General features: G+C 35.4%; 12 protein-coding genes and 1 long non-coding RNA gene across 18 annotated transcripts; 8 read left to right on the top strand and 5 right to left on the bottom strand.

Moving 5' to 3' along the window:
* Positions 1 to 6,017: 6,017 nt before the first annotated feature.
* Positions 6,018 to 10,736, top strand: LOC116016659 (metal tolerance protein B). Of its 3 annotated transcripts, XM_031257017.1 has the most exons (3): positions 7,757 to 7,889; positions 7,986 to 8,074; positions 9,505 to 10,736. In XM_031257017.1, exons 2-3 carry the CDS (start codon positions 7,988 to 7,990, stop codon positions 10,654 to 10,656), a joined length of 1,239 nt encoding a protein of 412 aa, XP_031112877.1. In that variant the 5' UTR covers positions 7,757 to 7,889; positions 7,986 to 7,987; the 3' UTR covers positions 10,657 to 10,736. The 3 variants fall into 3 exon arrangements, with proteins under 3 accessions (XP_031112879.1, XP_031112878.1, XP_031112877.1); XM_031257019.1 differs by lacking the exons at positions 7,757 to 7,889; positions 7,986 to 8,074 and adding an exon at positions 6,018 to 6,149; XM_031257018.1 differs by lacking the exon at positions 7,986 to 8,074 and having other exon boundaries at positions 7,754 to 7,889.
* Positions 10,737 to 10,976: 240 nt separating this feature from the next.
* Positions 10,977 to 13,427, bottom strand: LOC116016660 (ras-related protein Rab11C-like). Its single transcript, XM_031257020.1, has 3 exons — positions 13,217 to 13,427; positions 12,930 to 13,099; positions 10,977 to 11,920 (listed from the first exon to the last, which is right to left on the bottom strand). The coding sequence occupies exons 2-3, from the start codon at positions 13,092 to 13,094 to the stop codon at positions 11,438 to 11,440; spliced, it is 648 nt and encodes a 215-aa protein (XP_031112880.1). The 5' UTR covers positions 13,095 to 13,099; positions 13,217 to 13,427; the 3' UTR covers positions 10,977 to 11,437.
* Positions 13,428 to 16,831: 3,404 nt separating this feature from the next.
* On the top strand, positions 16,832 to 18,946 carry LOC116016828. Of its 2 annotated transcripts, XM_031257257.1 has the most exons (7): positions 16,832 to 17,110; positions 17,189 to 17,335; positions 17,599 to 17,689; positions 18,018 to 18,130; positions 18,232 to 18,298; positions 18,384 to 18,445; positions 18,676 to 18,946. In XM_031257257.1, the coding sequence occupies exons 2-6, from the start codon at positions 17,285 to 17,287 to the stop codon at positions 18,398 to 18,400; spliced, it is 339 nt and encodes a 112-aa protein (XP_031113117.1). In that variant the 5' UTR covers positions 16,832 to 17,110; positions 17,189 to 17,284; the 3' UTR covers positions 18,401 to 18,445; positions 18,676 to 18,946. The 2 variants fall into 2 exon arrangements, with proteins under 2 accessions (XP_031113117.1, XP_031113116.1); XM_031257256.1 differs by lacking the exon at positions 17,189 to 17,335 and having other exon boundaries at positions 16,838 to 17,110; positions 18,676 to 18,898.
* Positions 18,947 to 21,783, bottom strand: LOC116016830. The gene is made up of 2 exons (XM_031257258.1): positions 21,244 to 21,783; positions 18,947 to 20,211 (listed from the first exon to the last, which is right to left on the bottom strand). Exons 1-2 carry the CDS (start codon positions 21,714 to 21,716, stop codon positions 18,972 to 18,974), a joined length of 1,713 nt encoding a protein of 570 aa, XP_031113118.1. The 5' UTR covers positions 21,717 to 21,783; the 3' UTR covers positions 18,947 to 18,971.
* Positions 21,784 to 24,532: 2,749 nt separating this feature from the next.
* LOC116015146 lies at positions 24,533 to 28,533 on the top strand. Its single transcript, XM_031255164.1, has 5 exons — positions 24,533 to 24,930; positions 25,014 to 25,160; positions 25,257 to 25,599; positions 27,850 to 27,966; positions 28,109 to 28,533. Exons 1-5 carry the CDS (start codon positions 24,622 to 24,624, stop codon positions 28,225 to 28,227), a joined length of 1,035 nt encoding a protein of 344 aa, XP_031111024.1. The 5' UTR covers positions 24,533 to 24,621; the 3' UTR covers positions 28,228 to 28,533.
* Positions 28,534 to 29,442: 909 nt separating this feature from the next.
* LOC116017208 (copper transporter 1-like) lies at positions 29,443 to 30,044 on the bottom strand. Its single transcript, XM_031257743.1, has one exon. The coding sequence runs from the start codon at positions 29,985 to 29,987 to the stop codon at positions 29,637 to 29,639; it is 351 nt and encodes a 116-aa protein (XP_031113603.1). The 5' UTR covers positions 29,988 to 30,044; the 3' UTR covers positions 29,443 to 29,636.
* Positions 30,045 to 31,672: 1,628 nt separating this feature from the next.
* LOC116014816 lies at positions 31,673 to 33,008 on the bottom strand. The gene is made up of 2 exons (XR_004097495.1): positions 32,872 to 33,008; positions 31,673 to 32,289 (listed from the first exon to the last, which is right to left on the bottom strand). It is a non-coding gene; the product is annotated as an uncharacterized LOC116014816 (long non-coding RNA).
* Positions 31,785 to 34,062, top strand: LOC116014815 (UDP-glycosyltransferase 76E1-like). Its single transcript, XM_031254769.1, has 2 exons — positions 31,785 to 32,297; positions 32,931 to 34,062. The coding sequence occupies exons 1-2, from the start codon at positions 31,811 to 31,813 to the stop codon at positions 33,800 to 33,802; spliced, it is 1,359 nt and encodes a 452-aa protein (XP_031110629.1). The 5' UTR covers positions 31,785 to 31,810; the 3' UTR covers positions 33,803 to 34,062.
* A 343-nt stretch (positions 34,063 to 34,405) lies between these two features.
* On the top strand, positions 34,406 to 36,530 carry LOC116015588 (UDP-glycosyltransferase 76E1-like). The gene is made up of 2 exons (XM_031255694.1): positions 34,406 to 35,061; positions 35,448 to 36,530. Exons 1-2 carry the CDS (start codon positions 34,584 to 34,586, stop codon positions 36,356 to 36,358), a joined length of 1,389 nt encoding a protein of 462 aa, XP_031111554.1. The 5' UTR covers positions 34,406 to 34,583; the 3' UTR covers positions 36,359 to 36,530.
* Positions 36,531 to 41,158: 4,628 nt separating this feature from the next.
* On the top strand, positions 41,159 to 45,457 carry LOC116016614. 3 transcript variants are annotated; one of them, XM_031256964.1, is made up of 4 exons: positions 41,159 to 41,754; positions 42,087 to 42,309; positions 42,430 to 44,728; positions 44,900 to 45,457. In XM_031256964.1, exons 3-4 carry the CDS (start codon positions 42,563 to 42,565, stop codon positions 45,176 to 45,178), a joined length of 2,445 nt encoding a protein of 814 aa, XP_031112824.1. In that variant the 5' UTR covers positions 41,159 to 41,754; positions 42,087 to 42,309; positions 42,430 to 42,562; the 3' UTR covers positions 45,179 to 45,457. The 3 variants fall into 3 exon arrangements, with proteins under 3 accessions (XP_031112824.1, XP_031112823.1, XP_031112822.1); XM_031256963.1 differs by having other exon boundaries at positions 42,020 to 42,309; XM_031256962.1 differs by lacking the exon at positions 42,087 to 42,309.
* Positions 45,458 to 53,668: 8,211 nt separating this feature from the next.
* On the top strand, positions 53,669 to 58,688 carry LOC116017300 (serine/threonine-protein kinase BSK5-like). The gene is made up of 10 exons (XM_031257853.1): positions 53,669 to 54,213; positions 54,303 to 54,526; positions 54,662 to 54,797; positions 55,090 to 55,223; positions 55,355 to 55,460; positions 56,342 to 56,427; positions 56,527 to 56,715; positions 56,889 to 57,053; positions 57,617 to 57,730; positions 58,228 to 58,688. The coding sequence occupies exons 1-10, from the start codon at positions 54,132 to 54,134 to the stop codon at positions 58,468 to 58,470; spliced, it is 1,479 nt and encodes a 492-aa protein (XP_031113713.1). The 5' UTR covers positions 53,669 to 54,131; the 3' UTR covers positions 58,471 to 58,688.
* A 614-nt stretch (positions 58,689 to 59,302) lies between these two features.
* Positions 59,303 to 60,187, top strand: LOC116015118 (DNA-directed RNA polymerases I and III subunit RPAC2-like). Its single transcript, XM_031255129.1, has 4 exons — positions 59,303 to 59,441; positions 59,528 to 59,633; positions 59,820 to 59,896; positions 60,006 to 60,187. Exons 2-4 carry the CDS (start codon positions 59,533 to 59,535, stop codon positions 60,155 to 60,157), a joined length of 330 nt encoding a protein of 109 aa, XP_031110989.1. The 5' UTR covers positions 59,303 to 59,441; positions 59,528 to 59,532; the 3' UTR covers positions 60,158 to 60,187.
* Positions 60,188 to 60,196: 9 nt separating this feature from the next.
* Positions 60,197 to 63,503, bottom strand: LOC116015117. The gene is made up of 2 exons (XM_031255128.1): positions 62,542 to 63,503; positions 60,197 to 60,679 (listed from the first exon to the last, which is right to left on the bottom strand). Exons 1-2 carry the CDS (start codon positions 63,069 to 63,071, stop codon positions 60,463 to 60,465), a joined length of 747 nt encoding a protein of 248 aa, XP_031110988.1. The 5' UTR covers positions 63,072 to 63,503; the 3' UTR covers positions 60,197 to 60,462.
* Between the last annotated feature and the right edge of the window lie 2,734 nt (positions 63,504 to 66,237).

Raw genomic sequence — 66,237 nt, 5'->3', positions numbered from 1 at the left:
ACATGTAATGAATATCAATTGATAAATTTGAATGTAAAGATCTTTGCATGAGAGAAAATAAAGACAATATAACTAATGAATTATTTCTCTTATATTAATTTAATTTTTGATAATGAATAAGTTTTTCAAATAAAGGTATTGTAGACACATAATTCTAAATTAAAGAAATACATATGTATCATTTTTGTTGTTAGCTACTATTTATTTAATTTAGTAAAATGAGTGAAAATAATTATCAAATTTGATTGAGATGAGGTCGAACCTAAGATTTCTAGAAATTATGAATTCCGTTAACTTTTAACTTACCATTTAATTTCTATAAGAAAATCTTAGGTTCGAACCTCATCTCAATCAAATTTGACTAATTAAGTTTCTCACTCTATTTACTCTTATTCACTATTTTACTAAATTAAATAAATTAGTAGCTACAACAAAAATGATACATATGTATTTCTTTAATTTAGAATTATGTGTCTACAATACCTTTATTTGAAAAATTATTCATTATCAAAAATTAAATTAAATAAGAGAAATAATTTCATTAGTTATATTGTCTTTATTTTCTCTCATGCAAAGATTCTTTACATTCAAATTTATCAATTGATATTCATTACATTGTCCATTATCTTATTTTTACAATATCTTGTAATTAAATATCAAAGTTATAGTACAAAATAATGTTATATATTTATTTACCAAGTATTTTATTAATACTATGAAAAAAAATTTAAAAATAATTTGAAGCTAATTATATTAACTACTTGGGGATTGGTTGACAAAGAGAGTACTCAAATAACCAACAAATTGAAGCGGAATCACTCTATTTTACTCTTATTGAATTAAATAAATTAGTAGTTACACCAAAAAATGATACATATGTATTTCTTTAATACCATGAAAAAAATAAAAAAAGAATAGTTTGAAACCAATCATATTAACTACTTGGGGATTTGTTGACAATGAAAGTACTCAAATAACCCATTACCCAGCAAATTGAAGCGAGAAACTACCTTTTAATATCTTTGGAATACATAATATTTTAAATTTTCAAATTTTTATTAATTTATTTAATCTTTTTTTCTTAAACTAGGGATTTCTTTATCCACAATAACTCATTCAACAATAATGGTTGAACCAAATGAACCCCAAGCAGAACACCTAAAGGAAAGTCCATAGCTCCTATATCATAATCTCATTGCATGACGTTGTCATCTATGCTACCAACAATAACCGAATTGCAAATAACACACTACCAACAAAAAGGAAGAGAACAAATAGTAAAGATGAAGACAATGACAATGTTACTCAAAAGAGAATTAAGAACACTTAGAAAAATTCAAATTAAAAAGTAGTATTTATTTAGACTATCATTTTTAGACCAAATATTTAGACTATCGATTTTACAAGGTTGCAAACATTTATTTTAGTAATAATTATAATGAATTTTCTATATTATCTTGGATTCATATACTTTGAGTTATATTTAAATAAAAAAAATTCGACATTCAATTACCCATGTATAACTTCTCTATATAATCTTGCATTGATATACTTTCAAATATTTATTAAAATAAACATTGGAGAAACTTAATTATGTCAAATTTGATTGAGATGAGGTTCGAACCTAAGATCTTTCTTATAGAAATTAATGGGTAAGTTAAAAGTTAACGGAATATTAACGAATAAGAGAATATTTAACGGAAAACTTAACGGATAATCATAAAAGTAAGGTTAAATTAGGTAATCTCTATTAATAATATTAATTTGAATTATCTTAACCATCTATTTGATTAAATAATTCATCTGAACCATCCATTTGATTAAATAATTTGACTGTCATTTTTTCTACCCATTTTAAACCTAACTCTCTTTGGCTCTTATTAGTATAGTAGATGTAGACCGTAGCTTGGTCATTCATTGATCACCAACTCACCACTTATTTTGCACCTTTTAAAGCATCATTATCAATGGAGTTTTTTTTCTTCCTTTTTTATAGAAATTTTTATAAGTGTAATTAAGAAATAGAAAATGAGAAGGGAGGAAAAAAGACAAATCATATTTGAAAAAAAAAATGAAGTTGTTAGTCGCGCCTGACGCGACAGTGGTGCAGCTCCCTTTGGAATCCGTGAGTGACATTTTACTGTGCCAAGAACCCTTCATTGCAGGGTGTATTTTTTCTCTCACACTGCTTCTCTCTCATCCAAATCAGAAGATATTGTACGAAAAACCACGAAATATGCACTGATATAGATGCTCTTACAATGCCTTTGGTTGGGTTCGTTATGAGAAGGAATTTAGAGATGAAAATTTTTGTAATTTGGTGGGAAAAGAATAATATGAGAATAAAATATAAATTTAAATTACATTGTTTGATATGAATGAATATAATTATTGTAGATGGAAATGAAAGAAATAGCATATAGACTAAAATGAGTTACCATGATTTACATCATCTCATATGTTTTGTCGAGTCGGGACGTGTAGAACTCTTGAGATTGGAGATTCAACTTTTTAGCTAAAAAGAAAGAAAAAGAAAACAAAAGAAATTCAAGGCAAAGAAAATTGTAAGCATGGCATGGGATGCAATAGTGCAAGGCAAAAACTTGTGTGAGGCCGTCTTACCGTGAGACGGGTCGGGTCATGGTGTAAATGTAACACTTGTACGCACAAATGTCATACTTATATGCTCAAATGTAATACTAATTAGGAATAAAAATTTTGTTACTTATAAGGGTAAATGTAATACTTTTAAGGGAAAATATAATACTTTTACATTTCGATTTAAAAGTATTACATTTTTCCTCAAAAGTATTATATTTCCCTTATAAGTAAGGAAAAATTGTGAACATTACTTATTATGGAAAATGTAACACTTTTTCTCTTATAAGTAACAAAAATTGTATTCTCAATTAGTATTATATTTGAGCATATAAGTATAACATTTGCACATATAAGTGTGACATTTGCATGGTGCATCGACCCGACCCAACACGTCTCACGAACAAGGATACGTGAGACGGTCTCACACAAGTGTGACCCTTAAAAATTAATTATTTGTATTAATCAAGAATAAAAAGGAACAAATCAAATACTGATATGAAATCATAAAGGATTATAGAATTACTCAAATAATTATTATTGTTGTGACTAGTGACAAAATAATAAATGGTATAAAACGTAATGTTAAAGGGTATAAAGTCGGTAAATAAGATAGAGTGTTTGATAAAAATAAAACTCGTGATTTTTAAATATCCAAAATCATATTTCATCTATTCGATGACCATTTTGAAACTCTCTTATGTACAGGACCGTTCCAATCAAAATAGGGGTCCTGTGCAATTTTGTAATTTGGCTCCTCATTTTATATATATATATATATATATATATATATATATATATATATATATATATATCAAAAACATAAAATATTCAAAAATAATATATCTAATATTTCATTTAAAAAGTATCAACCTTTTCCAAAATCTCATTTTCAATTGCAATTAAAGCTAATCCATTGACTCTCTCTTACAATGTAAGATACTTGATCGCGCAGGTAAAAATGTAAATTTCAACAATTTCAACACTGAATATCTTTTTTTTTCTTTTGTAAAGACGATAGTAATTGAAATAGTAGATTATTCTTTCTTTTTACACTTCTCTAACCCAACCCAGATACATATTTTCTAGAAAATATAATTATAAAATCCTATTGATACAAAAAAAAATTATATAAAATTATAGATATATGAAAATCTTGTTGATGTTGTTCAATAAATATATAGTTAAATAAAACTTATCAAATTATGTATTACCGTAATTAATAAAATAAAAACTTATCAAATTATGTATTACCGTAATTAATTTATATATATATATATATATATATATATATATATATATATATATATATATATATATATATATATATATATATATATATATATATATATATCAAAAACATAAAATATTCAAAAATAATATATCTAATATTTCATTTAAAAAGTATCAACCTTTTCCAAAATCTCATTTTCAATTGCAATTAAAGCTAATCCATTGACTCTCTCTTACAATGTAAGATACTTGATCGCGCAGGTAAAAATGTAAAATTTCAACAATTTCAACACTGAATATCTTTTTTTTTTCTTTTTGTAAAGACGATAGTAATTGAAATAGTAGATTATTCTTTTCTTTTTACACTTCTCTAACCCAACCCAGATACATATTTTCTAGAAAATATAATTATAAAATCCTATTGATACAAAAAAAAAATTATATAAAATTATAGATATATGAAAATCTTGTTGATGTTGTTCAATAAATATATAGTTAAAAATAAATAAAACTTATCAAATTATGTATTACCGTAATTAATTGATGTTTTGCAATTTCATTCTTTGAGATTTAAAGAGTTGAAGAGATAGCCAAAATTAAAATTGCGAACTTGTTTGAAAACCAAAATTATCGAAAAATTGTTGACTGACTTCCGATCTTCAAAGAAATTGCCAAATAATTTTCCCTTACATATGCTAAAGTTATGAATTTATTCCAATTTATCTCTATGCCACCCTTCCATAATCATACCAAATTGCCTTGCCTAATTCTAATCACATTCAAATTGATCTGCATATTTTTAATCATACTCAAATTAATAACTTCCATTCTTCTTTTCAAAAAATAACTCCCATTCTTATTTACATTTGATACTTTCAAGTGATTGGACCACGTAAAATTTTTACATAAAAAATACTATATATATATATATATATATATATATATTCATTTTTTTTTTACAGTTGGGCCCCCCAAATTTTGGGGGCCCTGTGCAGTGGCACTGGAAAGACATGCCCAGGGCCGACCCTGCTTATGTACTTTGACAATGTCCAATGTATGACTAAAAAGATCATGAATACATTGACCGTATCCATTGACCATATATAAACTAATATACCGTATCCATTGACCGTATATACTATTGGATTGATACCGTCGTCATATTCTCTCACGCGCCACACGCTCCTCCCCGTTCTTAGCAATGATGATATTCTTTGATTCTTTCCATTCGTATCCTAGTCTTTTAATGCNTTTTTTTTTTCTTTTTGTAAAGACGATAGTAATTGAAATAGTAGATTATTCTTTTCTTTTTACACTTCTCTAACCCAACCCAGATACATATTTTCTAGAAAATATAATTATAAAATCCTATTGATACAAAAAAAAAATTATATAAAATTATAGATATATGAAAATCTTGTTGATGTTGTTCAATAAATATATAGTTAAAAATAAATAAAACTTATCAAATTATGTATTACCGTAATTAATTGATGTTTTGCAATTTCATTCTTTGAGATTTAAAGAGTTGAAGAGATAGCCAAAATTAAAATTGCGAACTTGTTTGAAAACCAAAATTATCGAAAAATTGTTGACTGACTTCCGATCTTCAAAGAAATTGCCAAATAATTTTCCCTTACATATGCTAAAGTTATGAATTTATTCCAATTTATCTCTATGCCACCCTTCCATAATCATACCAAATTGCCTTGCCTAATTCTAATCACATTCAAATTGATCTGCATATTTTTAATCATACTCAAATTAATAACTTCCATTCTTCTTTTCAAAAAATAACTCCCATTCTTATTTACATTTGATACTTTCAAGTGATTGGACCACGTAAAATTTTTACATAAAAAATACTATATATATATATATATATATATATATATTCATTTTTTTTTTACAGTTGGGCCCCCCAAATTTTGGGGGCCCTGTGCAGTGGCACTGGAAAGACATGCCCAGGGCCGACCCTGCTTATGTACTTTGACAATGTCCAATGTATGACTAAAAAGATCATGAATACATTGACCGTATCCATTGACCATATATAAACTAATATACCGTATCCATTGACCGTATATACTATTGGATTGATACCGTCGTCATATTCTCTCACGCGCCACACGCTCCTCCCCGTTCTTAGCAATGATGATATTCTTTGATTCTTTCCATTCGTATCCTAGTCTTTTAATGCGATCTCGCAATGTAAAATTCGGGTTTGTGGAAATATTCTCAGGATATCGGAAGCCCGCCGGAAGACATAATCTCCGGCGTTCCTCCGGGCTACCGTCTTTCTTTCTCCCCGTCTCCAGGTAAATTTCTTATCGGCACAATTAACGATTCGGTGTGTCATTTGATACCATCTCTCCGTCTTTAATCGTTTGCTTTAATGTTTCTTGTCGTATCAGAAATGGTAAATGTCATTTCTCAGCACTTGATTGTGTTCCTCCCCGATCAATGCGTGTTTATGTTTTTTCCCAGAATGCAGGGCAACATGGTATTGGATGCATTGATTTTTTTTTTAAAGGAAATTTATGCTTTTGGGGTTTATTTTTACCAGTGCCAATATGTTTGAGGTCTTGAACTAATTAGGGAAATGATAAAATTGAATGTGTTGAGGTCTTGTTCAACTAGTTCCATAGTTGGGTTGCTTTGATTGCTGTGGGGTCTCTGTAATTTCTTTGCAAACTGCAGCATATAAGTAGATTGCTTTATCTTTTGGTTTGGTTCTTGGTTGCAATTGTGGATTTGTGGGNTATATATATATATATATATATATATATATATATATATATATATATATATCAAAAACATAAAATATTCAAAAATAATATATCTAATATTTCATTTAAAAAGTATCAACCTTTTCCAAAATCTCATTTTCAATTGCAATTAAAGCTAATCCATTGACTCTCTCTTACAATGTAAGATACTTGATCGCGCAGGTAAAAATGTAAAATTTCAACAATTTCAACACTGAATATCTTTTTTTTTTCTTTTTGTAAAGACGATAGTAATTGAAATAGTAGATTATTCTTTTCTTTTTACACTTCTCTAACCCAACCCAGATACATATTTTCTAGAAAATATAATTATAAAATCCTATTGATACAAAAAAAAAATTATATAAAATTATAGATATATGAAAATCTTGTTGATGTTGTTCAATAAATATATAGTTAAAAATAAATAAAACTTATCAAATTATGTATTACCGTAATTAATTGATGTTTTGCAATTTCATTCTTTGAGATTTAAAGAGTTGAAGAGATAGCCAAAATTAAAATTGCGAACTTGTTTGAAAACCAAAATTATCGAAAAATTGTTGACTGACTTCCGATCTTCAAAGAAATTGCCAAATAATTTTCCCTTACATATGCTAAAGTTATGAATTTATTCCAATTTATCTCTATGCCACCCTTCCATAATCATACCAAATTGCCTTGCCTAATTCTAATCACATTCAAATTGATCTGCATATTTTTAATCATACTCAAATTAATAACTTCCATTCTTCTTTTCAAAAAATAACTCCCATTCTTATTTACATTTGATACTTTCAAGTGATTGGACCACGTAAAATTTTTACATAAAAAATACTATATATATATATATATATATATATATATTCATTTTTTTTTTACAGTTGGGCCCCCCAAATTTTGGGGGCCCTGTGCAGTGGCACTGGAAAGACATGCCCAGGGCCGACCCTGCTTATGTACTTTGACAATGTCCAATGTATGACTAAAAAGATCATGAATACATTGACCGTATCCATTGACCATATATAAACTAATATACCGTATCCATTGACCGTATATACTATTGGATTGATACCGTCGTCATATTCTCTCACGCGCCACACGCTCCTCCCCGTTCTTAGCAATGATGATATTCTTTGATTCTTTCCATTCGTATCCTAGTCTTTTAATGCGATCTCGCAATGTAAAATTCGGGTTTGTGGAAATATTCTCAGGATATCGGAAGCCCGCCGGAAGACATAATCTCCGGCGTTCCTCCGGGCTACCGTCTTTCTTTCTCCCCGTCTCCAGGTAAATTTCTTATCGGCACAATTAACGATTCGGTGTGTCATTTGATACCATCTCTCCGTCTTTAATCGTTTGCTTTAATGTTTCTTGTCGTATCAGAAATGGTAAATGTCATTTCTCAGCACTTGATTGTGTTCCTCCCCGATCAATGCGTGTTTATGTTTTTTCCCAGAATGCAGGGCAACATGGTATTGGATGCATTGATTTTTTTTTTAAAGGAAATTTATGCTTTTGGGGTTTATTTTTACCAGTGCCAATATGTTTGAGGTCTTGAACTAATTAGGGAAATGATAAAATTGAATGTGTTGAGGTCTTGTTCAACTAGTTCCATAGTTGGGTTGCTTTGATTGCTGTGGGGTCTCTGTAATTTCTTTGCAAACTGCAGCATATAAGTAGATTGCTTTATCTTTTGGTTTGGTTCTTGGTTGCAATTGTGGATTTGTGGGAACCTTTTTTTGGAGTTATTCTTGTGAATAATAAGCAATTTTTTTCATATATCTATTAGAAGATGGAGTGGTGGGGTTTGAATCCCAGTCTACCGCTAAACTATACTTCAATATGGATGCCTTTTTGTTTTTTTTGGTGAAGAGGGAAACTCTCTGTCACTACTCGAATGTGTGCACTTTGCATCTCTTTTAACTCTTGTCCTGTCTTGTGACCCTAGCAGCAAAGGACCACAAGGTGGTTTACCTGTATTGTTTGCCCTGACCGGATCAAACCAAGAAGGCCAATCGGCCGCTCATGGAGTCAAACTTGTAACATTGTGGTTATCAAGTCAACAATTTGACCAACTTGGTTGGGGTTGTCCCTTGATGGTTTTTTTTTTTTTTTTTTTAATAATGCACATTTGATGGGGATGGGGGATAATAAGCATTTCGGTTCTATGGAAATCTAGTGGTGGCGGCTTTGATTTTTTTACTGATGATCCAAATTGAAGTTGTAATTCAAATGGAATGGATTCCAAAGCCTAAAAAATGATCAGGGTCCATATTAGCTGCTGTTCTTTTTTGACCAGACAGAGCCTGTCTATACTCAAAAGATTTGAACTTTATTCTGAAACAAGATGGCTTCATTGGCTTGAGTGCAAGTTGTTTATTAAATTGTATAAAACAAAATTCTCAATGGATGGTGGGGCTAATCACACTGCAGAGTTAGGGAAGGTGGGGTGCATGTAATAGTGGATTTTTTGTGGAGAAGATAAATATATTGTGAGTATGACCAAAGTTTGGAGTTAGCATCTTAACTTACCCGATTCAACTGTGGTGGTGAAAATAGTGATCAATTCCTTTTTAAAGCAGTGTATGTAAGAAATTTACTCTTTTTCAGTGGCGTGCATAAACTGTGCATATCATATATGACTACTAGAGGGACTGAGCTTATGGACAACTTACCACCTTTTTTTCTTTTTCATTTCATTCTTTTGCTTTGCTTCTAAGATGGTTCTTAGTTTGAAAGTGTGCATATCCTCATCTACACGTCCCACTGAATCTGCACTAATCAGTATGCTTTGAGAGCCAGTTGGTCTAATTATGTTTTGAATCTTGCATGTGACTTCTGTACAACGATTTGTGTGTCTAACAAGCAAACTAATGTATAGTAGTAAAATTAATTGAAATAGATGGAGCAGCAGGAGGATTCTGGTTTGATACAACAAAAGCAGGAAGCTGAACTATATGGCAGCCCCAAACCCCTACAATTTTCTTGCAGTCCCATCTGTTTGTTCTCGCAACAAGAATACAATACGTTGGATTCAAGAAACAGATCAAAGTCCGCTACGAAGCTGTGTGGGCTTATAATCTTTTATGCAGCCGTCATGGTTGTGGAGATTATTGGAGGCGTAGAAGCGAATAGCCTTGCTGTTTTAACTGATGCAGGTCACTTGCTAACTGATATTGCTGGATTCTCGATTTCTCTTTTCACAGTATGGGTTTCGGGCTGGGAGGTTACATCAGAACACTCGTATGGGTTCCATCGGCTTGAAGTCTTGGGTGCCCTTGTATCGGTACAGTTGATATGGTTTATCTCTGGGATCTTGATCTATCAAGCACTCGAGAAAATTTTTCACAAAAATGTCAAAGTTAATGGGATGCTCATGTTTGCGACTGCAGCATTTGGGTTCGTAATTAACTGCATCACAGTTCTGTGGCTCGGACATGATCATTCTCATTCGTGTCATTCTCACCATTCCCACCACACAAGTGGAGATGGTCATTCTCACCATTCCCATAGAAGTGAAGATCATCACAATCATGAATTGGAAGAACTCTGTCCTGGAAATGGAGAAGAGAGCAAAATAATGATGCCGGGTTCACCTGGACAGACGGAAATCTTAAACATAAACGTCGAAGGGGCATACCTGCATGTCATTGTTGATTTGATTCAATCTGTTGGGGTGATGATTGCTGGAGCTATCATGTGGGCGAAACCAGAATGGTTCCTGGTTGATCTGCTATGCACTCTCATCTTCTCAACCGTCGCTCTCAGCACCACTATACCGATGCTCAGAAATATCTTCTCAATCTTGATGGAGAGAACACCACAGGAAGTTGACATCTCCCAACTAAAGAACGGTCTGAAATGCATAGACGGGGTCCATGATGTCCACGACCTGCACGTTTGGTCCATCACAGTTGGAAAAACTGTTCTGGCGTGCCACGTTGTAACTGAGCCCGGGGCAAATCCAAATGAAGTCCTTCATAGGGTTAGGGAATATTGTGAAAGAAAGTTCAAAATCCATCATGTGACCATACAAATAGAACAAGAATCTTAGCAATGGGGTTCATTACTTACCATTCGTTTGTTATTTTCTATCCTTTAATATTCATTCTGTCACTGATTTAGAGGGTTTAACGATCATTGCATAGTTTCGGGCAATATGGCTCTGATTAACCCAAGAAAATTCCCTGCAAACCAAACATGAAACTATTTCTGGTTCTGATTAGAATTGCGGCTAGGAATCTGGCCTTCACTGCACTAACGTCAGAATGTCATATTGAGAGGCTGTCTTTAATTTACGTTAGACTTAGTCATCCACAGCCTCACGCTGTGGACATCACGTAATCCCATTAACAACGACGTGGAGATCAGAGGTGAGAAACAGTAGTGTACTAAACAATGGGACGAATAATTCCCACGGATTACAGGTAAAATATGCCTTTCACTAGAACGGCACACATTGAAAAAGTAAACATTTCAATCATTTATATAATCAAAGGATTAGGTGGTAGGCCTGCAATCTGCATCCGTGGTTGTGGACACGCAAAGAGCACTAGCACTACTTCGCTATCAAAACTTCTGTTTTCAAACCACCACTCTTCCACCTCGCAGAAAACTAATATTTTTGTTTTTGTTTCTTTGGTGCGCCATATTAGAGAACATCCTCCTAACCCACTAAACAATTAACATTCACGAGCTCTTTTGTAACAATGCGGTAAGAAAGTACTCTACAAGCCTCTCTTGTTCAGAGAGAAGAAAAAGAAAATACGAAAATTTAAAAAAGAAAAAGTTTGTGCTTGCTAAAACCACCCATGCTTCCCTCCGGGAAATTCAACTCAGTTTGAACAGCAGCCTCTCTTAGCATTGTCAGAGGAATCAACGTTGATGGTGGTGCCCTGACCAGGAAGGGCTGCGGCTTTTGCTGCTTCCTCTGCAGCTAATGCCTTCTTGCTGATTATATGGTAGGTTTCCACCAAAATAGTCTGAAAAGCCTTTTCAACGTTAACTGCTTCCAGAGCAGATGTCTCTAGAAACGAGAGCCCTTCCTTTTCAGCCAAAGCTTGACCATCCTGCTCCGAGACTGCTCTAAGGTGGTTGAGATCCGACTTGTTGCCAACCATCATGATGACAATGTTAGAGTCTGCATGGTCTCTTAGTTCTCGCAGCCACCTTAGGACATTTTCAAAGGTTTGCTTCTTTGTTATGTCATAGACAAGGAGAGCACCTACAGCTCCTCTGTAGTAAGCGCTGGTGATAGCTCGGTACCTTTCTTGGCCTGCAGTGTCCCAAATCTGAGCCTTGACTGTCTTTCCTTCCACCTGCATCATAGGACCAGGTAAGTAGCATCGGTGATTCAAAGGAGCCCAACTTCTCTATACTAAAGTACAGAAGCACTATACAATAAAAAATTAAAAAGAAATAGGATGCATTGTAGACCATAAGAAATAAACATGGATGCCAATTCTATTATTGCTCATGAGTAAAAAACAAATTCCATCCAGAATGCATATTTCAAAAACTGATGAATTAATCACATTTAGTCACATATGATGAAAGATGAATTTAGCCATTTTCCATTTGAGTTCCTCTTTTTCAATAAAGCATGCAACAATGGTGAAACTTACATGTTACTCTGTATATAGGTCACAGACCAGAGACCTTCCTACCTTTCCTTACTAGATCCATGAATGTGATAGGAGAGATTCATCAATCATATGCATACAACCAAACCACACAAAGACTGAGAAAAAGGTTCTCTGCAGTAAATATGCTATGACACCAAGTTAGAAGCATTGCAAAACAGATACTCCTAGAAAAATTGAATAATGGGGATTAAGGGCAGATACATCCACTAAGCATAGGGCATATACATCATAAGATTTCCAATTGAAAACTATATCTTTTGGCTAAATTCCTTGTAAAAATTCAAACACCTCCACAATAAACTTCCGGTTCTGTCAAGAAATTTTTGCTAAAAGAACACCAAAAAATAACCACACATTCTCTGTGTCTTTCCAACTTCAAAGTGAGAAGCAGCAAGCAATTATGCAATTAATTCATATCATATGAAATTGTTGTCTAATTCTTTCACTCGAGCATTCACCAAACACTCGTAGAAAGAACACTCATAGTGGTCCACCCCTACAGCAGAAGTACAGAACCTATAAACACTTGAAATCAACCTATAGAATGAAAACTCGAAAATGCAACAATTGAAACCGTAGCTCCGGCTCTATTTCAGAGATTGGACTGCAAATATAAGCGTTTCTATCTCGACAACAATCGAACCTATCACACAGAGCTAACAGAGCGAGAAGCGGACAATACCTGAAGAGTTCGGGTGGCGAATTCGACTCCGATAGTGGACTTGGACTCCAAGCAGAACTCATTTCGGGTAAACCTGGACAGAATATTGGATTTCCCGACTCCAGAGTCTCCGATCAACACGATCTTAAACAGGTAATCGTATTCATGCTCCACTCTATTCGCCATCCCTCCTACACAAACACAAAAACGCACAAACCGAACAATCAGATCCAATCAATCCGGTCGCCAATCAAAACCATATCCACGCAATACAAAACAGCATAAACGCACGAAAAAAAAAACCTTACCGTAATAGGAGAGAACAAAACCGGCGATACGGCGGATGAGAACGGGGATACAAACAACGGAAGAAACGGAGAAAAACGCAGCTTTTTGAAACGGCCAATGCGAGGAATTGTCTCTTCTGCTTGCTTAAAGGACTGATTACATTACAATATTACATACTCTTCCTCCCTGGCGGGTTTCTATCTATAAATGTAATTTGCAATTTCCTTATGGATTTCTAGGAAATGCGGCAAAATTATGGAGATTCTGGATTTAAATATTTGGGGGAGGGGGGAAGCGGCGTCGTTTTGAGGAAGTTGACGATCTTGCCAAGTTGACAAAAAGGTACGTATGGTCTGCGTTGGCACCTGGCAGTTGAGAGCGACGGAGAGTGGAATGTTAGTGGCTTCCACGTAGGCAAAGGTCGTTGTCCTTCCCACTCTCCCCGTCTCCAACCCCACCGCCCCACGCCCATTGGATCTTGAGTCTGGACGTACCAAAAAATTTGAGATTTTTTTTTTTTAAAATAAAAAAAAATTGAGAAATTTAAGAAATAGAAAATCCATCTTTCTTTCAAAAGAAAATTTTAAAAAAGAATCCTACTTTTAATAATTAATTAGTGTGGTATTTCCATTTTTAGTTTTATATTTTTAATTTTATCATATTATATCCTTAATTTGTATTTATTTATCACAACTAATTTTTTGTTTAAATTTGTATTATTTAACATTCAATAATTATAGTTAATATTTAAATTGAATGGTTAAATTACATATTAGTTATATTTATTAACTGATATAATAACAAACTTAAAAAGAAAAACTAAATATGAGTTCTCACCATAGTCGATCATTAAAAGTGAAATTTACTTATTAAAAAAAAGGGAAAATGACACTTTTTTCCCCTATGTTATGTGCATATAACACTTTTTCCCCCTGTGCTACTAAAGTGGTTGTTTTCCCCCCTCAGTTATTTTAAAAGTGGTAGTTTTTCCCCCTGTAACGTTAAATTGACATTTTTGCCCAAAAAAGTAATTATTTCATTTATTTTTATTCTCCAACCAATTATTACTAATATGTATGGAAGATCACGGTTCGATGCGAACCTAATCAAACACTGTAGCAATTGAACTTAAATAATATGGACGGTAGTTACGGTTACGATTCAGAACCGAAAAAATAAAATAAAATAATTGTTGAATTTAGACTATTTTTGAATAAGAAATAAAATTAAAAAATAAATAAATAAATAAGTTTTGATTGGTGGTTCAAAATCGAAATTGGAATCGAACCGTACCGATTTGTCAAAATAAGTGTTTGATCATTTTCACTATATATGACAGTGGTTCAGTTCCGGTTCACGGTTCAACAATTATTTAATTTTATTTTTTTCAGTTCTGAATCTTAACCAGAACTGTCCATACTATTTCGGTATGATTGCTATAGTGTTTGGTTAGGTTCGAACCGAATCGTGATCATCCATACATATAAGTAATAATTTGTTGGAGAAGAAAAATAAATGAAATAATTATTTTAAGGGTAAAAATGCCAATTTAACATTTCAAGGGGAAAAACAGCCACTTTAATAACACAGGGGGAAAAGTGCTATATTCACATAGTGGAAAAAGTGTCATTTTCCCTTTAAAAAATTAGTTTTCAAAGTATATAAGTGCAATACTATCTAGGAAATGTTCATGCATAGGTAATTGAATGTTGAATTTGTTTATTTAAATCGATAATTCAAAGTATATGAATGTAAGATAATATATGAGGGGTCGCACTTGTGTAAGACTGTCTCACGGATCTTTATTTTGTAAGACGTATCGGGTCGGATTGAATCAACATGCAAATGGCATACTTATATGCTCAAGTGTAATATTAATCATAAATAAAAAATTTGTCATTTATAAAGGAAAATGTAATACTTTTGATGAAAAATTTATAGTAATCATTTTGCATTTTGATGTAAAAGTAATATATTTTCCATCAAAAGTATTACATTTTCCATAATAAGTAATGCTCCCCTTACTTATAAAGAAAAATATAATACTTTTGATGAAAAATGTAATACTTTTAAATCGAAATGTAAAAGTATTACATTTTCTCTTAAAAGTATTATATTTACAATTATAAGTAACAATTTTTTTTTCTGATTAGTATTACATTTGAGCTTATAAGTATGACATTTGTGTGTATAAGTATAACATTTTCTTCTTGACCCGACCCGTCTCACGCAAGTTTTTGTCGTATATGAGAGATTGATTATAATTACCATATTTTAATGTACAATTGTAGTACACATATGAATTGTATTACTATATTTTACAATATTACGCAAACCTTAATAGTATAGAAGTATGTTTTGGACGGAAAGTTAAAATACATAATTTTGCTTTTATTAATAGTATAGGTTCTTATACCATGAATATGATTGATATTGCATTGTGAATCTGATACAAAAATTTTGTACTTACAGTTAACAATTTATATACAATATGTAAACAAATAATTTGATAATTGATGACACGTAATATAATATCTACATATATAAAAATTGTCAATTACAAGTACAAAATATGTTAATAATTACAAATACAGAATTTGAAAGTTATTTTTTTATTCGGATCTATAATGCAAGGTGACAAGGTGTAGCATGTGTAGGTCTAGGTAGTAAAGTGGAACTTTCTTAGACATAAAGGGGTCCAAGTGCAATTTCCACAAGCTTCAGGGCGATCCAAGTGAAATCATTCTTGATTGTTTGGTACGTTTCTGATCATTCATCAACTTTCCACGTTGGTTTTCGGCGCTAGACTTGCGAAAGGGAATGAACACAACTGACATTTGATCTTCAAAGCCCAAAGGGAGAAAAATGGGGTCAACTTTTAGAATATAAACGTGGCATATCCTAATACAATGAAAATTGTTACGGAGTATTTACCTATACATTTCTGGTGTGATTTACTCGCAACTTAATATACATTAGTAATTATAATTTTTTTATTATACAAAATGTTTATTTACCTCGCAAGCAGCGAGCGAGTGATAGTGGAACATGATTCATGTGGTTACTACATAAGAGCATGACTTATAGTACACTTTGAGAAGTGGTGAAAGGTTTCCTCACTGCCCAAAAAAAATTATATACACTAATATTGATATTGTACTAAAATGCTCACATTTTTGTAATTCTTTGGTTACAAAAAAAAAAAAGTCGCTACCCAAAAGTACGCAATGAAACATTGTGACTACCAAGATAATAATCCGATCCACCCGATTAAGATTACCACCATCAATACATGAATTACGTGATTCGTTGAACAACTTGCATAACGAATCAAAACCAAATAATTAATCACATTAAATTTTAATGCAAAAATAATAAAATTTCTCTTATAAAAAAATAGAAATTAATTATTATTATTTGATATATAAACAATCATAACGTATCCTATGAAATTGATATTTATATTTGGGAGAAAATAAAGTGTCCCATAAAAGTAGCATAATGGCAAATGGTGACATAAGCTGAAACCTATGTATTAAAATAAAATGGAGTGTTAGTCTTTTACGTGGAGACGTGTAATGGAATGAATTCCCTGTTTTGGTTTTGTTTTGTGCAGTCAATTCTCACTACTCCCATATCTGTGATTGCGATTTTCACGTGCCCTGTTTCTTTCCTTCTTCAAATTATCTTTAAAAGGACTTCTTCTTCTTCTTCTTCGCTCTCTTTCTCCTGCACCTTCTGATCATCCGCTCCAAGAATCCCTTTTTTTGCAGAGGAAAAAGATAATGGAAAGTTCTAACAAGCAAGCCGGTTCCGCTTCGTCGCTGACGGATTATCTTTTCGGTGCAAAGGGTTCATCCCAGCCGTCAAATTCTTCTGGGATTTTCTCCTCAATCTTCCCGCCTCCAACCCTGGTACGGTTTTCTCCTTAATCTTTTAGCCTCTTTGGTTGGTTGTATTGCATGTTTCTTGATTGTTGAGTGGGTTTTCAGTGGTCGATTTGAAGTATGACTTGGTGAATCGTATGATGCTTGAGAGTGCCAACCACCAGTTTGTGGAAAAGACTGTTGAATTCATGACAGCAACTTATGAAACTTATTAGTCCATGGCTCCATGCATATATGATGCCCTTTTTTATGGTAATTGATTGATGATTATCAATGGAACCACAAGTTGGTAAAACCCTTTACTTGGTAATCACAAGGTTACAAGTTGATTACAAGCGGCTTATTGGCCTTTCTGGTTTGATCCGACCAGTTATGAGCATTCTAGGCTGGTTTATCTCTGATTCTTTTGTTGTATCATGGTTATGAAGCATGATGGGATTGCATATTTAACCTTAAGTTTTGAAGCATTAAATCTTGGTAGAATATTATACAGCATATGTTCTGTTGGCTTGCAGGCTGGGGGAAGAAAGTCTCCAACTTCTGACCTTTTGGGATCTCTTGAGAATCACTCATCTGCAGGTCAGGCATGGAAGAAAGGACTTCCAGGTAGGCTACCTTCTGTGTACCCTTTTCTTTTCGTTTTCTCATCATACCCCTGCCTTAAGTTAATATGTGTCTATGTACTCTGTGCTTATTTTTCCTAATGATCTTGGGATAAATGCTAAATAGATGTATCATAGTTCATTATAAGCAGCATGAGTGGTTTTACCGTTGGCTTGATTGAACACACGAGGTTCATATGCACTAGACTTGAGCAATTTTGTATACTAAAGTGAACTCATGCTAGCAAAACCTAAGTTTGACACTTGAAAAATAATGTGGAAATGTTTTATGAGCACATATGTTATGACTAAAAGTCTGGACCTTGGAACAGAATTTCAGGATAGAGTGGAACCGTGCCCATTGAGTTCGTCGCTTTACTATGGTGCGCAAGAGGACATGTATATCAAGTCATCTGGTGCACAGTCATTGGGATCATTGCCTAATGTGAGCCTGTTCCTGGAAAACTGATCATTATGTTTTTTCTATGTATAGTAATTATTACTCATGGTGGCACTGACTCGTGTTTGAACTTTTAAATGCGACAGTACAACAAAAAGGAGGATGGCGCCAATGGAAACAACTTTAGTGCCCCTGGAGGAAATTTGTGGGAAGGTATGGTTGCTGACAATATGAGAATTCTGTACAATTTAATGAGAAAAATTCATGGAATATAAATATGTTTACATCTTTTATGCAGGGTCAGTTTTTTATTAAGACACTGTTCTGCCACAAATATGCAAATTCCTAATATTATCAAAGGTGAGTTAGTGATAGAAGCTTATGTAGATTGTCTGGATATTTTTATTTTTAAGACCCGAGGTTTTGGTTATTTTCAGTTCGACTTCTCTATTGTCTGGCTAGTTCCTTTTTTTTTTTTTCTTTCTTTCTTTCTTTCTCTAAATTCTGATTTATATCACATTTCTTCTACACTTTGTGGTAAGTCGTGTTGCGTACTGTTTGACTGTCTTTTGTTCCAAAACGACCTGCAGGAATTCCTGACGCCTCGGAACAGAATGGTTTAAATTCAAGGAAGATAATTTATTAGTTGTGAACAGGCTCTTGTGATCATGAACTTCAGAAGTTTTATCCCCCGGTCCCGGTTCACTTGATTACATCTTAGTAGAACTTAAAATAGTATTGCACTCTTAAAATTATATCGACTCTGAGAAAAAGAGTTTGTTTTTGTTGAATGCATGTCCTTTTGTTATCTCTTATGTGGTATGTGACTGTGTGTGTGTCTCTGTGTAAATCCCTTCGAAATTTGTGGCTTCTAAAAACATTGTATTCAACTAATCTGAGGTTTGTACATACAGTAATCATTATTATAGATACAAAAGAACAGGCTTTCATAGGCTGCTGCCATTTTTGTTGCAGTAAAAAGCTTCAAACCCCTCTCCCTAGCCAAATTCCCTTTTTGCTTAAGAACTTCCCTCCCATCTTCCCAAACTCGATACAGAGCTTTCTTCAGTGCTTCCACTGTGGGCGAAAACGTGTACCCCATCTCTTTGCTGAAAATTATAGACTGTGTTATGCTTGGTAGGTTAGTAGCCATTAATGGCTTACCAGTAAGGATAGCCTCCAGGAGAGTATGATCCAGTCCTTGAGCTCTGAGAGTTGGATTCACAAATATGTCTATTGCATTATAAAACCCTGCCAATTCAGCCTGTTCCAATGGCCCCAAAACCAGTAAATTTGATCCTAATTCTTTATATCTAGCGCCCCATGGACCATTACCTGCAACCAGAACAAGAACACTGTCTCTGAATGTGGAATTCTCCATGAATATCTGCCTTAGAGCTTCAAACATCAAAGGGTGCCCTTTATCCTTCACCAATCTGCCCGCTAATCCCAGAACCAGTGACTTAGATTCCCGAATGCCAAATTTTAGCTTGAATTCTATACCCTTTGCAGCATCTGGTATAAAGACGTGCTCGTCTACTCCATTGAGGATGACATGAACGCGTTCTTCGGGTATCATGTAGATCCTCTTGAGCACTTCACCTGCATGGTCACTGGTGGCCACATGGTGAGCATAGTGCTTGAAAAACTTGACCTCTTCCACAACTTTTTTCACTCTCTCAGTCAAGGCAATTGACTGAGACTGCTCTGGAGCTCTTAAAAGCTCCTGTATGATATCGGAATGTATTGATTCATATGCAATTCCATGCCAGCTAACAGCAAGGTTGCTCAGGTTTCTTGATCTGGTGTACCTGAGCCCTACACTCTCGGTGTGGGACACATCAAAGGGCCTCCCTGTCGAGTTCTCAGCCCGGAATTGCTCCCAGACAGTGGCCTGGTCTAAATAACCAGCAGCCGTCGGTTTTGACAGGTGAAAATGCAGATTGGCGAGGGCGGGATACACAGGGAAGGACGACGAGTTGGAGGTGAAGATGTGGAGTTCGTGGCCGCGTTTAGCAAGGGCGAGGTGGAGAGTTAAGGCGTGGCGTTCAAGGCCCCCAGCGCGGTGCTTGTCTGGCCATTTCTTGACAAACAGGGCAATCTTGAGCTGCCTGTGTGGCGGTTCTGATGCAAAATCAAGGTGGTTCCAAGCATATGGAAACTCCAGAAGATTAACAGGATGCTCCTCCTCTCTCTGCACAATCTGAGCTATTGAGAAGAAGCTGTTAGCAGTGTAAGAAGACCAGAAGATGAAAGAAATGGAGGAGAAACCAGACATGAAAAGCAAGAAACAGCAAGAAGCTCGAAAGCATATGGTAGTATTCTGATCCTTTGCCATAACAGTGACAAAAGCATATCAAGAATCAAATTTTTTTCAAAGTTGCAGATCTGATAAATTGGCAGCACATGATAATGTAAAGTAGAAAAGCTCCAGTCTTAGTTGACTTCGAGATTAGAAAAACCTTAATTAGTACAAGTTGTGTAATAAAAAAAAAGATTTTTCATACTAAAATACTTCCCCATTCAAACCTTGGAAGGAGTAAAACACATTACATGATATTTTTATTTGTACACATTTCTTTCAGTTTCTCGATTGCTTTAAGATTAATCCAGATTTGTGTTATGATCTTATTGTATGAAAGCATGGAGCACAACGTTAGAAGAAGTTAAATACATTACATGATATTTTTATTTTTACACATTACATTCAATGTCTTGGTTGCTGTAAGATTAATCCAGATTCGCGCTATGATCTTATTGCATGAAAGCGTGGAGCACAATGTTGGAAGAAGTAAAATACATTACATGATATTTTTATTTTTACACATTGCATTCAGTATTTCAGTGTCTCTATTGTTGTAAGATTAATCCAGATTTGTGTTCTGATCTTATCGTGTGAAGGCATAGAGCACAACGTTGGAAGAAGTAAAATACATTTCATGATATTTTTATTTCTATACATTACATTCAGTGTCTCGGTTGCTGTAAGATTAATCCAGATTTGTTCTATGATCTTATCGCGTGGAGGCATGGAGCACAATATTGTCTTCGGTGTGTCTCTATTGTTGTAAGATTAATTCAGATTCGGATCTTATTGCCTGAAGGCATGGAACACAATGAAAATATATATGATGAGAGCAAAAGGGACTAACGTGACAAGAGGGATAGCAGCAGCCAAAGTGTAATAGCCCCAACAGCCCAAAACCCCCAGCTTAATCTGAACCCAATCCACCAGCGCCAGGGTCAAGAAAACACACCCAAAAACAGAGCCCAAAGCCGAACCCAAAATCCCAACCCGCAACATCCTAAGATCAACGCGCCCGGCGCCGTGCAACACTGCGTGGCAATTCAATATATGATCATGATCGGCAATCCTGATGGCCTGTTTCAGCCCCAGCGCAACGAGGCTGGAGAAGAGGAAGGAGCTGAAGGAGTAGACGTGGCGGGAGACGAGGCGCTGCGCCGTGGCGGCCGTGGCGGCGCAGGTGGAGGTGCTGACGAGGGTGTATGAATGGTCTGAAGGGGTGGAAGTGAGGCCGATGAAAAGCGCGATTGTGAAGATGGAGTTTACGTTTACTATGCCGTCCAGGGCCATAATGTGGATTAGTGTTGTACTGGTTTGAGGCGGCATTTTGAGGATGGAGAGGACGACATGTTCAAGGCTACATCATTTGTTTATTGTTGGGGGGAGGGGGTGAGGAGTGAGGAGTGGCGTTTAAGCAAGAAAATGTGATGCGGGATTCCCTATGAACGTCTCTTACGGGGCAAGGAAAAGGGTGTTTTTTTCTTCCATATCTTCCGGTACTCGAATCGCGCCAAAAAGAACGCCGTTGGCCGGGGATCGAACCCGGGTCACCCGCGTGACAGGCGGGTATACTCACCACTATACTACAACGACATTGACGTTAGTTGTTCCATTAGTTTTATTAGGCACTGGACTAATGTTTGGTAATGACTCCGCAGGAGTCTTCTGTAGTTCAGTTCCTATATCTTATCTCCTAAGGCCAAAAGTTAAGCGACATAGTTGTAGTCCTTCTAAGTGAGAGGTTACAGGTTCAATACCATATGTTATTTACTTGATAACTACAAAATTTTGAGACCCTAAATTTATATCACGATGACATTAATTAAAAAAAAAAGAGCAAAAAAAAAAAAAGCCTACAAATATAATTTTCCCTCCAATCTTTATATAATAATCCTCTAAAAAAAATGTGGTGATATAGTCCGTGACTCCAAAGTCCAAAATTGGGATATCAATATTCTACAACCATTGATTGAGGGTGGTGTTGTCCTCTTTTGGGTTTACTTTTCTTGGAAGCTTTTTTAACAATTCCTCTAATAAAAGTCTTGTCTTAATTTCATCATATCATTTCTTAAACGTCATTGTTGCAAATTTCTTCTCAAACTCCACAACTCCACCGAATTGAAAATCCTATCCTCAGCTCGTGAAGAGTTGTCACCAACATTCTCTCTTGTACTTAGTTTTCAATTTTCTAACATGATTTTAAAGACCCCAACAACTTAGTAGATCTAATGCATATATATATAGGTTGGCCTGCTAATTTATTATGATGTATTATTTACTTTATATGGAATCCATAATTTATTGATTTTTACAATTTGTGCGTTTGACGTATGACCAACGTAATCAATCAGAAATCAAGAGAATAGCTAAGGAAGAATAAGGGCAACTGCGGTAAATCATTATTGATGTCCGTAAAAAAGATTTTGAATCCTTACCAAGTTCTTTTTAGGTATTTATATATTTCGATCCTAATTATGATTTTTGCATAAATTCGAAAATTAAATTCCACAGATCATGTATATATATTAATTACAAATTGATTGTCTATAAAACAAGGAAAATAATCTCCTAAATTGGGAAACAAATTACCCCAATTTCCATTTGAAAAAATAAGCAAGCGCATACGTGAATCACATACTAAAATAGGTCGAGGCCAGATATCAAACCAGCATTGCCTAATCCGTCATATTTATTAGAGAAGTACTAAAATCATTATAACATGGATTATGGTTCACAATGCGCATTGCAGACTATCTTGATCCATGATATAATTTGCGGAAGTATACTATAATACAATTCAAGTGAAGTCGTGATCCTGTATATATGTTAGTTACAGAGTATTTATGATGCATGTTAATTAGAAGCATATTTACTCAATTATCTTAATCATATAAATTTATGTTACTTTATAATATGATATTTAAAAAAAATGATATTCTTCATGAAATATTAATATGATTTTCTAAATAATGTAATGCCATTGGAATTTCAAATCATAGGTAGCCAAGTTAGTTAACTTGTAAATGTTCCTACAACTTACAAGTCAACTACTTTTCCTACTTTGTGCATTTTCAATTAAAGCAAAGAGAAGCCAACATGGGAACAAAAAAATCGTACCAATACAATGAAGTCAATGTATATTTATTTAAAAAAAAAAAATCTTTTGTGGAAAAAGTAATAGAGAATAGAGATGGTAGCCAACCATTAAAACTACTAAAACCAGACCACCATCTATAGGCATGTTAGGAGAGCAACTACACCACCCTCTTTTTAATACCTATAATAATTTTGCTGAAATTTCATACTCAATATTGCTATTCATAATACCGATACAATAATATATACTATTTTTTTAATTGTATTGATAATAAGTATTAGAGTTGTCATCATCTCAGAAATTTTGTCAATTGTAAGATGATGTGAATTATGAAGTGACTTTTTAAATTTGACTTTGTTTAACTTTATAAGTCATGTAGTTAGAAAGCTTGCAAACTTGCAAAAGGCTGCCTCACAGCGATCTTGTATGTACTTTTTATTTTTTATTAGTTATTATTATTATTATTATTATTTTGTTATTATATTTATAATAATATAATATGAAAGTTAAATCACTTTTGAGAGTAAGAGAATATTACAAGGATATGTAAAAAATAGTTAAGAAATTGTAAATTTGATTATGTAAAAGTGAGATTCGTTTTTAAAAGTAAGAGAGTATTGCGGGCATAAAGATAGCCTAAGTATTAAGTTCTAATAAGATTTAAAACATTATATATATTATACCTTATAAAATTAGTACGATAGAAAATCTCGTAATGGTATAGAATTATGTTACAGAGCTAAAGGTTCTGTGATTGAGCAGCATAGCTGTAGTTTCTCAACTAGAAGGTCTCAGGTTCGGCATTGACTCTATACTACATTGTAACAGAGTAAAAAAAAATGTTACGCAGTATTTTTGGTTGTATTTTTTTTTTTTAACAGATTCCAACAAATGGCAGGTGATTTGTCGGCCTACAAAACTGTTCAGTCCAACCACTAAAACCCCTACCACACAACCCCCTGTAATAAGTCCAAATTCAACTTGACCCGCCCAGTTGTCATTTGTTATATTTATATACAAACGCCTCTTCTTCTTTCACATCATTAATACCGCATTCTCCCTCTATACAAAATACCGTGAGGCGTGAGTCCGTCCAGTTGTGTGGGTTCGGGGCTCCGATTGTAGACCCGGATTATGGCTTCTCCGGAGTTGCATGCGAAAGACGATTCTCCTCTGCGTCTTCCCGTTTGGGGCGTGGATTCGATATTCGGGATATCCGAAACGTCGTCGTCCGACGGGTTTAGCACGTCGTTCGGGTCGGAGCTGGGCTCCACCGGAACCGAAACAGAGAGCGAGGATGGCGGAGGTGGAGAAGACTATGACGATTTCATCGCTGAGTTGGCTCGGCAGATGGCGGATTACATGCTTCAGGATGAGGATGAAAGCTTTGAAGATGACAATGGAGTTCAAGTTCCGCCGGAATATTTCCCCAAATTCATGCAGGTAACGGAAAACCGTTCCAGTTCACCGATTTCTTCTCTCTGCTGGTTTAGTTTGTTGAATCGTCGTGAAATTTTGTTCTGTAGCCTTGCGGATGCGGATACGAAGGAAAATGGTGCAATTGCAATGCGAGCTCGGTGTGTTATTATGATAACAAGGAGCTTTTGGAATCGGACTCTGTAACTGCAAATCAAACCGCCTTCATGTTCAACGATTCCACTCGGCCAATCGAAGTAAGCAGAAAATTTTTCCAGAATTCCAGTCCTTTTGTTCTCGCTTCACTCTGCAATCCGCAGCCTCCATTAATGGCATTTCCGGTGTTTCCGCAGGTGTACAGATTGAAGAACCAACCGTCCGTCATAAAACAGGGGCACAATTCGGCTTCGCGGGGAAGACGAGCCAAGGCGGGCGAGTTAACTCAGCAGAGAAAAACACTCACTGAATCACAACTCGAACACAAAGATGCGCCGCCGCCGCAGAAGCAGAAGTACGGGTCAAAAAAGGGCCACAGAAGAGGCGGAGGAAAGGCGAATCCGATTAAAACCGGGTCGGGTATGCAGGCGATCTTCCTCGGGCGGTCCGGGCACAGGAATGATTCCCATAGTGGTGGGACAGGCGTTTTCTTGCCCCGTGGAACCAACCAACACCCAACTGAACCCAAAAAAAAATCTGGTACGCCACTCTTTTCTTCTTCCATCCTTCCTAAACCTTTTGCTTTTAAAACTAATTCTTTTCTGAATTATTGCACTTTTTTTCTTTCTTCATTTTATTTAATTTTCGTAAAGTGAAACTAATCTTACTCTTACAAATGGCAAAATAGGTTTTTTTTTAATAATATTTTTATATAAAAATACAGCTGTCCAGAATCAGTATATTCAATGAATCCTCTCATTCCACTCCAAAAATACCTGTTAGGATTCTTCTTCATATGGACACTATATAAGTATATAATACCATGCGTATGGGCAATAGGTTGCCCTCAAACATTTATCCCAATTGGAGAATCCCTTCCCATTCTCTATTCAAGCATATCTTTTATTTAAAATATATATAAATATAACCATAAAAACATCACTAAAACGTTACGAGTCATGATTGGTTACGTAAGAGTGATTATTATTATTTTTATTAAATATAATGCCAGATGAAACTATACCTATAATTTATTCAATATATAACAGTTTAAATTATTTTTTCATTATTTGTTTGTTTGTCGTTGTTTTATTTTTTATTTTTTTTAAATCTTAAAATAATCATTGTAGCTTTAAAAATAATAATTTTATATTCCCAGGCAGTTGTTGGGCCGGTGCACTTTACAAGTTGGTTGTCACTTGCACCAACAATTAGTGTGTCTAGTATATCGTTTTGCACAAATTTTTTTGTCATGTGATCCGTTGCAACATACATTTTTATAATTCATAATGATATTTTAACTCATAAAATACATTGTCTTACTCTCATAAATTTTATTATTCTAACACATAAAGTATATTATTCTAACTCATAATATTCAACTACTGCAAAATAGATTGCCACTTGCACAGTGGCCATTGTCACGAATTAAGACAGTGATACTATTTGCGCCACCCACAAGCCGTAAGATATTTCACCCCACAGTTGTGTCGCGTGCATGCTGTCATGCCTAAAAATAATATAATAATAATAAACGTCAATAATTTTGAGGAAAGATAATTTTCTTTTCTTTCTTTTTTATTATTGACGAAAATATATTTTATTTTCGACCACTAGAATACTAGATAGTGACACTGAAAATTTTATAGGAGGCTCCGACTAAGAAATGCAGTTGAAATGAGTTTAGACCTCATTAATTACTTGCAGGCATAGGATTAGGTAATGGTGGACTTTTAATGTAAAGATTTAAACTGTACCGACCAACAACGTGATGGAATTAGATTCAAGAGAATTTATTCCGTAAAATATTAATGAGTTTTAAGGTAAGACTTTTAACATAGAACTGCAACTAGGTTCATGTGATGTCTACTGTTAGTACGTTTACATAGTGGCCGCCAAGAATCAGATTTTGTGGGATATATTGGTGTCTCTAATTCCCTATCGAATTAAATCTTCTCCATATATACTTTTTACTTTTTTAGGTCACAAGGAGAAATCATAATTAGTTAATTACTATACGATAATTTTTACATAACTCATAAATTATATTATAAAATTAACTAATTAAAATGATTTATGATATTGAAAAAATATTGATAAAGATTAAATTCATAATGTTTAAATACGAGAATGATATTTAACTTTTTCGGTCTTCTCTTTTGAATTTTGGCATATATATCTTGTTATTTTGGAATCTGGAATCCAGATCGGCCAACCTCCGGAAAGAATAATAAACCGACAACCTTGCCCTAGAAATCTGGAATCTTTTGGTCGTGGGATGCCAGTACTCACTCACCTAGTCACCTGTTCGCGTGTTTAATGCAGCCACGCAACATCAACTAACTCATTTTTCCTCTTTTTATTAATTTATTTTTTGGTGTGATGGAAACATATGACCTGTGTTTGATTGAAATGTCACTGTACAACCCAACGTGCATGTCGCTCTTAATGTTTTCTCTCTTGGATGTTATTTTGGTGGTTTATGTCCCATCACTGTGAAGATGGAGACAGTGATAACTACTTAAATACATAAGAATTTTAACTGTTTTACCATTTCTGGTCATAACCTATTTTTTCCCATTATTATAATTATTATAAAATTTTAAGATCAACATGCAAGACAGAACTCAATTATTGTGTTATATCTTATGTTGTAGAAATCGTAATTGATTTTATATGGTACAATTCAAATGTTGAAAAATATATATGATCAATATATGGTACAAAAGATATATGTGTTTATCGAGATTATAGACTTTTTGGTAATGTGTATGTTTTGACAATTGTCAGGATGTTCGACTGTTTTAATACCAGTGAGGGTATTACAAGCTCTGCAACTTCACTTCAACCACATGGATGCTTCGTCGTCGCGGTCAAATATATGCACTCCTAATCACCTCGATCACGGTATTTACCTTTCTGTCCGCATTAATACATAAAACGTCGAGAAACAAACGAATTTTTCTCATTGGATCTATCGACGTTTACTAAGTTTGTGTTGTTTCCGCAAAGGTTTATGATGCATGCTAAGTGTTCGACGTTTTTACAGATAGCAAGACACGAGATTTGCTTTCAGAAGGACTGCGCCAGGCAACAGATATCCAACTCCAACCGACAAACGAAATGAACACCCACGAGATGCAGTTGCCACAAGAATGGACCTATTGATGATGTCATTGAATTTTCGGAGCAGTCAATTAAAAAAAATGGAATCTTTAGTTAAGGTATATATCTTGGGAAAATTTAATAAATAAATAAAATTAGTGAGGTTGAAAAGGACGTTGCTTTCTTCATTTCCTCATTAAGATGAGTGTGGTTGTGTTCTTCCTCCTCTGTAAATTAATAATGTTATGGGAGGGTTGGCATATGATATGTGCATATAGTGATGCATGTCTCTTTGTATAAAATAAGGATTAGATTCAAAGATTCTGATTGAATGAATAACAATAAAGTTATGCCTATTCATGAATCTTTCATTCCTTTGCTTGTCTTGCAGTTAATTCATTGCATTTATATTGTTTTTTTTAAGTATCATAATCTTTATCAGATCTAGAGATTTAGTCAAATATTTTACAATAATAGAATGAATCTTCATTGTCATCTTCTAGAGGACTATTAAAGATTGTCTCTTTTGTGTATGTTATTCATACAAAATGAATTTCATTGACCTTGAAATGGGCAGAGATTGGATCAAGCTTAGGTAATTTAATGTGAACGCAGGGTAAAACAATGCAGTAAAATAAACAAGCAAACTATAGCAAATTATTCAGTGAATCTAAGTCTAAAATACGCAATTTACGTACTGAATGTTTACATTTTTATGAAAGAAATAAATTATGAATATTTAGTATATAAATTGTGAATATTTAATATATAAATTATAAATTTTCATATGTAAATTATATATTTTAGACTCAGATCTACCTTGCAAGGTAGACCTCAGTCCATAGTATAATGATTCGCAAACTATAGGGTGGGCCGCTTTACTAGGTCTAGGCCCACATTAAAAGACAAAGAAGACAGGCCTGGCTAGTGGCTTCTCTGCACCACAACTTGGTCTATCTGCGTCGGCCATTGGTTACTGTAACGGAGTTTGTTTTATCGTACCCAACATTTCCATTTAATACTTCTACTGATTTTTTAAAATTTTCTAGAAAAATATTGCGTGCTTTGGGCCACTGAAGAAAGCGAATCGTGGGCCCATAAAAAGATACCATCAATTTTTTTTTGTTGTCTTAATTTTTTCATTTTCGTTTGATATGATGAAAACGACAAGCTTAAGGATTCAGTGTTCTGTAGAAATTATGAAGGTTTTGTTTTTACTACGTTTTATGGTGACGTGTGCACAAGTTGGAAGTGACTTTTAAAATAAATATCAAGAGAGAAATGAAAATCTTGAAAATATTCCATTAATTACAAAGACTATATATAATTCTTCAAACATAATTTACACAATAAAAATTGATGGCCGTAGTGGGTGCAAGAAAGCAGTGACGGGCTAATAAAGACAGATTTACCCATCACACATTTTTTAATAGTAATTACGAGTTTTTCTTGTGACTCAAAATGAAATCGGATTAACAAGTGAGAGGAGGAAGATCAGAGGCCTTTTGATACTCCGACCGATCAAACACCCGACTACCAAACACCAAGAATCCCAGGGTGTACCCCGCAACCGCCACGAGCAAGACACCGACGTTGAAAGACATCACGGCCAACATGACTAGGTAAGCCATCGTTATCCGTGCCCCATACAGCCCTGTCTGTACGAGCCCAGCAACAATGTTATCTGTTTCTGAACTAACAAACCTCGTGTGAGACAGGCATTCCACCAGCAACGATAACACAAACACCGAAACCAGATTAAACACGTACATCTCCGGGCTTTCCGAGCTCCTTCCCCACACAAATGTCATCCGCATCTCCATGTTCAATTCTTCCCCTTCAATTCTTGTAGATGATCTCTCAATATGTCCTAGAATAAAACAAGGATGTTGTTCTTGATGGCTATATATAACCGAATGTCATATCCTCACTAATTAAGTAACTAAGTACATGTTGATTAGTCTTTGCAGTACAACAAGTTTGGTGGAGGGGAGTACCAACTAAGAAACTTTTGAGTTTTGACATGCATGCAAACATCATGTGATGGGTAACAACCCACTAATTACATCTTTTGCTTAAGTCATAAAATTAGGTTTGGGTATGTGGATGATGGTGATATCCACCATTTGGTAAAACCGATTTGGGATTTAGAGTTCGTTACTGTTATGATTAGGAGCGGGTGAGGTTGGATTAGCACTTACGATTGTACTAAATATATGCGCAATTTCTGTTGCTTGTAGTACAGCCGTAGAAAAGCATGTTTTTTTTTATAGTTCATTAAAACATAGTACAAGCAATTAAAGACCGTAGTACAATGATTGGGACAGCTAATGGGCTGGGCTTCGCCTAGTTAAAGGCCCAATAAGAAGCCTAGAATGGAATAATTAAAACTGAAGATGGTGATTAGTGATGCAATTGTAACCAGTCCAATTCATTGGGTTTTTTATTTGAATATAGTATGCGGCCCAAAATTGGAGGCCCATTATCGTGTATATGCTTCAAAGGACAAATTATTATGTGGATCTTGGTCCACCTTGTAAGGTGGACCCGAGTCTAAAATACACAATTTACATATTGAATATTCACAATTCAAATTATGAACATTTAGTATATAAATTGTGACGGGTCTGCCTTGCAAAGTCAACCTGAGTCCCAGTATAACTATTAGCTTCAAAGTTCAAATAGAATAAATGCCAAATATAAAAGATATCATCCCTCCAGCTGTCACCACCACATGAGATAAGAGAAGTTATATTTTTCTTCCTCTAGATCTAATTGAGAACAACCATTGACTTTCGTTAATGTTTAAATCACCATTTGTGACGTGGTCGACCTGCTTATCCGGAGGGCACGCGCATGAGGCGTTCGAGGAAATGCCCAAGAAACATGGCCAGGCAATCATAAGTCCCAGAGCTTCTAGAAGTGTCACAATCCCAGTTGGCCGTTTTGTTTATTTCTTTATGTAACTGGCCGGCGGGCTGCCGGGCGTAGATCGTGATGGATGAATGAGAACACAGATCACGACCTAATTCTTACAAAATTCACAGGCGATTCCCCATTCCTTATAGAAAATGAAAATTCAATCCGATTGTGAGTAAAAAAATAAGAGTGGGCTTCACAATTCCGACATAAAATTATATTCTGGTGAACTCCTTGTATAGACTCGACACTAATCTTCTATCTAATGGTCAATGATTTATATGTTTATTGTCTCAAGCTGGAGTGTGGAGTCTTAGAAGCTCAAAAATTACAACTTTTGTGAAATTCTACCGTAGAATAGTGTAAGAATTATGTTTAAAAGTGGACTGATTTCTTGTCATTTGATCATATCTACTGAGACACTGAATTACTCTGAATTATATTTTTTTATATGTCTGGTTGATTTGAATTGGAGCTTCAATTTTTGGGAGGAAAAAACAAAACTTCAAACTGAGGCAGGAATCATCAGTAACTAAATAAACAACACATAGAAAAACTCCCAACTGTCGCGGGGAATCAGCAAAGTCAATAAACAACACAGAAAAACTTTCAATATTTCCAACGATGTCTACTATGTATACATTAACCATTACTGCCAATTCGGACTGCACATAAACTTGTTCATCCAAGAAAATTTACGCCAGAGAAAAGGGTTAGCAGAAGAGAGATGGCAATGAAAAAGCAGGGAGGAGGCGATAAGCGGCGGCGCGTGGTGCTAGTGCCTTATCCTTTTCAGGGCCACATCACGCCCATGCTTCAGTTAGGGAGCATTCTTCAATCCCGGGGGTTCTCCGTCACCGTCTCCCATCCTCAATATAACTCACCCCCTCCTTCTGCTCATCCCGAGCTGGAGTTTCACAGTTTATATGACGGCTTGGCCGGCTACGACATGTCTTTTCACAACTTGCTTGCTGCCATTTATGCCATGAATGAAAACTGCAGGGCTTCACTGGACGAGTATTTGGTGCAGTTGATGGAAAAAGAAGAAGAAGAAGAAAAGCCCGTCATCATCTACGACAACATCATGTTTTTTGTGGACGCAGTGGCCACTCATCTTAAGATTCCCACCATTGTCTTGCGCCCTTTCAGTGCTATTTACTTGCATTCTCTCCTCTCCGTTCTTCAACAATCCGACGCCATCTTTCCCTTCCAAGGTACTATGTATCAAACTTCGGATTGTAGGTAGATATAACATTTAATTTTGTGAAATCCTTGCTGACGTGGTTGGATAATCACAATATTACAAGTTTAACCTTTAGTGTGAGCAGTGACTGCACTGATCAACTAATGGATAAACTAGGTTGGTTTATCTCCTTATAATACTTAACCGAAGAGTCATAAGGTTGGGTTTACTCAGTATAACTTAGACTATTCACTTCTTTATCGATTAAAATCATAAAACGCTCAGTATAACCTAGATGGCATGTAGTGACTCTCCCATTCCCATATAGTAGGTCATGAGATTGAGCCTAGTGCAGTATTGACTCTTTGTGCTTCAAATCTTCAACATGTTAAGAAAGTATAGATGTAATAGAGCTAGTAGAATTTTTTTAAAAAAAATCATAAGACGGGGTTAAGTACATACTTATGAGTAAACTAGGTTAGTTTACCTTCTTATAATTCTTTACCAACACAATCCTCAGTCAGCTATAGATAACCTAGCCTGATTTATCTCTATGGTATTTTTTATTGGCTCAAGACTAGAGAGGAGATTTAGACCGTGCATACCTTTGAATAGTGACTGTTATTTTTGCAGTAGTTAATTGTGTTTTCATGGAATCTTGCAGACGATAGTATTCTTGAGCCATTGCCGGATCTTCATCCCCTGAGGTTCAAGGATCTACCATTTCCAACAATCAACAACGATGTTCTTGAGCCGGTAGTCGAATTTTCGGTGAGATCAAATGATATAAGATCTTCAGTGGCGTGCATTTGGAACAGCCTGGAAGAACTGGAGCATTCAGCGCTGTCAAAGCTTCAACAACGCTACAAAGTTCCGTTCTTCCCCATAGGACCTTTTCACAAGCGGGCTTCTGATTCCTCCACCAGTTTGCTAGAAGAAGACACAAGCTGCCTGGAATGGCTAGACAGGCAAGCCCCAGGCTCAGTTCTCTATATAAGCATTGGGAGCTTAGTTAATATCAGTGAAAAAGATCTTGTTGAGACTGCTTGGGGCTTGGCTAACAGCGAACAGCCGTTCCTATGGGTGGTCCGGCCTGGATCCGTGAACGGCTGCGATCAGTTGCCCGAGGATTTCGAGAGAGTGATTGGAGACAGAGGTCGGATCGTGAAATGGGCCCCGCAGAGGAGTGTACTGTCACACCGAGCCGTGGGCGGGTTCATGAGTCACTGCGGGTGGAATTCGACTCTGGAGAGTATTTCCGAAGGAGTTCCTATGATCTGCACGCCGGTTATTTCCGACCAGCCTGTGAATGCGAGGTACATATCGCAGGTGTGGAAGGTGGGATTGGAATTGGAGAAAGCGGAGAGAGGCGTTGTTGAGACCACGATTCGAAAACTCATGGTCGGAAGTGAAGGCAGAGAATTGAGGAAGAGAGTTGTTGATTTGAAGCTCAAGCTTGAGTCTTGTATGCAGAAAGGTGGCTCTTCATATCAGGCCTTGGATGAACTAGTGGAGTTCATTTCTTCATTACCATGAGCCCTGTTTTCTTTCTGTTTTAAATCAAATTTGTTATGAACTGATTTCAATTTATGCTTTTCAGATCTTTTACATGTTTAAATAATCAGAGCCTAGAGTTTTTACTACAAGATTACTGTCAAAGTGTCAATATATGTCTGTTAGTGGTTCATGGTTGTGTGTTGTTTTCATAGAATTATTTCGTATTTTTTCAATGAAATGTCAAACTTGTAACAAGATTGTTGGCAAAGGACAACCCCAAAAGTCATGGTTTCACACTACTCTTTTGAGTGGCCAGGAAAAACTGCAGTGAGTATCCGAGGGTGTACATCTGATAAATGTGAGCATAAATATAATATGTGCAATCCAACTATCAGCTTAAGCTTTTAGTTGAGATGGAGCTGGTCAACTATGTGCAGTCCAACTACAACGAAGTACACTACTTTAGGTTGCCAAAAAAGTAAATCTAGTTTAGGTTGCTCAAAATTGACCAGCTCAAACGGAAGACCAATAAGTCGGCTTCCGTTTAGAGTCGAATTTGTAACGTTGTGGTTTCACAATACAGCTGTTAGCTATGCAACAGGAAGTCAAATAATGTTGAACGATTCAAAGTTCATTAATGTTTTGACACTGACAGACAAACTAGGAAAACAAAAACCAGAATCACTTCAAGGTTGTCTGCCAGTGTCTTCTGAGCATTCAAGGTCACTGTACTCCATTACTAAAACAATTTCTTGTTTTCCACCACTGCTTACAAAGCAATTTCCAAATTACCAATCAGCTCAGACAGTCAGAGGGGAAGATGGAAATGGAGAATGGAGCTCAGAGGCGGAGTTATGTTATTCTGGTGCCATACCCGTTTCAAGGGCACATGACACCAATGCTGCAATTGGGGCACATCCTATACTCGAGGGGATTCTCCATCGTCGTTGCACACACTGAACTTAACGCGCCCAGGCCTTCAGATCACCCCGAATTTGCCTTCCACAGTTTGGCTGATGGAATGAATGAGAAGAAAATTGAGCTCACCAAAAAACTGGAGGCTATCTATGCTATGGTTGAGAATTGCAGGGTGCCCTTCCGGGACTATTTGGTGAAACAGGTGGAAGAGAAGGGTGATCAGCTTGCTTGTATCATCTATGACAACTTGATGTTCTTTGTTGATCCTGTGGCTTCTCAGCTTCACCTCCCCACCATCGTTTTGCGCCCTTTCAACGCCGTTTACCTGCAAATTTTACTCCATATCCTTGAAAATACAGACACTATTTTCCCCCTTAAAGGTACATGTATTCTTCTACACTACAATTTCTATCTTTTCTGCGAACAAAACATGTTGTTAGTCTAGTATCAATTGAAATATTAAGCTGATAGTGGGATTGCACATTCATGTTTCACGTGTGCGGGCCAATTACTTTGTATCAATTGAAGGAAGTATTAAACTGATAGTTGGATTGGTTACGTTTATATATTATTTATGCTCAACATGTCTCCTCACGTGCGGGCCAATTACTTTGATAGGCTCCAAGCACTTTTGGCTCTAATACCAAATTGAAGGGCATGTGTTTCATTTCAACTAAAAGTTTAAGTTGATAGTTGGATTGCACATTTATGTTTATATATTATTTATGCTCAACAGTGTTTATCTATGCTTATGTGATGATTACAGAGTCAAGGCTGCAGGATCCAATTCCTGAGTTTCATCCCCTGAGGTATCGAGATATGCCGTTTAATTTTGCGAATCCCGATGTCAGGGAAGCTGTAAGACAGTTCTTCTTAACTACACACGACATAAGATCTTCAGAGGCCATAATCTGGAACACAGTGGAGGATTTGGAGCATTCATGGCTGTCAAGGCTTCAAGAGCGTTACAAAGTCCCCATTTTCCCCATCGGCCCTATGCACAAGATAGCCTCAACCAGGAAAACCAGCTTGATTGAAGAAGATGAGAGCTGTTTTCCATGGCTGGACAAGCAAGCCCCGCAATCAGTCCTGTACGTGAGCACAGCTGGCAGCATAGCCGAAACTAACGAAACGGATTTTGCGGAAATAGCGTGGGGACTGGCCGGGAGCGGGCGCCCGTTCCTGTGGGTGGTCCGGCCCGGGTCGATCCAGGGCTCGGAATGGACAGAGCGGCTGCCCGAGGGGTTCGAGGCGCGGGTGGGAGATACAGGGCGGATAGTGAAATGGGCCCCGCAGAAGGAGGTTTTGGCGCACGGGTCGGTGGGCGGGTTCTGGAGTCATTGCGGGTGGAACTCGACGCTCGAGAGCCTGGGCGAGGGGGTGCCGATGATTTGCAGGCCGCATTTTGCGGATCAGTTGGTGAATGCGAGGTTTTTGGTTCAGGAATGGAAGGTGGGGGTGGGGTTGGAGGAGTTGGAGAGAGGTGCCATTGCAGAGACTGTTAGGAGAGTGATGGTGGGAGAGGAGAGCGAAGAGCTGAGGAAGAGAGCTATGGAGATGAAGAGAAAACTGGAGGCTTCTCTTCAGAAAGATGGGCATTCACACCGGGCGCTGGATAAACTAGTACACTTCATTTCTTCACTTCCAGTGTCGAGTATTAATGGTGTTACACCTTAAGTAGTGTGTGCTTACACTATTGATAAAAAAAAACAAGATAATAGCTCTAAGTCTTAGCGTAATTAGTTCGTCTCCTAACTTCAAGTCATGACAGGGGATGGTAGTGTGAAAACAAGACAATAAAATTAAAAAGATATGAGAGAGTATGGAGTGTTTACTGCTTGGAGTCCAAGTATTTTGAATCCCTTACAAGTCATAATTCAATTTAGGTATTTATACAATTCAGAAACTATTTTAAGATACTCCACCTAATTAGGAAAGTAAATCTTAAAACAATAATGAGAGACACTTGCATGTCTGTTGACCGGAGCTAGCCAAAGAGAAACGCAAGTGCACTTGCGTGTCTCTTTCGTATCTCTACGGGCTAGAGAAGAAAGTGGCTCGTATACTTAAGTTTCATGTTGACCAGCAATATTAAAAAAATGTTTTCATAATTTTCAATAAATTTGTTTGGAATTTGCGTTTAAAAAAAAAATCAAGTCCCAAATTTTTCTTAATTGTGTACAAGTTTTAAAAGCTTCAATTCATATTATTGTCACTATTTCTTGAAAGAGTTTACTATTTTAGTAAAAAATCCTACAACTTCTATGGTTTAGCCTTTTACACTCTCATCGACATTACTTTCACACATAATTCACTTTATCCCTTCCAACCAATAAAAGTTTTTTTTTTTTTTTAACGAAAGAAATCCGTAACTATTATTTAAAGGTATACATTGAATAAATCATATTCTTGTAATATATCGCAAATAAAATAGAAAAGATAAATCATACTAAAAATTTTTATTAATAATTACGTGATCCCCATTTTGAGCCACACATTCCTCATCATGCAAGGCGAAGTTTAATTGTCAATAGCATGAAAATCAAATTCAGTCTATTCATTTTGATGCTTTATTAATATTCGATTTTTAAAAAAAATAATTAAATCATATTGTATACATGGCTCACATTGAAATATTTGTTTGTTAGACATCTCATGAATACCCTAATATTAGGTATCCATTACCATCCTAGGATGTACAATAATGGAATAAACTTACTTTTTTCATATCAATGAGGCATGAAATTAATGTAAGCCTACCTACTACTTCAAATAAAGTGTGTACAGTGTAGTATACGTACTTTACTGTTAAATTATATTTTAATTTCACTATAAAAGTATTATGTAAGAACTATTTAATCATATGTTAATACTCTATAACTCATTTTTTTAGATACAAACGACAACAAAATTACATAAAGTTAGAAGGGAAAATGGCACTTTTTCCCCCTATGTTATGTGCATATAGCACTTTTCCCCCCTGTGTTATTAAAGTGGCAGTTTTTACCTATGAAATGTTAAATTGACATTGTTACCTTTAAAAATAATTATTTCATTTATTATTTTTCTCCAACAAATTATTACTTATATGTATGAATGATCACGATTCGATTCGAACCTAACAAAACACTGTAGCAATCATACCGAAATAGTATGGAGGTTCTGGTTACGATTCAAAACCGAAAAAAATAAAATTAAATAATTGTTGAACCGTGAATCGGAATTTAACCACAGTCATATATAGTGAAAATGATCAAACACTTATTTTGATAAATTGGTACGGTTCGGTTCCAATTTCGATTTTAAACCGCCAATCAAAACTTATTTATTTATTTATTTTTATAATTTTATTTCTTATTTAAAAATAATCTAAATTCAACAATTATTTTATTTTATTTTTTCGGTTCTAAACCGTAACCATAATCGTCTATACTATTTAAGTTCAATTGCTACGGTGTTCGATTAGGTTACTGTGATCTTCCGTACATATTAGTAATTGATGGGTAAATATGCACATGTACTTGTCGGTCTGTAAATCACCTGTCCGTCAACAGTCACCCAACCTGTCTGTCAACGGTCACCCAATCGGTCCGTCGACGGTCACCCAACCGGTCCATCGGCCGCATGATCGGAGCAACACACCTTGTGGATTGGAGGCTCACGACCGACAACTTTTCGGGAACCGTTTTTTCATCACCTCGAGTAATTCAACCACTTCGAGCGAACCAATGCGCATTTTGCGGAGTGACTGTTCAGCCCATGCAAATATGCCATCCACTTGCATATCAGACACCATGTGCATAGTGATCCACTTTGTATAAATATAGGGGTCATTCCCCTCACTAAGGAGAACTCATCAATACTACACTAATACACTTGTGATTTGCTCATTCGTCTCTCTTGCTCTCTCCTTGTTACTGTTCGTCACCCGTAGAGCGACATAGCTTCTTACCGCTCAGTCGTTAACCGGTAGACCGACCGATTGACCGGCCGAGCGACATTCTTCACCACACGTAACACACGTATTCGTAGCGTAATCGTAGACCCGTTTACATTTACGCTATCAGTAATAATTGGTTGGAGAATAAAAATAAATGTAATAGTTATTTTTAAGGGCAAAAATGTCAATTTAACATTACAGGGGAGAAAACTACCACTTTTAAAATAACTCAGGGGGGAAAACTGCCATTTTAATAACACAGGGGGAGAAAGTGCTATAAGCACATAACATAGGGGAGAAAAGTGTCATTTTCCCAAGTTAGAAATATTAATATTCACAATATCCACAAACCGAGTTTAAACCCTCCAAAAAATATCAAACACATAAATTAGGACTCGAATCCTCATGTGTGTTGCAATTTAATCTGTAAACACATTTAGTGAAACATACCCCACCTCTTTATAACAATGGCTTCATTACTTCCAACAAATAAAAGTGACGGATAGGATTCACTGCCTCCTTTTGTTATAACATAAGTTTGAATTCTTTTTTTTGTCCGGATAATAAGGAGAATTCACAATCACTACATGAGAATATCAACTTACTGCAAACCATATAAAAAAAGTAAATTATACTAGAAAAATCATATATGACATAATCAACCGAAAGAATATTAGCAATAATCAAACTTATAATTTTGTGATACAAGAATTATGATCTACTAATTAATTCACTCCTTTTGGAGCATATGTATATTTATTAATTAAGGAGGCTTATGGAATTATGCCAGGGCCGTAGAACTGAATTACATAAATCTGTGGGCACTATTTTGATGTTATTGTAAGACACAATATTTACGATGAATGCATAAAATCGTGCGATTTATGAATATATGAACAGTAAAAAATCGGATGGTGATGATTCGATCAAGTACAAGAGGCGGCCCCGCAGTGATTAAGGATCCAAACCTTTTCATCATGATTCATGACATTTTTATCAGCCAACTTTGTCTTACAAATAAAGTCTGCTTTACATAAGCGTTGCTTTAACATAAGCGTCCAATAAATAAGGTTTAGAATTTGGGTTGTGTTGTGGGCCCCATGGGGGAGACACCCTTGATGTGACACGACCACCCGCTATTAACTATTCGCTTCCGAGTTCCGACCGTTGGATGAAAGCTAGCGATCTTCTTCTACGGTTCTACGCTTCTCGCCACAATTTTACGAAGCTAAATCAATTTTATTATTATTGTACATTTCTAATAGCAGCCTCATTTGTTTAGAATTTTTTTTAGTTTGTGCATGTCAAAGTAGAAAAGAGGAGTAGTAAAGAGGAAAAAAAATTGACAAAAGCTATATTAAAAAAAAAAACAAAACAAAAAACAAAAAATCAACAAAACAAAAACAACAACAAAAGTTATGCCTGAATGGATAGTTCATATGAGAACATGTTCCACGTAAAAAATAATGATTGATATGATCTATCCATACGAGAGATTAACGGTTAAAAGTTGTTGGTAAAAATGACGAGGTCAGTTATAAGTGTTTTAATTTATTATCCATATTTTCACCCTTTAGTTAAACTATTTTAATTTATTCGTGAATCATTTCAAACTTAATGTGAATTATAGTTTATTTGTGCCATTTTGCTCCTAGGAGTACTTATCCACAATAAGTAAGGAGTTAGAAAACTTTGAAGGCAAAAAATAGCAATTAAATCACAAATTTGAAAGCAAAGTAATCAAAAGATGATAAGAGTCCACATGAAGCTAATGAGTTGCCTAAAATACTTCCAAGATAGCTAAATAATTGTGCTTTTAATGGTACTGATCATTTTGGCAAACCAAACTTGTTCAATGCTTAGTATTTCGACAATATCTCAACATAAAAATGTCCAAATCAAGTGATTTTTGTACCATTGAAAAGAAAACTTAAATGACTACAACTTTTGTGAAACCATCAAGCAAAATTATAACGTTAAACTCGTACATTATAAACTCGTACACTCACATTATATCTTTCCTATATCAGTTACATTTTAATATTTAATTGGTAAATTGTGAACATTTAAAACTTGAATCCATCTTACAAAGTGGACCCATGTCCACAAAATAATAAATAATTTGCCACCTTTATCTATCCTTTCTCATCTCTCATTCACCACAACCAAAATCCAACAAAAAAAAACATGTACTCTCTCCGTCCCATTTTACCTGTCCTATTTACTATTCATTGGTCAAACCAACTCTTCATTCTTTGCTTATTTTCCTTAGTAATTTTTTATTATTTTTAAATTTAATTTTTTGTGTTTAATAGTACTTTTAATGTAGTTTCTAAATATATAAATTTTATAATTAAAAATTACTTCAGTCAAGCCTCGTTAAACAAACCATACAACCATTTTGGGACGGAGGTAGTAAAATTTTTAACAACGTATATTTCTATGGTTAATATTAACGACGTCAAATGAATGGCACTGTTTATCCCTGTGCAGAAATACTTGAGTGAAGCGTAGTCAACCTCACTGTTCACCACTTCACCAGATTTCAGAACGAGACAGAGCAATTAAACCCATCTCTTAAACGTAAAGAGTAGAAATGCTGATGCAGTGCTGCAGTAAACTTGCATGAGGCCCACAAGAAGATGAAGATGAGAGCTCAAAGATTTACCCAGCAAAGAATCTTATAGAGGAATCACAAGACGCTATCCCCAGTTCCCCACACCCTTTTTCTCCTGACATAAATCCAGAAAACAAAGTGAACTCCAGCCAAAAGTTTGCTCTTTTCCCATATCTCCTCTACCTTTTACCCACCTTTGCTTTTACTCATAGCCTCTCTTTTTCCCTTTCTCTGTGATTCTGTATATTCCCTCACACCATGCCCTGAAAGGTTTCAAGAATCAGGAGAATGAGCTTCAGCCCAGCTGTGAAAGGACCAAAAATGGTTCTGGAATTCAAAGAGGCGTCTGGGTTCTGAGAAAGGCTTTGTTTTTTCTTCTGGGTTTTTGTTAATTTTCACTCTTTTCTTGGATTGCAAGTCTGGGCTTCACCGCCGGCATTTCTGGTCCACCGACAGCTATTTCTGAGGCCATTAAGGGTTTCTTTCTGCACTGCAATTTTGAGTTGTCTGAGTTAGGTATGCTTCAAATCATTTCCATAATTGTGTAATTATATCTTGAGGTTTGTTCTGTGGGGTCGCTATTTTCTTGTATTTTTGTGATTGAAAGCTGAAACCAAGGGTTTGGGCTATCATTGTTGATGTTTTATGATTACCTTTTCAGAACATGAAACATTTGCATTAGCAAAACAAAGTTTCAGAAATTTGGGCAGTCTTTTAAGGTCTGCAATTGTTGTAGAGAACCCCAAAAAAAATTGCAAGATTAAATTTGGCTTCTTTGCAGATGGTGGAAGATAACAATAACTATTTCCTGTCTTTTTGCCCATTGTTTGTGGTTCTTATTTCTCCAGAGTTTATGAGAGATAGTTGAATAGGAAACAAGTAAAACATGGTTTGAAAAGTTAAATTCTTTGGTGATGGAGGGCTTGTGTTGGAAGGTTCTCTGTTATGTTCCTTGGCTTGTATCTTCACATGCATCCTCAATGTGGTTTCGCTATTCAAAACTTTGAAATTGGGTAATCCGTGATCTGTAATCAGTACGGCGCTTTGTCCTTTAGAAGAGTTCCAGCTTTGGTGAGGATGGATGGATTTACCTTATCTTTTGAGGACCACTCCATTAGTTTATTTTACTGTCTTTTTTTTTGTTTGAAATTTTTTATTGACTACTTGCTGCAAACTTTGTCTTTTTTGCAGTTGTCATCCATTTTCTTCAGGTCCAATCATGAAATCACTTGATTGTATACTGAGGAACCTGTCTTGCATTCTAAAAGTTGTAATCTTTGAGGCTAGAATAGACAGATAGTTTGCGGTTACATCTGTGCAGCTCATGGAGTGCCGCTCTGAGAAAGGCTCGAGTGGTCAGCAGACGATGAACGGGATAGATGGTGGACGTACATCAAAGCAAAGTTCAAAGTTTGGAGATAGGCTGACGTTTGAGAAGCCCGAAGTTTCTAATTTCAATCGTGGTGCGTTAGAAAATGTGGATATGGTTCCACCGAAACCTGCCAAGTTAAGCCAGAAGAAACGAGGTGAAAAGAAGGCAAGTGATGATGACGAGGTTGTTAGATACATGTCGAGTTTGCCAAGTTATCTGCAAAGAGGAAAAAACCTGCAGGAGAAGGCTTTTAATGTTGGGGTTCTTGATTGGAGGCATCTAGAGAGATGGCAAAGTAAACACAAGCAAATTCCTTCTAGCACTAGTGGATTTTCACCGTCCAGCAGCAATACGTCTTCGTTCTCCTCAACCGAAGAGTCATCATCCAATTCTAGTAGCGGGCATAGCTGCTCTCCTTCGAATCACAGGATGCATCACCCTACACTGCAATCTCATCTATTTTCCACTCAACACTCCTCTGAAACTGGTGAAAAGTTGCGGGACCTAAAACCTTGCCAAGCTAAACCCTTGAAAGTGCAACAAAGTGTCCCGAGTACACTTCATGATTCGGTTGAGAAAGTAGAGGAATTGAGTAAACATTCAGAGTGCCATCATGCTACTAAGACTAGGAAGTCACAAGATATAAAGGTTGATATCTCGATATCCAAATCGAAGGGAAAGATGATGATTCTAGACGGGGAACCTATTATGAAGGTAGACGATAAGTTGTGTAGCTCACAATGCAATGCTGATCCCGACTGCAATACAGCAGCTGGCCTCCATGTGTCTAAAGATGCACAACGGTATAGTTGTAGTTTAACGTCCAGCACAACTGATTCAGCCAGGAAAATAGAAGCAACCAGAAGAAGCTTTTCAAATGGTATTAAACTATCATCAAAACCAAATGAACCTTCAATCAGTCCCGGCAAAAGGTCATCTACTCCTCCCAAAAGCTGGAACCTGCAGGGGAGGTCAGCTGGCGTGCTGCAAAATCCAGCTAAGGTCATATCTTCTCGTGGATCAAATCCAAAAGAAGAAACTTTAGAACCTACTGCCAGAAGTCCTTCTCCAACTCGTTGGTTTGGCATTGCGATGGGTAGGATAGACCGGACCAGTAATGCTAAAGGCACTTCAACTATGCTTCCCGGTGCCAAGCACCAAGTGAGGGCTGAGGCTTGCGCTTCCTCTGTTCCATCAACTTCCGACAAAGCAGATGCCAAAAATAGGGCAGCATCTACTCCGTTGAGAAGGTTGCTGGAGCCATTGCTGAAGCCAAAGACAGGCAGTTCTGACAATTTTGCTGGATCATTGCAGGGAGATTCAACATCTAGAGATAAGCGTTCCAAATCAGCCCCTAGGCGAGGAGAATCTCTTACTCCATACATGATGAAAGTAAAATTAGATTTAAAAGGATGTAAAACAATTGAAATTGGTGATCCATCTCCTGCTGGGAGACATGGACCCTCCACAATGCGAGCTCTTCTGCAAGTAGCTATCAAGAATAGTGTTCCTCTATATAAATTTGCAGCTGAGAATGAAGGTAACGTTATAGCAGCCACAATGAAGCAGTCGACTTCATCCACAAAGGAGAAGCACAATTTGATCTACACATTCTTTACCATCCATGAAATGAAGAAAAAGGATAGAAGTCATGGATATATTCCTAGTGTCATTGCACAAATGAAGGTTTCTGATGTTCCATTCCCAGATGTTATTGGCCAGAAGTCAGGCTATCAATCAATCATTAGAGAGTTTGTGTTGTTTACCACGGGAGTAAAACAGGCAGGTCAGCAAACTGCAGACCCGCAGCTGACTGATGATGAGCTTGCAGCCATTGTTGTAAAATTTTCCCACAAGGGCACTGCAGAAGTTGGAGTGTGTTCTGAGACCCAAGACGTTAACATGAACGTTATTCTTCCCGGTGGTAATCATGGACTACCCAGAAAAGGTGAACCTTCTTCACTCATTGAAAGATGGAAATCAGGTGGGTCGTGTGACTGTGGGGGTTGGGATTTGGGTTGTAAACTAAGAATCCTTGCCAATCACAATGGAATGAGCAGGGAATCCAGTTCAACTAAAGTTTCATCAAATGCTGAACAGTTTGAGCTTTATCCTCAGGTATTATGTTCAGGGATATAATTGTTCTTTGTTCGTCCAAAGTTTTGTTCCCCCATTGTGAATGCTAGTTATATTCATTTTCGAGTTCCATATTTCAGTTGAAACTTGAAACCAATACCAATTGTGAATGTCAGTTTTACCGGTCTTTATTCATTTCCAATCTTTTGATAGGGAGAAGATCAAGAAAATAAGTCTGCCCTCAGGCTGAGTCCTTTCAAGGATGGTATCTTTTCTGTGGAGTACACCTCATCTCTCAAAATCTTACAAGCATTTTCCATTTGCCTGGCTGTTTTAAATACTAGAAGAGATGAATTTTGCGAATCCGCCAATGCATTTGGGGAGGATTCTTCTCGACCCACCATGGTGTCAAATGTTTCTGACAGAGCCCAGGCGGAGTTTCCTGCCAAGCCCGTCTCAATTCCACCACTTTCCCCTGTTGGAAGAGTCTAGATTGAATGCTTCATAGTAAGTAGACGGGATCTAAATCAAGTCTGTATAGTGTTTTGATTTTTATTATCATGAGTTTAAGATCTTAGACCTAGCAAACAAAGGGTCATGAAAAGCCAAAATGGCTCAAAGTAACAAAGTTGAAGCTGTTTATAGGAGAGCACAACTCATGTTAGTAGTAGAGTTTCATGTTAGTAGAGTTGAAAGAAGCATTATCATGTGATTGGCATCTGAGGTGGAACAACCTATTTTATGAATGCATTTGGTGTTAGCTGCTGCAGATATGGAAACTTTTGGGGGCACCATTTACTGCTCAATCCAAATAGGGAATGACGATTCAACCCAACTACCATAAGCCATAAAATCACCAAAAAGGATGAATTGGAGAACTATATCCCCTCCCTTACTTTGAATTGGAAACTTTTGGGGGCACCATTTTGGGAGAACTGTATGTTTGTTCTGATACCAAATTGAATGATGCATTGCGAAGAACAGAGTCCCTTAGGCCTCAGATACGAGAACTGTATGTTTGTTCTGATACCAAATTGAATGATGCATCGCAAAGAACAGAGCGGACAAGTTAAATTACAAAGAGGAAGAGGAGATAACACAACATGAGTTGGAGGAGATGTGAAAGCCAGGAAGAATCAATCACGTGAGGATTGGTGGAAGGATGGCTAACATGTGAGCCAATGATAGTGGCAAAATAATTGCTTCTTGGTTGAGGAATGAGTGAAAGGTCCCTACACCATCTTCATTTTTCTCCTCTATACCTGCACCTTCACATGGCCTCCTTTCTGCTTCACTCCAATCACCCTGTCCAACTCATTTTCCTTTTCTTCTTTAATCCCTCCCCCCCACCCCACCCCTACCCATCCATTGTACCCTACCAGTGTCAAGATTACTACAAAAAGTTGAAGACTTTGACATCTTTGCCTCTGTACATTTTGTTCCCTTATGACCATTTGCCAACTTGGACTAGACCCCAATTTTTTATTTTTATTTTTTTTTTAAATTTCACACCATAATAAAACATAACATATCATGCACCATTGCTGTAACCTATAACAAAATCAAATCTCTAAACATGGTAGTTATGAACACTACACTATAAGTACTACAGACATGACATATAGACATGCACTGGATATATAGATTGTATAGCACTTGCCCAGTTGCCCTATTGAATTATTATATAAAGAAAGAGAGATTAATTACTTTACACTTTGTCCTCGACAAGAATTGTCAATATGTGACAAAACACCAAGTCCCACTTCATTATCCGTCCTCCTAACGTTTTTTGACCAGCCTTAGAAATTTTATCGTTTTAATCGTCAATCTAAACCGTTACACGAATAAAGAAAAAACGTAGATCAATGATGGCCGGCGGTCCAATCATGGCCAAAGAATCTCTGCTGCTTGCACTTCATCTGCTGCTAAATATCTCTTGGGGAGACATAAAACATGCAGATGCAGTGGTACTGTTTAACAGCTAGTTTTGCCTGTATTGGATCTTGAAGGGGGAACTGTTTGGAGGGACAAACTAACAGTCTGTGAGCCTGTGAGGGTCTGAGGAAGAGAGTATTAAATAGGAAAATACATGCATTTTCATGATGTCAATTTGGGGTCTGAGGCCCCCAAATGTTTGCTCAGATAATATGATGATCACACAGCTAATTTTAACCATAATTTGAGCTGGAAATTGGAGGCTTTTTTTTTTTTTTTTTTTAAATGTATAAAATAAAGACAAAAAACAAAAGTTAGGTCAAAGTGAAAGGACCCCCCCAAAAAATTCAGGGTAGTCTTTTGGCTTTTTAACTACATCATTTCATTAGTTCTTAGAAGAGTATATATTAATATTGGGAAAGTCAATAAATATATAAAGAAAAAAATTGATATTTTTTTTTTGAATAGAAAAAAATTGATATTTTTAGTCTTTTAGTTATAATTGGGGTATAAGATAGTCTTTCAATTATTTGTGGTGTATATTAACTTTTGTCTAATGAGGGACAAATTTGATCCTTATGGTTTAACGAAATCTTAATAGAGACTAAACTTGTCACTTTGATAATAATTTAAGAACTAACGGCAAGTTTGATTATGGAATGAATTTTGAGGAAAATAAAAATCATATTCCACAAAGATTGGAATAGACAATGAATATAATATAAATTCCATTCCATTGTTTGGTTCCTTTGGTTATACTGTTGTATTTTTTATTTTGAAAGCCAACAAATCAAACTATTATTAAAGCAAACTTAAAATAAAGTCAAGAGGAACGGCCTCCTAATACATAGGACTAGAACGAGAGCCCACCGCCTTTGCAAGAGCATGAGCCGGTTGGTTCGCTGACATATTAGTTACTAGACAACAAAATATACATATTCTCAAGAATGCTATTATATTCCGTATTTCATGACTAAACATGTTAGAAATCTATATGTATTAAATACCTACTTGACATGATTTTTGAGAGTGAAAATAAATTGTGTAAATGGCCGCCAACTGCAATTTTTTTTTTCTCTTTTTATCTTTCTTCCACGTGGTCCGATAAAAATCTTAGAAAAACATTCATCATTGACCTTGCTCTTAGAGCTACAAGTCTACAACTGTAACACAAAATTGTCATTTACATTCTTTTGTTATACTAGGGAAACAAAAATTGATAATTATAAACACCATAGTTAAGCCATACTGATACAATTAACTATTATGATAGGCCAAATGTCATTTGGAGAATTAAGGTTTAAACAGTCCAAAGCTCAACTTGCATAGTTATTAACTTTTAGGATGAAGACCGTTCGGTTCGAACGGAACCGAAAAGGTTCCAGTTTCGGTTGTAATTCAAAAAAAAAGAAGAAAAAACTAATGTATTTTTAAAAAGCATATGATCGTCGATCAGTTTAGACTCCAAAATTATTTTGATTTTGGTAAACTAATTAAAGTTAAAACTAATTCATTTCTAAAAAGATATGTAGCCAATTTAATCTTATTAAAATTATGTAAAATTTTAAAATTATTTTTTATTTTTTAGTTTAAATTTAAAGTTTAAATATTTGATACAATCATTTAAAAAAAGTTTCGAATGAAAACATTATTTATAAAAATTAATTGTTGAATTTGAACTATTAAAAGATAAAGTTCAAATAAACGATTCAAATCATAACAATTAATTCCAGTTCGTCATTTTCCAAAATCAAATCCCAGTCACCCCTAATAACTTTTCGATAAATATGTGACACTTGCAAAAGAAAAAAAACATTCAAAATTTAAAGTTTAAGAGACTATAGGATTAAAAACATTAATTATGTGTTTCACGAACATGATGATAACTGATAATATTATTTTTTTAAATAATAAACTAGTTCATGATGATAACACTGTTAAGGTTATTTTTTAAAAATAATAAATTATTAAATTAATTCAATTATTACGCCTAAATCCTAGCTTAATTGGATTTTCCACTTCTGACTTTGAGTCTTTGACCAAAACTTGCCCCTTTTGCTTTTAGGTGTTCAATTTTTTTAATGTTTCGTTTCCACTGATGCATTTACTGTTGATATTTACTTTTTCTTCTTCTAAAGATTGAATCACCAATCGTACAAGCTCTCACGTTCCAACCTAATAAATCATGTGAGAAGAGATAACTAACGGTAACTCAGTAACTCAACAAACACGGTCAAATGCCGGTGTACACAAGAGATATGCTCACTTTAGACATAATCCTACACTGAAGTTGTCGAGCTTCGAACATTTGTCCATTCTCTCAAATACTCTTGATATTTACTTACAAGAGCTTGATAGGCAATAATATAATTACTGAGAATTTCAAGTATAGTATTTGATATATATGATAATTTAAATAGAATAAGTAGTACAAATACCAAAATGCTTGTACAATTACAATTTTTATATAAAGATGTATGATTATTATGGAGGACAATTTGATCCTCATACCTCAAACTGTCTTCTCATGTACTCTGTATTCTGAAATTACAATTTCTAAGAAGAAATGGGATTTGCAATTCACCAAATTTAAAAATTTGTAATTCAAACTCTGAAAATTTTCACTTTTTTGAATTAAGTAGAAAAAGAATAACAATTTATATCTACCAAACACCCCATTAGGAATATTCGGATAGCAATGTGAAAAAACAAGGAGTATACTCTATGTCTTTGTCCTCATGATCTCAATGTGTTCTTCCTATATGTTTTTGTTCGGAAAAAAAATTCTCATTCCTCATTTTTGTTGAAAATATTAAAAGAGAAATATAGTTAAATTTTAAATATTTAATTCTTCATTTAAACTAAAAAACCAAATATTAGTATAGTATTTTATTTAATTCTTCATAACTATATATATATATATATATATATATATATATATATATATATATATATATATATATATATATATATATATATATATATATATATTTAATTACAAAATAATCAAATGAGTCGCACTTTTGTGAGACCGTCTCGCATATCCTTATCCATGAGTTGAGTCGGGTCAGATTAATATGAAAATGTAATATTTATACAGAAAATTGTTATACTAATTAATTAGAAATAAAGACTAAGACCTTGTGGTCTAGTGGCATCTGGTTGCACTCACATATGAAAGGGGGTGGGTTCGAGCTTTAGTGAAGATGATATTGGCAAGTGTTTGCTACTTATAAGGAGAAATATAATACGTAGTACTTTTTAGGTAAAAATGTAACACTTTTAAACTAAAATGTAAAAGTATTATATTATTTTCATATAAATAATAAATATTTTATTTCTAATTAGTATTATATTTTTAAGTATAAAATATTATACAAATTTTTGCCTAATCAAATATATATCATTATAAAAATATTTCACAAGTAATCAAATAGATCTTTTTACATAATATTAAAAGATAAATTTTTAGTTGTCGCAGCAAAGATCTCATTGGAGGGGAACGTTTACTTCAAGAGAAGCTTAAGCAATGGGTATACAGGAGAGTTTGAGTTGGTTAAAACTTCATAACTTCGATAATATTCATGTCGAAACCGACTCACTACAAGTTGTTCAGGGTATCAACTCAATTAAGGGGGAATCTTCATTCTATCTAGTTCTTAAGGATATTAAAAAAATTATGAGTAACTTTACTCAAATGTTTTTATCTTTCACTAACAGCCCGTATGGTTCGCTGGAAAATATTTGAAGGAAACGGAATTCAAATTCAATGCAAAATAAATTACCAGAAAAATAGATTCCATTGTTTGGTTGGTGGAAAAGAAATTACTGGGAATATAAATTTCATTGTTTGGTTAGATTTGGAATTATAAAGAATAATGAATATATAGACAATTATACCCCTACATAATAATAACAACAATAATAATAATGGTAATTAAAGAAAATTAGTGAGAACATAATTCTCCTCCTTGTTTTTCATGAAAAATAAAATACCAAGGAGTGGCCAAGGAAAATGTTTTCAAATGAAAATATTTTCCACCCAACCAAACAAAAGGAAAATTTAAATTTTCTCAAATTCAAGATCAAACCAAATTATCTCCTAACTGAGATGTGAATCAGACAGTCCTATCAGTTAACAAATAAGTCTGTTTCTACCTCTAATTACTTGCAGCGGTTGTTACTTAATTGGCAAAAGGGTGAAATAGGCTCATGTATTACCATTGATTGTTCATCTAGCACCATGAACTAAAATATGGTTCATCTAGGCCATTATACTCTTAATAATTTTTCATCTAGCATTTTTAGCTTATTTCTAACAAGTTACCCATCTAATTTGATGACATGGAAAAATAAAAATTGACAAAATGATGACATCTTATTTATGTGGATGTTTTGGATGATTTCTACCCTATTTCATTAATGAAAAAAATAATTTCTTGCAATGAAATAGGGTAGAAATCAAAATTGCTATATAAAGTTTTAAGAATTAATATCACTTTTGGTCCCATGACTTTTGAGTTTTATCAATTTTGGTGCACAACTTTAAATTTTTTCAATTTTGGTCCCTAACTTTATAATTTTTATCAGTTTTGGTCCTTCCGGCCAAATTGACGGTGAAATGTTGTCGAATTTTATATTTTAAGGGTAAAACCGTCATCTCAATGAAACGTCTTCATTATCTAAACAAAATCACTGTAAAATCATATTTATAGGTGTTTTATCGGCGCAAATAATGGGGAAGACAGACAGAAACTAGATAGATATCTATGAGATTTATAGCATCGGCAATTGACAAATCCTTATTTTTCTCTTAATATGATTTTTCTTTTGTTTAGATATTGAAGATCTTTCTTTGGGATAATGATTTTGTCCTTAAAATATAAAATTCTGCAGCATTTTGCCATCAATTTGGCCGGAAGGACCAAAACTGATAAAAATAACAAAGTTAGGTACCAAAATTGAAAAAATTTAAAGTTGTGCACCAAAAGTGATAAGACCTCAAAAGTCGTGGGACAAAAAATGATATTAGTTCAAGTTTTAACTACAGTGTATGTATAGCGGGGTATTCACTATCGTTCGGCAATGAGATTTCATGGAAATCGATATATGAAAATTAAATTATTTTTATAATAACTTAAGATATTGTATTGGGTAAATTTTATTTTATTTTAAAAATAAATTAATATTTTTGGATAATTGATTGACTTAAGATATTATATTTTTAGATGATTTCTTGCAATGAAATAGGACAGAGATCAAAGTTGCTATATAAAGTTTCAACTACAGTGTACTGTGTATGTATAGCGGGCTATTCAATGTCGTTCAACAATGAGATTCCATTGAAATCGATATATGAAAATTAATTTTTTTTTATAAATAATAAAATTTACCCAATACAATATCTTAAGTTATTATATTTAATTTTTATATATCGATTTTCATAGAATTTCATTGCCGAACAATTTTGAATACCCCACTACATACACAGTAGTGCAGTACACTGTAGTTAAAACATTATATAACAACTTTGATTTGTACTATATTTCTTTGCAAGAAATCATTTTCTTCATTAATGAAATAGGGTAAAATCATCCAAAACATCCACATAAATAACATGTCATCATTTTTTCTAATTTTATTTTTCCATGTCATCAAATTAGATGGGTAACTTGTTAGAACTAGGCTAAAAATGTTAGATGAAAAATTATTAAGAGTATAATGGCCTAAATGAATCATATTTTAGTTCATGGTGCTAGATGAACAATCAATGGTGCTAGATGAACAATAAATCGGTTTGTTTACAAAAAAGAAAAAAAATGTGAGAGGCTATCCTTAACAAGCAATTAAATCTGGGAGATTGCTCTGTGTGAATGGAACTACGTTGAAAGTGACGGAAGCATGAAGCGACAGCACGCCGCACCCGCGACGCCCTCCACGTGACACTATCCTACGTTAAATTACTTCTTTGTCCTCTCTTCGTTTCAAATTACAGATCCAATTTGTTTTCCGTTTTTTTATTTTTAAGATCAAATGTATTTTTTTTAATAGTAAAGGAAACTGGTGATTATTGTGGTATAGTGACACCAAATTACATTCAATATGAAAGAGAGTGAATTCGAGATTAAGTGGAGGTGTTGTTATCTATTTGTGCTTTAGTTGGTTGAGAAAGTAATTATGAACAGATATTACATTGTAACAGAGTCAATAATACTAAAAAAACCTCATTGTTTATGGGTTTATGGATCAAATACTTATTTTGTATTGAAGAAATAAATTACATTAAAAATATTATATACATTGATATTAGCTAAGACCTAAGAAGATGCTGACAATAATTAAACTCATTATTATCTTTTAATACGATAATTCTGTCTCACTTACTCAACAACTCAATTTTAGCTATAAATCTTTTTTCTTTTCGGTACATTATTTGTAAGGACCACATATCAAAAGTTAAGAGTTTTTAATGCAATAACTCTTATTTTAACTTTTTAAGGATTCATTTATCTATAATATCATGAATTAAATTAAGGTGGCATGTCTTTGCACTAAGTAATGATAGAGATAGTAAGAGTATAAATGTTCTTATTATTGATTTTTGAGTTCGATAAATTAAACTTACATTATGAGTTATTCAGTAAATTGAAGTGTGCGCTAGTTTCATTATTTATAATCTTTACAAATCAAAATAGGTGACTAAATATATATTACTTTTTCATTCTTGAGATACTACATACTTTACATGTGTTTCCTTCAAAAGTTCAAAACATACTTTACATGTGCTGAACATATAATATATAACTATATGTTTATATATATATATATATATATATATATATATATATAAAATTCAATTATCAATTTAGACTTTTAGTAGGGATGGAATACATACTTTACATGTATTTTAGAAATTTGATTAGAAATAGTAGAAAGAATAAAACCTCAAAAAAAAAAAAAAAGAACAAAAATTATGGCAAAATTAACGAGACGGATGGAATATATTGTTGGAGTGATAAAATAGGATTAAAGAAAGAAGAAGTGGTTTGTTGGGTAATGTCAAAATGAACAAGTCACAGGCATGCTTTCTTGATTCAAAAAGATGAAAGATAAATAATGTGCGTTTGTGTGTATGTCCAGGCAGATGGAATGTGGAAGTGTGCAACCCCTCTCCCTTCTCCCCTCTCCCCTCTCCAATCTCCATCTCCAAAACAGGGACAGGGAAAACCCTCTTTCTTAGCTTTTCTTCTCTCTTCATGGGAAATGATTAAACAATTCTAATAACATCACATCATAGCCTGTTTGCTATATTCCCATCTCCATTCTGATTCCACCAGCTGAAAGAGAAGCCTAGCTTCTAATTCTTGCCATGTTTTTAAGTTTAGAGAGAGAAGGGTTTTGAGCAGAGAAGAGTACCAAGAAACACTGCTGCATTTCAGTCTCTGATTCTCTTTCAAGATTCTGTCTTTTTTTTTTTCTTTTTTTTTTTGAGTCCTCCATAATTGATTCAATGGGAGCTCGTTGCTCCAAGCTTGGGTTTTGTTTCTGGTCTTCAAACATCGATTCCAATATCCCACGTTCCTCTGATCTTGGTAAGCTTTTCTTCTTAATCTATCAATTTCAGTTTTTGTCAACTTAATATCTGCTGATTCTTGCTTGGATTTGTGTTATTTTGTCAAAGACAAAGGTGGAGAGACTGAGCAGGGGAAATGGCCAGCTTTCAGAGAGTATGGTTTAGATGAGCTGAAAATTGCCACCTCAGGCTTCTCTGTGGACAACATTGTATCTGAACATGGCGAGAAGGCTCCAAATGTTGTGTATAAAGGCCAGCTCGAAAACGGCAGTCATTGGATCGCGGTTAAGCGTTTCCACAAGTCCGCCTGGCCCGATGCTCGCCAGTTCCTTGTAAGCTCACTTATATTTGATTCCATATTTGTGGCAGTATTTGATGGAGAACTGTTTTTCTATGTTTGAAGAAAATGAGGAATGCATCTGCAAATTGTGCTTTATGTGTGTGCTGTCTTGATGTTTTGTTGTTAGGATGAAGCAAGAATGGTGGGGCAGCTGAGAAGCGATCGTCTGGCGAACTTATTAGGCTGTTGCTATGAGGGGGATGATAGATTGCTTGTTGCAGAATTTATGCCTAATGAGACACTGTCAAAACATTTGTTTCATTGTGAGTTGTGTGATTCCTTTCCAATATTTTCGAATAAACGAGACAATGGAGACTTGATGAAATGTATTAGGGTTTAGGAGGTTGTGTGCTATGTTGACATTATACAAAGCTTTGCAGAGATTTTAAGATGTGATCCGTATTCAAACCTTCTCGTGATAGAGCTTGATTGACTATGTTCTTCATCCACCACGAGCTTGATTCATGCTAATAGTCTGCTTGATTATATGTAAAAATGAGTTCTTTTGTCTTAAGAAAGACTCGTAAATATTTGGTGTTGATTGAATTGATTTAGGGGATACCCAGCCGCTGAAATGGGCAATGAGGTTAAGAGTTGCTTTGTATTTGGCACAAGCGTTGGATTATTGCACCAGTAAGGGCAGGGCACTATATCACGACCTCAATGCCTACAGAGTTCTCTTTGATCAAGTAAGTTTGCTCCGACTTTCTACAACCTTTATCTCATGGACTTATTGGCATTTCCCAAGTTGTGTTTTGTTCAATGTTCAAAGAATTTCTACTTTCTTCTGAATCTTCTCCTAATATTTGGCGTGTGACAGGAAGGTAATCCAAGGCTTTCATGCTTTGGCTTAATGAAGAATAGTCGAGATGGAAAGAGTTATAGTACAAATCTGGCCTTCACCCCTCCAGAGTATTTAAGAACAGGTGTGGAAATTTCTCTTTGAGAGGGCATATTTCATTGTCATTATTATGCGTGGAATGAAGTGAAATGATGGATATCATTTACAGTCTAACATTTTAAGTTTCGGTAGGCAGTACCTATATGTTGCAATTACGACAACGTTGATATCCTGGAAAACATGTCTACTATTATTAGTGTCAGAAAAGAAATGTATGACACTAGCTATGTTGTCATAGGAAACTCAAAGAATGATGCTAAGATTCTGAAGTCCTAGATTCATCACCTCCGCCAAAAAGATCCAATCTTATGAATACTATTTTTTTTGCATGTAATCTATGCACAAGCACATATATGAACCAAAAAAACGGAGCTTTACCCCACCTCAAACATCATTGGAGTTGGGCTCCCCAGGTTGGAGTAAGCCAGTAGTAAGGTGTGGGCTGGGCTCCTTGTGTGCATAGTAAGGCGGGGGACTGACTGAAAGGCTGCTCGTGAGACTCGGATTTACATCCTCTAGTGACTCTTGGGGCGGGTAACTAGAGGCTAGGATTAGTCTGGCGTAAGCTAGGAAACCTATGTATTAAAAAAAAAAGTAGCTTTTCATGAATTGACCAATTCTGTCAAATATTCTATGGTTTCCCTCTTTTACTTAAGCTATGACAAGCATCTAATTCAGACTCTCCTGGAACTATTGCCTTTTGTACATGTGCTATTATGAGTTTGAAAAGTAGTGTGCAGTAGCTTGATATTGGCAGCTTTAGGAAACGTAGAGGGCGTTGAAGCCTCTATTTTCTTATACTCCGGCATGTCTAAACTAAAATTTGAAGGCTTCGATATCAGACATACTTGTGTGCAGTCTTTTGACAGAAAGAATCTGAAATTATTATTGTTATTCTTCTGGCAGGCAGAATAACGCCTGAGAGTGTCGTTTTCAGTTTTGGCACCCTGTTGCTTGATCTTCTTAGCGGAAAGCATATTCCACCGACCCATGTAAGCACTCATTCTTAAAATCATGATGATCGAGTTACAAGAATAGTTGAAGCATTTCACTAAAACAAGTTCCATCCATTCAACTACTTCTTTGTACAGGCACTTGACTTGATACGGGGAAAGAATTATCTGGTGTTGATGGATTCATGTTTGGAGGGTCACTTCTCAAATGACGAAGGAACTCAAGTAGTGCGATTGGCTACGCGTTGTTTGCAGTATGAAGCTCGGGAGAGACCAAATGTCAAATCCCTTGTTACCAATCTCACTTCTCTTCAGAAAGAAGCAGATGTAACTTTTTATTCTTTTATAAATTTGGCATCAGTTCATGGCAACATCTTAAACTGTATATATATATATATATATATATATATGGTCGACCTTGATCCTTATTCCAGCTGTCATGGCCATATTTCACTGTCTGGTAAAATTTTCTGAGTGGAAGTCGCATTACATTATTTCAGGTGGCATCACATGTTTTGATGGGCATGTCTCAAGAAACATCAGCTCAGGAACAAACACCGAGATTATCACCTCTCGGTGAAGCTTGTTCAAGAGTTGATCTAACTGCCATCCACGAAATTCTGGAAACTACTGGATACAAGGATGATGAAGGGGTTGCCAATGAGGTTGGTGTTTCTGCTTTCTGATCGTACTCATCTACTCAAATGCCCTATCTTTACATATCCCATCAGCAACTTTGGTGCACTATCCTTGCTTTATTCTCGTGTTAAATTGCTGCAATAGTCCAACGATTATTTCTAGTTATTTAACTTTTACATATAATTGTTTGTTAAGGTTGCATATGTTATCTTAAATTGAATCTTTTGCATTTTGTTTCTTATATTTCTGAAGCGCAAGCCTTGTACAGTCTCTTAGTAATTCAGCTCTGAACATACAAGTTCACACTCGTCTATGAAAAGGTCGAATGAAGATGCTTCCTGTCTTTCCTCTTGGACCTAGTTTGGTGATTAGCATTTATACTTTGGCTTAAGGATCTTCCATTTTATAGTTGTCTACCCGATAGACTTTTCCACCTACATTACTGAAATTCGTAGTTCTTCAACTCAATCATTATTGTAGTTTAGGTACCGTGTTCATTTGCATTGGTATCTGCAACAGACTTAACCAAGCTTGGAATAGATAAACAAGTCTAGGTAGGTTGATATGCTGACATTCTTTGCTTTTGCAGCTCTCGTTTCAGATGTGGACCGGTCAAATACAGGACACCTTAAATAGTAGGAAACGGGGTGATACTGCTTTCCGAGCTAAAGATCTTACAACTGCCATTGATTGTTACACAGAGGTAAGCCACCCGTTTTTATCAAAACCAGTGTGGAAGCTCTAATTTTGGACATGCATGATGTAGAAAGAAATTCACATTAGATTACTAATATCTCCATAATTTCTGTCGATCAAAAGATTGCCAGAGTTTTATGAAAGCTGTGGTTTTTCGTGCCTATTGATTGAATGAACACTTGCTCCTAGCTAAACCAAGATTGTCTACTAACACTATAACCTAGTGAGGCTATGAGTATACCGGCTTTTGGATCTTAAACTGATCTGAGCTACCGAATGTAATAGTAAAAAGTATTTGTAGATAGGGCAACCAGCCAAGTTGGTCAAACTGTTAACTTGGTAACCATAAGATTACAAATTCGACTCCCAGAGGGAGCGGCCTATTCGCCTTCTTGGCTCAGCTATGGGCAACCTAGGATGGTTTACCTCCTTTGCCAGATAGGGTCACAAGGCACTCAAAAAAGTATTTGCAGATCATATGAATAGAATATGTTTCCCTTGCAGTTTATAGAGGGCGGGACTGTTGTGTCCCCATCTGTGCTCGCCAGACGCTCTCTGTGTTACCTGATGAGCAATAAGCCACAGGAAGCGCTTGCAGATGCTATGCAAGCTCAGGCAGTGTATTCTGAATGGCCGACCGCCTTCTATCTTCAAGCAGCCGCCCTCTTCAGCCTGGGAATGGACTCTGATGCGCGGGAGACACTGGGGGATGGAGCTGCGCTGGAAGCCCGAAGAAAAAGACACTAAAAACTGTATAGATATTTCTTGTTCTATTAAAACTCCTTGCTGCCCCATTCACCTTCCATTTGCCCAAACCATCAAAATACTTAATATTATGCAGCAGAAACAAAGGTTCATTCTTGCTTTCATCAGAATGGAGGTGATGATTATCTTGTATTTTTATTCAGCTTAGAGATTTGAATGTCTGCAAATGAAAACAGATTTTCTTTTGGCTTCTGTGATCATTTCCAGAAATCTTCATATTCTTCACTATAGATTCACAAGAACATAAATATCAGGACTTCATGGCTTTATTAGCAATGGGGAAAACCAAAAAGCCTAAACTTGATGAAAATTTCCTGCTATGTCCAGATTAGTTCAGATCAAGAATATATAAGGTTGTAATGAACTTTCCTGAGAATTTAAAAGATGGAAAATGAGTTAATGTCATCTTAGTTCTCCAAGTATAATGGTTTTGTCAGGTTTCTTTAACTTTCATATTTTAACAAGTCGTGATTCTTCCGTTAGTTTTAGTCGTTTAGACCGTGTAAAGTAAGGACAAAGTCGTTCTTTTAAAAGGACCAACCACTGATGATTAAAATTTGAAAGTTAAAAGGATTACATGTGATTAATTGAAAGTTTAAGACTAAACTGACAAAATCATACTTGGAGAACTCCAAATGACATTAGCTACTGAAAAATTATTGACATGTTTGGTGCAACATTGACTTAGAAAAGTTTTGGTCAACTAGGAATCTAATTCCTTGATATCTTTAAGGGATAAGATTCTTTTTTCAGGGGACTAGGAATGTACAAAATTTATTCAATTACACTCTATACTAAAGAGAAAAAAAAAAGGATTAAACCCAAGAAAATCGCCCTGGAATCCTGGATGGGTTGAACTAGTCCACTCCCGGAGTTGTTTCTAAGAACTCCCGAATATAATGCAGATTGCCAACGGGGTTTATTTAGGGTTTCTTCACCGGCGAAGAAGAGCGGTATAACTGTACCTGTTACTATTGAAATCCCCTTTGTTGTTTATGTATGTATGATTGTATAGCTGAAAATCAGTTGATCTTGATAGGGATAATGGAACACGGATCAACCAAAGATCAATCAAGCTCAACATTTTCATTCAAGGATGAGGATCATTCTCTAGCCAATGCTCTTAGATTCACTCTTAACCAAGAGTTAGATCTTCTTCTTCTTCTTCTTAGCCTTTTTCTGCAGATTTCTGTTTCTCTCATTCATGCAAAACACTGAAATTTTCATGCAGTTCCCTCTCAACAACAATCTTCCTGAAAATGTTTTGTTATATTCTTTAAACCCTGTGAAATGTGAATGAATTTTACCACATTTTGATGTGAATTCTGCAGCCCAAGAGTGATTACTTGTGGGTACAGCATCCCTCATCCCTCCGAGGTTCGAGTAAACATCAGAGTTCAGACTACTGGTAAAGCTTCAATCTTTATTTTCTAAAACCAATTCTTGCAGCAATTATGTTAAAATTCTTGAAGGATTATAAGCAGAATCTCAAAAAATGGATTTGGCTTCAATTATAGGGGATCCTGCAAAGGAAGTGCTGAAAGATTCATGCCAAGACTTGATGCTTACCTGCCAGCATGTAAGAAGCACCTTTGATCAAGCTGTTGAAGCTTTCAGGAACAAAAATGGCAGATCAGAAAAGCAGAATTCCGAGAATTTAGATTCTTAGGTTAGCAGGCAGGTTAGTGTTATGAACACATGAAAAACATCTGTTTACTTTTATGCACTGATAGACTGCAAAGGGAGTATTAATTTACATGCAAGGAATAATAACAATTCACTCTTCCAGAAGGGTTTTATGTACAAGCTAAAAATCCAAACGGGCTGAACTAGTAAATGTTTAGAACTGCTTAAAGAAGATCCCCCTACCGCAAGTCCTGTATATCCAAATAAGCCTCTGCAGAAGAGATTATAAAGGGCTCGGGATTCTGTTGCAAACCTTGAGAGTACTGCCCGGGTGCCCTTCAGTTGGATTCACGGCAGAATATTGAAATGAAAGAGCCATGAGATGACAAAGGCAAAAACCATACAGGCAAGTAGGAAGTTCATGACACGGCGACCACGCCAAAAGTTTTGGTTCTCAGACACGACCACTGGTGCTGCTGAAGCTACTCCACTAGTATCGATTTCTTCGGTGGTCGCCTGCTCTCCAGCAATATTGACGGCTGTTGCCCCACAGATTTCGCAAGTTCTGCATCAAACATGGATAGATAAAGAAAACCTAATTTTATTAATTTTGACAGCTTAAGACGGGGCTGTATCCTAGGTTATTCAATTTCATAACTCGAACAATACAACTGAACCAGACTTAAGTATGCTTGTCTCCACATAAATTGTTATCTCTAGTCAAAAGAAAAGCACTAAGTCAGTCTTTGCCCTCTTCCCCTTCCAAATTCCAAAGAGAAATCTTGGAATCAAATACCCTTAGACATAATAAGGGTGGATAAATTCGGATGGGACCAGATGTTGTTGACATTATGGTAGGTCAGATGTTCTATCAACTTTGTTTAATGTTTACAATTTCACCATTCTCATTATCTCATCTATGATTAATAATGATGTGCTAGTACCTTTCTTTTATATAATGTTTAGCGTGTTGATTAAGCAATGTCTAAAGAGGTTTATTTAGTTGCCTCAGACAAGTATGATTGGATTAGAAATCTCACTTGTCAAACTTTTGATTGCTAAATCGGTAACCAAGACATCTACAAGGGAGTTGGTCTTGTGTGAGACTGTCTCATGTGAGACGTGTAATTGGTCTTGTGTGAGATTGTCACACGTGAGATGTGTAATAGCTAAAATGTAACACTCTTTGTCTATAGAAAAGTTATACATTTTACCTAAAAGAATTACACATATCAAGTGAGACAATCTCACACAAGACCTACTCTCTACAAGGTCATCCATATCCACCAAGATTAGACCGTCCTAGTGGGTGCGAGACCTGTTAAGACATCATTTGACTACTTTGCATTTGATATCACCATAACAGCTGCAATCACATGAACTCCGGTTTTAGGTTTCTTAAGACATCATTTGACTACTTTATTTCACGGCCTGTTAGGCATTTTTCTTTCTTCTTTCACTCTGTATTACACTTTTTTCTCGCATAAAAGATCTCTGTCCAAACCTTCAAATTAAGGTAATGCAAAGACTGGTAGCTACAGTTACCTAGGGATGAAGCAGAAAGTCCATGTAAAAACCGCAAGAAATTCAAAGATGAAAATTTACAAGAATTATGTGCACAGCAAAAATTAGGTTGAACTCCTCCCAGTTGCTACATGTTCTTATCCATAATGTTTGGGTTCTGGTGGATAGTCACACAACCAAATGACAAGAAAAGGCAAACAAATAAGGACAATAATCACTGGGATAAAGGGAAATGGAGCAGAGCACAAAAAATAAGTGGCTGCTAAGTCAAACACAACCACGTTAGCTCAAAAAAAAAATGCTCGGGGGTATGGAGCGGGAACTGCATAGACCCGTGTGTTTGTATTCTACTACAACAGGAACCAAATTATTAGAAAGTGACAAAACCATTGCTGAGAATCTGAGATCAATCCCATTTAATGAATGTTACAAAGTGAAACGAAAACCGGCCCCACGACTCTGAATGATATCTACTTCTAGTATCACTACAAACAATCATCTTATGAGTGGCACCTAACTTTAGATCCATTCCCTCTTATGGTCACGACGAAACCGATTTCTGATTTTAGAAACTACAAACCATACTGTGCATATGAAGGATAACAGATAAAGTAGACATTCTCAGTAGACACAAAATGCTGTACCTAGTAAATAGTCACAAAATGGTACTAAGCCCTATTCCACTATCAAGCAGAAAACAAAACCATAGTGATCAATGGGGAAAACAGTTTTCCTGATTTCCCTTAACAGTTCCAGAACAAGATTCATGGGATAACCTAAGAAACCTCGGAATTTACAAGGACCAAGATTTTAGAAACATTAATCAATGGTTTGATTTTATGACACTTAAATGCAAGAAGCAATAAAAGATGACATTTTTATGAAGAATTGCAGAAGACTTACGTGTTTCCTTTGATTTTGAACCAAGTTTCGGCGCAGTGTTTGTGGGCAGTCCCCAAATCGCCTCTACAAGAACACCCCAATTCAATAGCGCCGCCGCCGGAGGGCTCGAGTTCGCCGTCACCGCCGCCGCCGTCAATGCCGCCACTTCCCGACAAGCTCAAATGGCAAATTCTGCAATCCCTCTCGTCATTATGCACTTTGAGCTCCAATTCGCCGCTCTCCAAATCAATCTCGTCGTCCGACAGGGCCCCCGACACCGAGCAAGACTTCCTACGACTTCCCCTGAGCCGCTCGGTCGCCGCCGAGCACCGGCATTCCTCGTAGGGCCCACCGGCAGCCGACACCCAAGACTGATCCGAGTCCGAATCGGAGAACCGGAAGCTCCCGTCGGTGGTAGTCTCACTACTCGCCGCCATGGACGGCCTGCGTCGACGCCGCCTACGGCGGCGTCGACGGTAGTGCGGATTCCCGGCCCCACCACCACCCCCATTTCCTTCCACGTCAACATCAGCAGCCTCCACAGTCGGCATTCCAAACCAAACGTCGCCGTTCACCACTGAAAAACAAACAAACAAACAAACAAACAAACAAAAAAAACACCCACAAGGCCACAAAAGCTCAGAAAAGAGGGGGAAGAACAGAACCGATCAAAGTGCCCTCAAACAAACGAAACTACTAAAGAAAAAAAAAAAAAAAAAGTAAAAGAACAAAGAAACTGAGAAGAGTGGGGTGCTGGGAATTAGGTGGTGGTTTTCCTTTTTCTTTATATGTAAAGATGTAACATAATGTACGTATCTTAGGTGAGGGTGGGGGGTGGGGTAGGGGGTGTTGGTGGGTGTCAGTTTAGAGCAGAGAGATGAAAAGAGAAAGAGACTAGTAAGGCTACAGTCTCCATTTTCTATGGTGTAAAATCACAGAGGGTTGCAGAGGGGGACCCCACCCTCCCTTCTCAAAGCTGAAACTGCTTTCCTGTTTGGGATAATTTTACTTTCACCACCAATGTCTAGGATAATAATACTTTTCATCCTTCCAAACTTCTAAACTTTTAATACTCTCCATCAACGCAAAATAATTTTGTTTTTTAAAGTTCAAATCAAATTTTTTTTGTTTACACAAATGGTGTGATTGAGTTGAGTATGATGAGACTAAGATGTAAATTAAAAAGAATAAGTTTTAAATAATGGCACACATATATGGTATAAACAATATAATAAAACTCAATCTAAGGGTGTGTTTGGAAAGTAGGAAAATGGTTTCTGGAAAATGATTTCTGGAAATTATGAGTCATTTTCCAAAAAATATTTTCATTTCTTGTGTTTGGCTGCAGAACAGAAAACTGTGTTGGTGTGTTTGGCTCATTTTCCAGAAAATGGGTAGGAAAATGAACAGAATTATATAATTGAATATTTTAATTAATTTGTTTAAATGTAACAACATTTATAACAAATATACAATTCAAAAAATAAAATAATCACAACAAAACAATATCTATCTCATAAAAAAATTAAAAAAATAATAACAAATAAAAGTGACCGACTGGTTTCAGATGTCAAATAAAAAAAATAAAACTCATAATATCTATCTCATAATAAAAAAAATAAATTATTACTTAAAAACAAAAAGAAAAAATTGAAGATGTCAAGAAGATGGGATGAAGATGAAGAAGTTAAAGCATTTAGGAGGCCTAAGGAGATTGAAGAAGCAAAGGAGAAGGAAGAAGCAAATTTTGGAAAATGACTTCCCCCAAAAAAAAGGGGAAGTCATTTTCCATAAAATTGGGCTTATTTTCCATTGACCAAGAAGTTCATTTCCATTGACTCTATTTTCCCCCTTCTTCCCAAACACCAAAAACCCGGAAAATGATTTCCAGAAATCATTTTCCGGGTTTCTAAACACACCCTAAGTATCCTTAGGTAAAGACAGTTTAGGGCTTTAGGCATTAGTTGGCTCTACTCAATCAATTTTTATTTATTTAGGGTTATTTTGTTCAAAATAATAACATAATTTTGAAAACAATCTTAAAATCTGTTGGGCAAAAAGGTGCAATGAGTGCACATCCATATAATCATAAAATCAAATGTAAACATAGAGAAATATGAGACTCGGAGATGTCATTGCCCAATCACCCTTCACAAGTTAAGAAAGACTGTCGAATATGTCATTGTCTACTATAGTGTTACAAGTCCCCCTACCTTGCCATCGTCACTCGTTACAATTAATCATAGTCTAGAATTTTAAGATTTTTGACATTTATTTTTCAGCTTTAGAGTGTATATTCGTTCTCTTAAAGGTCAATAATAAACTAGACAAACTAAAACACATTAAATGTTTTGATTAGCCATGTAGCATCTAGTGTGGGTGGCCTAATTGTATCATCACCTCTCACCTTAGAATTTGAGATTTTTACTCTCTATTCATCTAATGAAATCCAATCAATCTAGTTAAAAATTGACATTTTAGAAACAATACATTTTGAAGAGAGAAAATATCATTTTTGGTCCCTTGACTATCATAGTTGAATTTCAACTGAAAAAAATAATGTGTTGTAATTAGAAAGGTATTTTGGTCCTTTCAAATATATTTTATTGCAGCAACACACTAAAATATATACACACAAAAAAAAATTACATGTTAGAAAAATTTATTGCAGCAGCGCATTAAAATATATGCACACCGACAATATATACACATTTACTACACTACAGTAACTACATTGGTCATATATACAATACTGACAATATATACACACAACTAGGTTAAAATTATCTTACTAAATTGCGACCTTTGCCAACTAGGTTCCATCTTCATAGTGAGTATTTCGAAAAAGACCTTGCTAGGTAGAATCGATTGAAACTTTTGATTGTCTTGTTAGGGTTCACACGAGAAACATAAGAAATGGAGATGCAGGAAGAACGTGAGAGGAAGAATCGGTTGAAGCTTGGATTGTCTTGATAGGGTTGTTAGGATTTACTTGAGAAATAGAAGAAAGGGAGAAGAAGAACTGGCAATGAAGAAAGTGAGAAAAATATCATAAGAAAAGGAGAAGAACGGGAGAGGAAGAAAGGGAAGAGAAGAAGAAAAATAAATGAGGCAAATAAAATATATTCGAAAGGACCAAAATATCCTTCTAACTACAACACATTATTTTTCCGTGGCTAAAAAATTGGATCGGAGGATCAAATCAGAGACTAATTAGAAAGTCATGCACCTAATTAGAAAAAAACACCAATAGTTAAAGACCAAATGTGTTTCAGCTATGATAGTCAATGGACCAAAAATGATATTTAGTCTTTTGAAGACAATGAGTTCGTTTTTTTTTAATTGCGTTTTTTATAAGTAAAATAAATGATCTTTGCCAAAGGTCTTGTGACTGAAAGACAGAGCAATATTGTTAAATGAAACTGAAGTGCAATTAAAATTATACTTATGACTGAAAGATCAAATCAGATATTAATTAGAAAGTCATGCACCTAATTAGAGAAAATAAATAGTCAAGGACCAAATGTGTTTTGAAGACAATGAGTCCTTTTTCAAAAAAGGATAGTGAAGGGACCAAAAATAATATTTAGACTTTTGAAGACAGTGAGTACTTTTTTTAATTGCATTTTTTTTTGTAAGTAAAAGAGATGATCTAAAACATTTTTGGAAAATTTTACAAATTTTTAACAAGGAAAATAAACATGTTCAAAACACAAA

Source organism: Ipomoea triloba, chromosome 4 (assembly GCF_003576645.1).
Source record: "Ipomoea triloba cultivar NCNSP0323 chromosome 4, ASM357664v1".
Taxonomy (NCBI): domain Eukaryota; kingdom Viridiplantae; phylum Streptophyta; class Magnoliopsida; order Solanales; family Convolvulaceae; genus Ipomoea; species Ipomoea triloba.
This window is presented reverse-complemented; position numbering and strand designations above follow the sequence as displayed.

Excerpts from the sequence above, each read along its gene's own strand:
- LOC116017300 (XM_031257853.1), top strand. The coding sequence starts at position 54,132 with ATGGGAGCTCGTTGCTCCAAGCTTGGGTTTTGTTTCTGGTCTTCAAAC. Across the intron at positions 55,224-55,354 it reads ACAGAGTTCTCTTTGATCAA|GAAGGTAATCCAAGGCTTTC; the intron begins GTAAGTTTGCTC and ends GGCGTGTGACAG. Across the intron at positions 55,461-56,341 it reads TCCAGAGTATTTAAGAACAG|GCAGAATAACGCCTGAGAGT; the intron begins GTGTGGAAATTT and ends TTCTTCTGGCAG.
- LOC116015118 (XM_031255129.1), top strand. The coding sequence starts at position 59,533 with ATGGAACACGGATCAACCAAAGATCAATCAAGCTCAACATTTTCATTC. Across the intron at positions 59,634-59,819 it reads AGATTCACTCTTAACCAAGA|CCCAAGAGTGATTACTTGTG; the intron begins GTTAGATCTTCT and ends TGAATTCTGCAG. Across the intron at positions 59,897-60,005 it reads CATCAGAGTTCAGACTACTG|GGGATCCTGCAAAGGAAGTG; the intron begins GTAAAGCTTCAA and ends CTTCAATTATAG.
- LOC116015146 (XM_031255164.1), top strand. The coding sequence starts at position 24,622 with ATGGCTTCTCCGGAGTTGCATGCGAAAGACGATTCTCCTCTGCGTCTT. Across the intron at positions 24,931-25,013 it reads ATTTCCCCAAATTCATGCAG|CCTTGCGGATGCGGATACGA; the intron begins GTAACGGAAAAC and ends TTTGTTCTGTAG. Across the intron at positions 25,161-25,256 it reads ATTCCACTCGGCCAATCGAA|GTGTACAGATTGAAGAACCA; the intron begins GTAAGCAGAAAA and ends GTGTTTCCGCAG.
- LOC116015117 (XM_031255128.1), bottom strand. The coding sequence starts at position 63,071 with ATGCCGACTGTGGAGGCTGCTGATGTTGACGTGGAAGGAAATGGGGGT. Across the intron at positions 60,680-62,541 it reads TTCAAAATCAAAGGAAACAC|AACTTGCGAAATCTGTGGGG; the intron begins GTAAGTCTTCTG and ends TGTTTGATGCAG.
- LOC116017208 (XM_031257743.1), bottom strand. The coding sequence starts at position 29,987 with ATGGAGATGCGGATGACATTTGTGTGGGGAAGGAGCTCGGAAAGCCCG.
- LOC116015588 (XM_031255694.1), top strand. The coding sequence starts at position 34,584 with ATGGAAATGGAGAATGGAGCTCAGAGGCGGAGTTATGTTATTCTGGTG. Across the intron at positions 35,062-35,447 it reads CACTATTTTCCCCCTTAAAG|AGTCAAGGCTGCAGGATCCA; the intron begins GTACATGTATTC and ends TGATGATTACAG.
- LOC116016659 (XM_031257017.1), top strand. The coding sequence starts at position 7,988 with ATGGTAAATGTCATTTCTCAGCACTTGATTGTGTTCCTCCCCGATCAA. Across the intron at positions 8,075-9,504 it reads CCAGAATGCAGGGCAACATG|ATGGAGCAGCAGGAGGATTC; the intron begins GTATTGGATGCA and ends TAATTGAAATAG.
- LOC116016614 (XM_031256962.1), top strand. The coding sequence starts at position 42,563 with ATGGAGTGCCGCTCTGAGAAAGGCTCGAGTGGTCAGCAGACGATGAAC. Across the intron at positions 44,729-44,899 it reads AGTTTGAGCTTTATCCTCAG|GGAGAAGATCAAGAAAATAA; the intron begins GTATTATGTTCA and ends ATCTTTTGATAG.
- LOC116016660 (XM_031257020.1), bottom strand. The coding sequence starts at position 13,094 with ATGGCGAATAGAGTGGAGCATGAATACGATTACCTGTTTAAGATCGTG. Across the intron at positions 11,921-12,929 it reads TCGCCACCCGAACTCTTCAG|GTGGAAGGAAAGACAGTCAA; the intron begins GTATTGTCCGCT and ends CCTATGATGCAG.
- LOC116016828 (XM_031257256.1), top strand. The coding sequence starts at position 16,982 with ATGGAAAGTTCTAACAAGCAAGCCGGTTCCGCTTCGTCGCTGACGGAT. Across the intron at positions 17,111-17,598 it reads TCTTCCCGCCTCCAACCCTG|GCTGGGGGAAGAAAGTCTCC; the intron begins GTACGGTTTTCT and ends GTTGGCTTGCAG. Across the intron at positions 17,690-18,017 it reads ATGGAAGAAAGGACTTCCAG|AATTTCAGGATAGAGTGGAA; the intron begins GTAGGCTACCTT and ends ACCTTGGAACAG.
- LOC116016830 (XM_031257258.1), bottom strand. The coding sequence starts at position 21,716 with ATGCCGCCTCAAACCAGTACAACACTAATCCACATTATGGCCCTGGAC. Across the intron at positions 20,212-21,243 it reads TTGGCTGCTGCTATCCCTCT|AGAACCGCCACACAGGCAGC; the intron begins TGTCACGTTAGT and ends TGATTTTGCATC.
- LOC116014815 (XM_031254769.1), top strand. The coding sequence starts at position 31,811 with ATGGCAATGAAAAAGCAGGGAGGAGGCGATAAGCGGCGGCGCGTGGTG. Across the intron at positions 32,298-32,930 it reads CGCCATCTTTCCCTTCCAAG|ACGATAGTATTCTTGAGCCA; the intron begins GTACTATGTATC and ends GGAATCTTGCAG.